The 72089-nt window shown below is 33.3% G+C and overlaps 1 protein-coding gene and 1 pseudogene across 2 annotated transcripts; both read left to right on the forward strand.

Moving 5' to 3' along the window:
• Positions 1-7887: 7887 nt before the first annotated feature.
• Positions 7888-16180, forward strand: LOC100784138 (uncharacterized; annotated as a pseudogene).
• Positions 16181-30877: 14697 nt separating this feature from the next.
• LOC100784666 (serine/threonine-protein kinase dst1) lies at positions 30878-59864 on the forward strand. 2 transcript variants are annotated; one of them, XM_006573093.4, is made up of 19 exons: positions 30878-31703; positions 31833-31921; positions 32049-32156; positions 32524-32631; positions 33014-33104; positions 34200-34252; positions 35297-35359; positions 43903-43947; positions 44458-44493; positions 46294-46349; positions 50908-50989; positions 56407-56535; positions 56945-57086; positions 57883-58003; positions 58204-58429; positions 58785-58985; positions 59090-59178; positions 59396-59495; positions 59598-59864. In XM_006573093.4, exons 1-18 carry the CDS (start codon positions 31052-31054, stop codon positions 59493-59495), a joined length of 2391 nt encoding a protein of 796 aa, XP_006573156.1. In that variant the 5' UTR covers positions 30878-31051; the 3' UTR covers positions 59598-59864. The 2 variants fall into 2 exon arrangements, with proteins under 2 accessions (XP_006573156.1, XP_003517847.1); XM_003517799.5 differs by having other exon boundaries at positions 30879-31703; positions 59093-59178.
• The last annotated feature ends 12225 nt before the right edge of the window (positions 59865-72089 follow it).

Consider the following 72089-nt stretch of genomic DNA (forward strand, 5'->3'; position numbering starts at 1 on the left):
TCAATTTTAATAGAACATTTGTTTATTTATCTTTTTCTTCAGTATTCTCAAAACATTAATTCGCAAGATTTCACTATAAATATGCTAATTTTTGTTCTTAATTTTCAGTGCCTTTATTTTTCAACCTTTTAAGTTTATCTACTCTTAACACAATCAATAGGAAATAGCACTACGATTGGCTTACTGGTAGAAAATTTAGGTAATATACATGGGGCCATTGATTCTAACCAGGGCAACCATTGTACACCAAAAAGATAATAGCTAGACAACAAATAAGTTACTCAAATCTTAAAATTAAATACCAAACACGAGTTAATTAACATAATATATATATATATATATATAAACTATGTTTTTATTCTTTATAAATTAACAATTTTTTTTAAAATGTTAATTTTAATTAGCCTTTAAAAATGTAATTTTTAATATTATTATTTAATAATAACATGATATGTGGTGTGATATATTTAAATATATGTCATATCAGTACTAGATAAAAATAGGAATCATTTTCAAAACTTTTAAATTTTACGAGTATTAAAACTAAAAAAAAATTAAAAGACAAAAAAAATTTTAACTTATGTATTTTTATTCCTAATTTATATATCATATGTGTAATACCTACCAATCATATTTAAATTTGAAAATATAAGGTGAATTGAATAATTAATGAGAAAGGAAAGAAGAAAATTAAAATGTGACATATTTAAACCCTTTTACTTTGTTAACAAAAAAAAACTAACATTTGGAGATTAAAAAAATATTTAACTTTATATGATTTAATTAATGAACAATTCCAAAGGGTGACATGTGAGGTGATCTATAATATTTTGTACAACTTAGTCTTTAGTATAAATAAGGTGACTTGGGTCTTTTTGCAAAGATATTATAAAGAATGTTTGTATCGGGATAAAGGCATTGACATTAATTGGTTTTTTCTTTTCTCATTTACAAGCTTGTTTTTCTTCTATGTAATTTTTTAAAACAATCCTAATTAACACTTTTTTACTTTCTGGTAGAACCTCAAAGTATTTTACAAGATTTTTAGTTTGAGATTTAATTAGTCACACTTAAATCTCTCACTCTTTTTCAAAAATTTATTATGTAAGAATGAAATCCAAATTCTTTCAACATATGAATCATATTTATTGAGTTCTTGAGTATCATACTTGAATCCAAAGCACAAGAATGTTTATTATAGGAAATGATACAGTACAAGAGCTCACATTTTGGGTACTTGCAATATCCATTCAAATTGAAAAAACACTGCTCTTCCAAATGTATACTTATTGTCGCATCAATAGTAGGGATTCATGAGTCTAGGTCTATTTATGATCCAATTGGACTTAATTATATTAGGTTATTTTTTTAAGTGTTTGAGTCGAATCTGACTCGATCATAAACGAGATAGATAATGAGTTCTATTTTTTGAATCCAACCAAACCCGATTATACTCATCCCATATAATTAAATTTATTAATATATATAAATTAATTATTAAATGTAAAACACATTAATATTTAACTCATATAATTTATTAAATTAAATTACGCATGAGTGTTTTCTTTTTTAAGTTGTTGTTTTTATTTTAATCTTAATTTGTCTATGTTTCCTTATACTAATACAATACTTTATTCCTATCTAAATAAAAAAAAATATCGTATTAAGATTGAAATGATTAACTCTATTAGTCAAATATTGTCACAATTTGATTTCTTTTAAGTATATTTAGTTATTATATACTAATAAAGTTTTAGACAAAAATAAAGTATTATTCTAAAAATGATTATTTTTTACAAAATAAAAAACATTTAAACATGACTAACCCAATATGATGGTGTTAGTTTGAGTGGAGTTTGTAAAAAAAATTACAAAATTCAAACCAATTCAATTTGTAAAATTTTGATTGAGTTTGGTAATGAATTTAGTCAAACTCAAAATGTAAATACTCCTAATAAGATTTTTTTATTTATTTATTTACATCTAAGCCAAATTCATAATAATTAGACTAGAAGCATTTTGTAAGTGAACTGCATATCTTCACTTCTCCAATCATGTCATTAGTCTACTAGCTCCAAGTTTGAGAAATAGCAAAAAACTTGTATGGATTATCCTATTGAGTTCATTGACTTAAATGAAGCATTGACTTTAACATAGTTTAAATGGCTGGAGGAGTGGACCCATGAAATTGGTCACAGCATGTATGGCCCCTGCAACAATTTTGTGAAGCAGTATTTTTCTACCTTTTTAACACAAAGTCTTGGTAAAAGTAGGCCCTATTCTGCATGATGTTGATGAACTAAGTTCTAAACTCAATTGTACTGTTAATATTTAAATAGTGAGACAATGCAAATTGCCCTATACTCTTAAATTAATTTTAATATAATATGAAATTTTTAAAATAAATTTATTTTGAATCATTTTCAAAACTTGATTAAATTTTTTTAAAAAAAATTAAAACTAAAATTTGGTTATTATTTTTAAACTCAAACTTAAAAATCACCCCAAAAAACCTTAACTAGTTGGGTTAATAGATTTGACATGCGAGCATTCATATTAGTTCCTTCCTCTATGACAATTTAATTAATTATTAAAACATAAGTTTGTACCTTAAAATCTAATATTGTCTCTAAACCTTGTTCGGTTGATGTGCACATGTTCTACCAATCTTAAGCACCTTGCCTCTTACCAAACTAAATTTCGATTATGTGCGTATGTTGCATGATGATGTAACAAATGATAAGATTTTAATTAATCAATGTTTAATTTTTAATGTTAAGAAATTGTGATTTTAAAATAATTTTTAATCAATATTACTTAATATGAAATATGTTACAAATTATAAAAATATTATTATATTTTTATTATGATTTGAACATTGAATCTTAAATTAGGCCCTTAACTAATGATCTATCCAGTTTTAAAATGTTTCACTCTTATGATTGGTTGACTTTGCCTGGAAAAGAGGAAGAGAGGCATTAAGTGGATGAATAAGTGAATAACCATAAATGAAGGAGAAAAACTAATTTAAAGATTTTTTGTTCCTCCTAATTTGGAGGGAAGAAAAATGAGATTAAAGAGTAATTAATATTGAATGGTGCATGTTTTATTTTGTTTCATTTTATTCTATCTTTTTTACGTAATAAATTCATTTGTTGGCTAAAAAAAATCATTTGATTTTACTCATTTTCATTCTATTATACTTTTTCAAGGACCGACAACTATGGACCTTAATCCCTCCCTCCTTAATTTTATTTGAAAAATATATAAGTTTTCATTAATTAGAAAAATTTTGTAACTATATATTAATATAATTTTATATGCAAAGATCACGAAAAGTATATGAACACTTTTAAATAGTAGTTGTGTCATTGTGTGACATATGTTTTATTCGTATTCATGTTGGATGCATGGGCACTTGAAAATCTCCAACTGCATTTTATAATTTTTTACTTCTATCTTTAATTATATCAATAAAAAAATTGAAATGATACTATGACTAGATAAGTTATAGCATTTGATTATATTTACTCATGCTTATTTTTTAAAATTTAAATTCTTTGTCGTGGTTTAATTTTTTTTATTATATGTCCATTTTAGACTAATTTTCTGTTGTACGCTGAATTTTGTAAATTTTAAAATTTGTTATATATCTGTATCTACATCATATTGTATATTGTATTCATGTCTTTGTTGTATTTGTATTTTTTAAGTAAAAATTTATTTACTATTAATCATTTTTTCATATATTTTTGGGACGAACTTTCCCTATATATAAAAAATATATTATAATTTTTTACTTTTATAAGAATAAATAACCATTATAGATACATAACATGATGCATTACTAGAAAAAGGATCTACCATAACGATTTTGAATCATATTTAAAGATAATGTCGTAGAAAGTCAACATTTTTCACAATGATGTCAACAAAATCATCTTAAAAAAGTTATCATCATCCTAAGACGATTCTCAAACAAATAACTGTCTTAAAAAGTGATTTTCGAAGATAGTTCACTTAATAATCATCTTAAAATTATTATTTTTTAAATAAAAACAAAAAAAAAATTTAAGAAGGTTTTTCATAAAATCATCTTAAAATATCTTTTTCTAAAAAAATTAAAAAACAGAAAAATTCTAAAATGATCATCTAAATAACTGTCTTAAAATATATATTTTTTTAAAAAAACTATAAAAAATTAGGAGACCATTTTACCGGTACAAAACAAATTTCTTTTACATATAAAATAATTGTAATTAAATTCATATATATATATATATATATATATATATATATATATATATATATATATATATATATATATATATATATATATATATAATTGCCACAAGAAAATAAAGGGAAACTCAAGGAAACAACTAATTGCCGACCAATAGATACCAAGTAAAAAAAGTCATGGGTTATATGCACTAAGCATCATAGACTCGTAGATACCAAAAACTTCTAGTTCTACTTATTTAAATAGTCATGCCCAATTGCCCATCAATGGTTTCGGATGAGAAATGTGTGAAATAAGCTCCAAGTTAATAAATAATCAAATAACATAACATACTCATTCCTGCAGGCAATGCAAATGAGAAAATTTTCCGACCAAAATTGTCTGCTTTAAAAACTAGTCTATAGTGAGAAGAAAATCACAGTTAAATCTAGGTACTACATCAAAAGAACGTGACCAATAACTGTTGGAAGAAAATAAAAATTGAACTCAAAATAAACAAGGTAAAGCCTCCCAAAGCAACACACATGCATTAATTTTTGTCAATTATACATAATACATTATCTCCCTACACGAAACAAATTATGAGGGTGATATTTTCTATTATTTTAAAAAAATAATTTTTAAACTTTGAAAATATTAATAAAAAAATATATATATTTATAAATAAAAACTAATGTAACATTACAATTTTTTTTAACTTTCCATGTTCAAGCAACCAAACACTAAGTAAACTTTTTGTTCCTGCAACTTTAAGTACACTTATCATCTCAATTTTCATTTATTAAAATTTTAAAATTCTCAATATATTTATATTTATTAATTGGTTTAATAAATTAATTAGGGTAAATAAAATAAATTGTTTGAAGTTTATTACGTGGATGATAAATCATTTAATTTTATGAATATTTTTAAAATAGAATTTACATGATGATGATAGTAGATAATCAGAAAATGCATCAGGGCATTCAAGTTAGTGAAGTTACACACGGTAAAATAATGATGAAATTTAATATTAGGAGATGCACTACAACTTAATATGATCTCAAAAATATTATGGTCTATGAGTGTAATTTTAGATCGAAAAATTAAAATATGTTCTGATATTCTACTCATATCAGATTAGACAATATTTTTTATGAAACCGATTACACTAGCTCAAAACAGTAACCACAAAAATGATATATATGTTATGCCGTAAGTTTGCGATGGAAATATCAGAATTCAATTTGTGAAGTTTAGAGAACAAATTACCATTAAATAGAAAATAAAAAAGTTAAGATGGGTGCAATTATCATGATAGGATCCAATGACATTAATTGGAGATTAAACAAAACTTAAGGCCGCTGGATTTACCTATGAAAAGTTGAAAATGTGAAAATAGTAACTGAAGAATGCCTAAAGTAATCAAAAGAATGAGACAAAACAAGGAAATGATGAAATCTTGCCTACACGAGAAACAGAAGCGAGGTATACTCCCTTACATATGTTTTTCTATAAATACAACTGAATAGGCAAAAGCATCAAATGCCAAGTCACGAGCTCCAGCGACAAAAGCACCAGCTATGATTATCCCAACACTGATCAAAGTTGTGTTTTTAGTCCTAACGAAGGACTAAAACTATATCACTTTTAGTAAATGTAATATCAATCTGTAGAGATTAAAACTAAACATTGAAATATGTTGTGGAATTGAAAAATATATTTTAATCTTATTGGACTGCTATTTTGGTTATTACCTGAATCCGGATGGCCTCTGAGGCCATAGATGTGGAAACCTTATAGTCTCAATGGCAAGGCCAAACATGTTGCACGAATCTAACTTCTAGTCCTCTGAGAAAACCAAAGCCTGGCCATAACCTTGAAAAGTACCTGGAATCAATGCATATTTCAGTTTTTCTTCCAAAGGTAACATGAAGAACCCCCTGGTGATCTTCTCTATGCTTTCCAGCAAATCCAGATCAATATCATGATTAATTATCTAACAAGTAACAACAAACTCAGCACATATCATATATTAAAAAAAAACACAAATTTTGTGGATGAGTTAGTAAAAGAGAAAGTATATATACTCTTCCATATCTTCCCGTGGGATCAACTTCCACATACTCACAACACTCTGCCTCAACACATGCAGCACCATTCATGCTTAGTTTCTTATTATCTGTTATCTCCTTTGCTTATATTTATAAATTATAAATAAAGGCCTTTTACTTCTGCTATGAGCTAGCGAGAGAGATAAAGAACACGAGAAAAGAAAGACAGAAAAAAAAGTGAGTAGTTTTGTCAATGCATATACAAGGAATATAGGAACTGTGATAACTAATTATTTGGTTTTCCGCGGATAAGGAGAGAGAGAGATAGAAACAGCCTAGGAAGGTCCATCAAAAGGACAAAGTTATTGCCAAATGCCAAGTGCCAACTAACCTATACCCAAGACTTGCCTTTACTACATATAGTATTACTTATTACATACTGTTCTATTACGAGCAAGAGCTTTTAAGAGTTATGAGCAATCTTCATCAAATAAGCCTTTTACCCTTCTTTTGCCGGCTAGACTTTGAACCCTCTTTCAACATAATAAGCCCTTTACCCTTCTTCCATCAACATTAATTTAACATTAGCATGGAAGAAAACGAACCCCACTTATTACAAACAATAAATATATTATTCATAAAAGACTAAAAAAACACCCCCCTAAATTGCTATCTTTCACTGTTTCTTCAACTAACAGATCCCAAAAGTTGCATCTCTCACAAAAATCGGATGATTTATTGCCACTAAACTACCCAAACACATTCTTGAATCTCATCTTTATATTATAAAAAAAAACTAAAAAAACCTAACTTTCCTATCACAAACCTACTAATTTCACTAGCTTTCTTTCTCCACCAAGGTTTAATTGAATCTTGTTGAATGAACTATTATCGAAGGAGTTTGTACGTCCATTCCTGAGGCAGGCGAAGAGCTTCAAAGTTTTCTGCCTCCTCTCGCCACATGCTTAACTTCTGCAGCAAGAGAAGAGCATTCCTCCTCGCTAGCAAAGCATCTACAAGAAAATAAAACAACAAAACACAAATTAGTCATAAAATCCGATAAATGACTCTGTTAAACTTCACTCTGAACCAAAATGTTACTCTTTTGTTAAAACCCCACTAACCATAGTCCACGCCAAAAAAACTTGAGAAGCATGGTTGGCCAACGACATTTAGTTCATCAATGTTGAGGTTCAGAGCATGAATAACCTTAGCTGGGACCAAAACAGGTGTGGCACAGCCTATAACAACAGAACAAAACACAAGGAGAGAAAAAGAAAAATAGATTCAATGATTATATATTACCTGTTTTCTTGCAAGAATCCGGAGGAGGGGCCCCATATTGACAAGGCAAGAAAACCCATATTCCAGTGCAAGAAAATTCGGATCCAGCTTGTAACCCGGGTCGTGACCTGGATCTAAAAATAATAGGGCTTCGGTTTTTGACATCTCGACAGAGAAGATTTCGCTGGCGGTGATCATGGCGAGAGGAAGAACATCCTTTAGAAGTTGTGGTTAACATCTTCGCTTCGGTCATTCCTTCTCTTCACCTCTTCTTCTATAAACAAACAGGAGGAGTTGTGGTGGTGCTCAGTGAATGATGAAGCGAAGATGACGGCGAGGTGCGAAGAAGATTTCGCGGTGAAATTGGAAGGGAAAAATGTGAAGTTGTAGAAAGTGGAGGGAAAGCGAAAGCGGAGGAAGAAGCATGGTGTGCGTGGGAATGGAGAATGGAAGATGCCACTGTTCACTGTGTGAGTGTTGCCATGGCCTTTATTTAGTATCTCTCTTTGCTGTCAAAGACCAAGAAGGAAGAAGATGGAGAGAATGGAAGATGAAAAGAACAAAAGAGGTTCTAGGGTTCGTGAGTGAGAATGAGAGTAAGAGTGAGAGTAATAAGTAATAGAGTAGAGGGCACTTTCAATGAAGACGGTTTTTACAAAACCTTCTTAGAATAACAACCTTCTAAGACGGTTTTTGCGAAACCGTCGTCGAATGCTAGTTTCTAAGACGGTTTTCATAAAATCATATTCGTTGAAAAACCTCATATTTACAAAATTGTCATCACCTTACATACTAAGATGGTTTTCGAGAACTGTCGTCGAAGGTGTGTTGTAAAAAACTATTTTTTAAGTAGTGATTATTACTTGTAAAAAAAATTTGAGCATAATAATATTAGATGAAAAATAATTTTTTTTTTACCTTTTTGTCTAATGTTTATTAATTTTATATATGTATCAAATACCGAGATAAAATATTTTTATATCTTTATCAAATTCGGAGTGTGCCTTTAAATTTCAAAAGCATAATGGGTTCTTTCTCAATATTTTTTACAATAAAGTTAACAATAATTTAAGTGAGCAATGTAAACAACAAAATTAAAACCTAGGAAGTAAAACTTTGTTTTTATCATTTAGAAAATTACAAAAAAAGCTAGAGACGAGCAAAGTGAACCCCTTGCATGTTTGCCATAACTAATAAACTTACTTGGGGAGGACAAATCTTCCATCTAACCCAAGATAAATCTGAGGAAGAGTCATTCTTAGGTAGCCAATCCACACATTAGTTACCCTCAGAGTGTGATTGCAAGAAAAGCACTATTGATTGTTTTTCAAAGCCTTTATTTTGCTAATGATAGCAGCATAAGGATGCCAATGATATATGTCTCATTGATGAGCTCCAAGGCCATAAGTGAATCAGATTCACATACTAACTTCTTGAACCTTTCGTTCCATACTAGTTGGAAACTACTGAGTTAAAAGGACATTTGCGTCTTAAAGATGAATAGCGATATTTAATTATTTTGATTAGATGTATATAAATACAAAGGTTAAAAGTTGCATGTTATGCATTTGATATTTCGTATGTGATAAAATCTATGTCTGATGTTTTAGACGATAGGAAGATGGAGTCATAATCTGATACAACAAATGTGATGACTTTTAAGACCTCATTTTATACTTTTTGTCTGAGATTTTCTTTGCAGAAACATTCTTCTAGGATTTTTCAAATCCTATGAAGAATAAATGAAGTCAAGATCTGAAATCCCTCAATCGACATCAAAAGGAGTTACTACCTGCTGCAATTCTCTAACATGCAAGCATTGAAGAGAGGACTGAGGACTTTCTGCATGAGAAAATGACGTGTATTTAATGCTAGCATTAAATTCTCCCAGCAACCTTTTTCATCAAACGAAGATCAAGTGAAGATATCTACCGTTGTAAGAAAACATATACTTGAAGATGAGGCCTATATAAATCATAAGTTTTGAAGATTGAAGATGTATCTTGCACGAAAAGCATTCATCATTATTTTTGCAAAAAGCTTTCTGTATATTCTTGTAAAATTAGAAAAAGCTCTCAAAACACCTTGAACACATTGAGATGAAAAAAAAACTAAGCATTGATTTGTATATCTATCTATAAGACGATTCTAGTTTTAGTCTCTTAGCAATCTTCAACCACAAATCTGTTCTAATTTGTTTAGAGCCAACAATGGCTTGGTAGGACAAATAATACTGAATATTAATCAAACTTGGGGTAGAGTCATAAGTGGTCGTGACACAATACTTGTAACTTGTGAGAAGTTATTGGACCTTGGTGGTTTGCCAAGAATTGAACGTAGTCTCAGTGGTAAAGACGAACTAGTATAACTCTATGTGCTTGATATTTTCTTGTTCTCCCTCTGCTTTTAACTAACCTAGAGTCTAAATTGGTTTTTAGGCTCTTGAAAACTTATTGTGCTTTATGATTTCTTTTTACATCGTCTGATTGTGTTTCTCATAAAATCAATTATCTATTTTACAAAGTTTTCTTTTTAGACGAAAAACTTTGTTGGATTGCAAAAAAGTTTAAAATTCACTAAAATCACAATTTAATCTGTTTTCTTGTGATATTTGTCTTTAAAAAAATCATGAAGTATCAACAAAAACCCATAAATTTTAGTTTCCAAAAGTCATATGCATCCTGAATCACTCCTCCAAAACTATATAGGCCAAGGTTGCCTGGAGAACTTCCATTAAACCTTCGACACCAATACACCACACACTTGAAAATTGATTATTTTTCATCATTAATAGATTAAATACATTCATTTAATCAATTATATAGTTAATTTAATCAATTAAAGTTGGTCAATAGTCATGCAAACACCAAGAGTATAGGAGTATTTTTTTTTTATAAATTTTTTAAATTCTTTATTTTCATTTCATCCAAACCAAACAATTTTAGAATATTATTTCTACTCAATTTGTCACCTCTTAACCAAATAATTCAACTTATATTTAACTTTATTTTTATTCTATTTTCATTTACTCTATTTCTCTTCTCACAACTAAACATAGCCTTAAATATGTTATACACCTTACCTTTACATGACAAGAAATATTTATTGAGCCTTAACATCTCATTGTGTACAGTACACAGTACCATATAATCACCCAGACAAAAAGAGAGAAAAAGATATGGATGAATGGTAACATAGCTCAAAACACATACTCTATGTGAGATTCACATGAGGTAGCACTGTAGCAACTAGCAACTATATGGGATATGTCATATGTGATGTAATTAAGCAGAGATTCTCAATGCAATATGTATATGGTGGTTGTGGCAGGAGATATATGTTGTTGTGGAGACCACAACACTTAATTCATTCAATACACACAATTTTTCCCCTCTCCTTTCCCCTCTCATTTGACAGGTAAGTGCATGATGCAACCCAAGCCGCATATATTATCCATCACATTTGTCACCTTTCAGGGGGAATAATTTTTTTCCATAATAAAAAGTTTAATGAGTTAGATCTCAAATAATTCATTAAAATCATGACAAATTCAAGGTTCAATAAACACTTATAGATGTTCTTATATATTAGATACTTATGAGATCTTCATATCGACAATGAAAATTGAGCTTATATCCTTTTAGATATGAGTCTTTTTTTTTTATCAATTAGACCAATTTTTGTTGGTGTTTATTCAAGGGAATATCAAGATATCTATAAAGGGAAAAAAAGTTCTCCACATAGATAATAAATTCTCTACCCCATACAAAGTTACCCATAATTTTGGATATGTTGGGTGTTGTTTTCACCATGTCTAAGTAAAAGTGGCATTTCATTCATTGATTGGATGAATTTTGGTGTGGGATCATCATTATCTGATATATAAAGATATAAAGATGTCACGACGTGTTTGAAAAGATATATGAAATTTAAGATTATTCTTATCTAGTAGTTCTTGATTACAGATCTAAACAATCTTCTTGATTACATATCTAGACAATCTTTGTTAGTTGGAAATGTAAATGTATATGTGTCGTTGCACAATTTTTTTTATTAAGAACTTAATGTGTTTTAGTAATTTTGAAAATACCATTTCTGATCAAAATAATAATGTTTGAATATGTTTTTAGTCCTTTAAATTTGTGTAATTGTTTTTATAGTCCTTTAAAAATAATTCATTTTAGTAGTCCCTGAAATTCTTGAAAAACTACTTTTAATCCCTCTCATTCTTTGTGTTAATGGTATTATAATTTGTGACGATTTTTCACCGTTAAACATGTTATTTTAATTTAATTTTTTTAAAAAGGATTTGTAATAGTTTAAAACAACCAAAATATTTTTTAAAAAAAATCATGACAATTCCATGTTCATATTTTTATTTTTCTTCTTCAAAATTGCCAAAATATGTAAAAAAAAAAAGACCACCAAACCATACGAATAAATATTTTGGCGGTTTAAAGTCATTAAAAAAATTTAAAAAATAAATTTTGGCGGTTAAAAATCACGACAAATTCTGAAACCATGAACACATTGAATAATGAGAAACTAAAAGTAATTTTTCAAAAATTTGAGAGGCTAATAAAAATAATTTTTTTAAGAACTAAAAATAATAATGATCTAAATTTAAAGGACTATAAACGTATTTAACCCAAATAATAATAATAATATGATGTAATTAATGTTTAAGTAAAAAAAGTTAAAGCATGATTTGCCTGATCACTAGTATGTCTTTTGAAATCTTTATTCTAAGCAAACTAAAACATTATTTCACTTGCCTATGTCTTATTTAATGAGACTCTTTCCAAAAATACTCTTCATTTAATAAGGTTAAGAACTTTTTTATGTTTGATATCAAGTTCTAATGAATGATAGTTTAGGAAAAATATTTATTTTTTAATTGAAAATGATACAATTTAATGAAATTAACTAATGTTCTTAATAAGTGTGAAGTATTTTTTTTTACTTATAAATGAGACCAAAAGAAGTATTTTATGGCCTAAATAATCTTTATTCACTAAAAATTAGTGTATTTTTATTTAATCTTTTATAAAAAAAATTCTTGTAAAATATAACATTTTTATTTTAGTATTTGCTCAAATAGTTGAAGATGAATTTAAAAACATAATTTCCAAAAATAAAAAATTACATGTGACTACTTATAAAATTCCTTAGATGACGTGATAAGTCAATAAATTATCAACGATTTGGTTCAATTAAATGTTGTTACTTGATAGTACGGGCTAAAAAAATTATAGACTAAAATCTTAAAAAAATTAAAGAACTAAAAAATTGAAAAAGTTCAAACTAGTATTACTTTGCTAATAGTTTGAACTGGAGGGTGGAAAATGAGATTGACAATGTTTTAAGGGTAATTTCCTTATTCTGCAATTATTAACTACCCTTCTTTGCTACATCTCATTTTTTCTAAAAATTCTTGCATCTAAGATTTATTGAAGTCCAAATGTTTGACAAAATCCTCATTTACCATTTATGTTAAGTTTGGTAATTTAAGCTAAATGTAAGGCAAATAATGGGAGGGTTACAATATTTAAATGACCGATATACATGTAAAACTCAATTTGAAGATATCTGATGATTTTGGAACATTCCTAAGTGTGTGTTTTATTTATTTATAGGCTCTTGTTATCTAGTGCTAAAAAAGAACAATACATAATGAATAGTATGACATCCAATACATTGGAGGCTTAAAAAAATTACATTTCATTTAATACTTTCTACTTTTGAATCCTTAGCAAGTGCCTTGAGAGCAATTATTAGCATTTGCCAATTTATTAATTTTAAGATAGGTGTAAACCACATGCATCAATTTATGTGTGCAGAAAAAGAAAAGGACTAATTCTAGTTGTCACATTCTCCCTTTCTCCAAACTTCAGTCTCTTATATATGTGTGAATAATCTGATATGGACAATAGAAGAGCCATAAGTTGGTTCTTAGAGTGAATTTTTCTAACCAAGTGTATATATAGTCTTATTGGTATTAAGCGTATTAAACTTCTAAATCTATTTTAATTGCTTTCTACCATGGATGGATACATGAAACTAAGGATTGTCACTTATGGATTGACTTTCGATCCCATCTATTTAGAACTTTTATTAGTATAAAATACTTACACTTTTGACAAATTGGCACATGTTGGTGTCAATAGACTCAATACTATAAAAAAAAGCATATCATTATGGGTACAGGAATTTGGGTAAAATCACTCTACAGATGAGATTCACATGGTTAGTAAAATTATTTAGCATTCTTTCTTATTCTTATTCATATCTATTCATCACACTTTATCACACCATAAATTTTTATTATATTTCTCAATTGGATCATAATTGTGATGCATTGTTGAAGTTTATCTTTTTTGTATAACAGAAGCCTATCCCAACGGATTTGTACAGAGCCATACGAGATTCTCAACTCATAGGAAAGTCTAGTTACTCAAAGGAGGTACTCATGTTTTAGTTAGATCTTTTGATCTCTAATATGAATTTAAGTTTTATATTCATCCTCCCTTTTGGTTCTTCCCTTCCCTACCTTCAACCTACATGGATGATGCTATTATTATAAGAAATAAAAAATTACATCTTTCTAAACAATCTGAAACACTTCTATCAACAAATAATTCCTAATTGCTTTCATTTTTGGCTGAATTTTGCCCAGTTCTACCTGTCATTGATGTTAGTGTTGGGCTCAGTACATATTATAAAACATCTGTAAGGATATTTATCATCTTTTTTCATTTTATCTTTACACTACAATACATAAACTATACCAATTCATTATCGATCGCTTACCAGACTAGAGGTCTTTTTTTCCTCCTAGGAAACTTCAATTTCTGAGAATCTTTTAACATCTTACAAGGTTTCTTTAATAGACATTAACTATTGCACTACTCCACATAAATGCTTCAATGTTCAATGCTTGCTTGGTGTTGCTACCTATATTCCTCAATGTGGCATCTAAACTCCTTTGAATTATCTATTTGATATTAAATTGCCCATTCTTTTTGTTCAGGACAAATACTATATACAATCACACATCCAACTGAATGAATATAGGGATTAAGTGTTCTTGGTGAGTACCTTAGACTGCTTAATTAATCTTAGAAATTCTTTGATGCCCTGATAGCATGTTCAATTATTTGAAATTTTCATTTTAGGCAACAACTACAAGGAAACATGAACGATACATTGACACTTGTGTGAAAGTCTAGGTTATGATTGGTTTAAAATTTTCAGCATTGAATCAATTGAGGGTATGCCAGTACTTTAGGTAAAATATTTTTTTTCCTTCTCCCAATCTCCCATTTTCTTAATAGTTGGCAGTCTTTGTTTGATCACCTTCTACAGTTGTTGACTGCTATATCTACAATAGATGACTTGAACTATTTGGAAAAGATAGACACATACTATATTGTTAATATGTAATATGTATTCTCAGAGTGTTGGAAGGTTTATGCATGTCTTAATGTTTGAAAAGTTTGGACTGCTTCACTTTCATCCTTAATTTCATAAACATCATTCAAATTCCAAAGATCGCTAAAATATTTTTTCTTTAATAATATTTGGAAGGTTGTGAAGCCTTTTTTGAAAGAAAGAACAAGGAAAAAAATCCAGGTGTTGCAAGGTTATGGGAAGGAGGAATTACTGAAAGTAAATATCAACATTATTTTCAAGGATCTATTTTTAGCTCTCACAATATCACCAATCCTATATGTATAGAGTTTGTTTGTTGGTTCTCTTGACTAATCAAAGTAACATCAATGAAAATAATTGTTGCAGTTATATTTTACTTTAGATTTATGTCTAACCCAATCAATCACTTGTCATATTAGTGTTGTTACACTAGCCCTGATAATAGCATCATCATGCCTGTGGATTTTGTTTGCTAGTTTCCAGTTCAATACTATCAAATTACTATTCTAAAGATGCTAATATTTAATTTTAACTTGTCGTCAATTTAACTCATAAGAAACAAAATTTTATCAATTTTGTTTATAATTGGTTAGACAAGGTAAAATTTGACAAGATCTGCATAGTGTCCTACCTCTGCATTATGGAGGATGTGATATATCAAATATTTCATATTGCTTCATCCTACGTATAATTATTCTTGTCATTAAGAATTTCTCTCTCTTTCTCTGTCTCTCTCATGTCATGATACTTTTGAATTTCATCTTGAGACTTGAGAACGAAGTGAATCAAAGGCCTCCTTTCTTCCTACATTTGTTACAACTAAAAGACTTTTATCATACTCGAGTTCTTTTAAAACTGGTTGTAGGTAATGAACTAGGCATCCTTCCCACACTTCTACAAAAAAGAAGATTCCATGTCATCGAAACATCCGGCATCATGAAACACTAAAAATTGTTTCTCCTTCAATCACGCCTTCCATCAACAACTCAACAATCACATCAAGCAACAATTCATCATTGTGGAGTCAATTTCACCAATCAGACAAGGGTCCTTCTATGTAGACATACCAAAGCTAGACCATGATGATGCCAAAATAGCTAAGACCATAGAAATTGAGTTCTACAAATTGGAGAATCAAAAGAATGGCTTTACCAACTCACTAAATGGTCTTACAGTTAATGGTCATTGAAAGCTATTCTACTAAAGTTAGTAACTGTGTTTTTTAGCCTCTCTTGGGCCACTTTTATCTGTTGATTACTTTATGATTCCTTTTGGATAAGGAGGGTTATACTTGTGAGGTCATACTTATACCTGGTTATTAGATGTAATATTGTAATGTTTGCATCAACTCGATGCAAAATTCTTCTGACGGACCTTAATCTAATTTCTAAAACCACCTTGGGATGATAAGCATATGATATTCGTTCAATGTAGAAAAGATGGCATCATGCTACAATTCATATGACTGTCTCGGTACATTGTTACTTGTCATCATTATTTGATCTCAATTGTTTTTTACTCTAAGATATGGAACCATTTTCAAAACCATTATGAAGGTTACTAGCTAGAAGAGTTTAAGGGAATATTCAACGCTCACTGAGTGTCACACGATGTTAGAACTACGTTTAATACGTATTTTCCTACATTATGAAATATTACACGGTTAATTAATCAAAAATTATTTTTTGTATGATTTTTAATATATTTTTATTATAAAAGTTAACAAACTTATTATATCTATAGTAGCGTGTATGTGTGTATAAAAACTAGTAGTTTAAAGAAGAAAAAAGGAATATATGTGTCTTTATCCTTTTATTTTCGCATGCATATGTAACTTGCAAGGAATATTTTGGTTGTTCACCGAAACTAATATTTTGGAATACACACTTAAAAGGTAGATTGTCTCCTTCTAACTAGGTTTTTTTCATTCGCATGAGTCAAAATTCAAATTCATAACCAATTGAGATCTGAATGGTCAATAGAATACCTGGTTACATGTTTAGATAACTGAATTATGGATTTGGTATAAGACAGGTAAGGTTCTCAATAAATTGATTCTGAATAATGATAGCTAATGTCACATGATCCTATTCGTTTAAGTTGTATTTGAGTACTACTTGCAATTTCCAATTGCTGCATTCATTTGCGGATTCACATGTGATAATAATGCTTTTAATATGACTGGTGTAGCACTTCTTTTGTGCATAGTTAAGGTCCTAGGGACTACTTTTATTGGTCTTGCATTCCTTATCACCATAAACCTTGAACTGAAAATGCATCACACAAATATCTTCATTCAAATTGATCTCGATATCATATGTAACTATTTTTATTCTTGGAAAATTTTTTACACAATAAAATGCAAGCCATCTAAATGACACAATGAAAAAATGAAAGAAAATTAATCACATTGCAATAAAAAGTGCAAGTGATGTTGAGAAACTAAGGCATCAGTTACTCATACCCACATATATGAGATTAAGAAGTATAATGTTGTACACCCCTTCTTATGAGTAAATAAATCATTTGGACAACCAAATTACCTAGGAAGAAAAATTTCCAAGGATTATGAAAATGAAAACCAAGAAAGCAAAACATCAAATATTTACATCACTCTTGTTATGATAGCTACTCTTAAACTTGAAGTGGCAATAGGCTTCACAAACTTACAACTTCAAAACAAGATTGAAAACAAAACAGAATGACAAACCCATGCCAAGTATAGGGTCCAACAGTAACATATGCCTATTTGAGATATATAATTTGGTAACTAGTTGTCATTAGTTTACAATTGATTAGAGAGATATATCATTGAATGAAAGAGAGATAGTAACAAAGCATACATGCAGATGGACAAACCTTCTTTAAGGATTAGAATCTTCCCACTCTTATACCTTTATGGCATGCACTTAAAGCATTATGCAAACTCTCCCCACCAATGTAGATATTAATTAAAATACAATAAAATACTTTTATGAAGAATAAATTCTAAACTGCAAAGATATAAGTTCACATCAACCTTGACCTCCATGGATGGACTAGTTCATGCCACAAAATATAACCTAATGAATTTGATACTTTCAAACCCACACAAATTTTACCTTTATATATTTTGTCTAAGGTGAATTTTGGTAAGAAAAAAAATGATGGCAATTAAGTAGAAGCTAACTTTGAGTTAGCATCCCAATATGTTAAATTTGTGTGTCAATGTATAAACATATTTACACACTATAGGCAATACTCTCTTATAATTTCTAGCAAATGTTGAAGGCAACGCTTAGCACCCCATTTACATTTTTATAAACAAATAGATTTTCTATATTAATCTAGGTCAATTATCAAAGAGTAAATATCTTATCTTAGAATTTAGTTAAACTCACATTATAAATAACTTATTTTATGATTTAGATAGATATTTTATCTAGATAGATTTACTTTAGTTTAAATAATAACTATCTTATTTTATCTAAATATTTAGGTTTGATTGTAAAATTTGTTCCTAATAACCTATCATTTTCTTGTGGATTTTGTTTTCAACTTCTTTTTTTTTACGTATTTTCCCATATTTTTTAAAATGTTACAAATTGTACTCTTTTTTCATATTTTTGTTAAATTCTAAAGAACATTAACACTTTCTAACAAGTTTAAATCTTCACTAAAAGAACGTATTTAAAATAAGTATTTTCAACATAGTAATACCTTTTAAATGTTACTATTATTAACTTTTATTTTCTTTTTCTCTTGAAGGTGACCATAATCCTTAGCCGTTGAAATGACCATGTAAATTTAATTTAATTTAAATTTATTGAGTTTAAGTATGTTTTTTTGGGGAGGAATTAGTATAGAGAAAAAAATAGAAACTTCATGGGAATAGTTTGAAAATGGTATTGTTCTAAAGTAAAGAGAAAAATGTTACACTATAAAATAGTCCCAAAGAATTAACATGATTTGTTGGATGAATTTTTAAAAAATTTTGGGAGAGAAAATGTCACAATTTGAATTCTTATGATAAAAATATTTAGATAATAAATCTTTAGTCAATATCCTTTTGTGAAAAAAATCATTCTTTTAAGGCGCACTTTGGTAAAAAAGAAAGGATGGCTATTACAGTCATTATTTTAATTATTTATATCAATTACATATAACAACAATAGTGTTTAATCTTATAATAATAATAATATATAACAATATTATTTTCATTATATATAATAATTATTTACAGTAATTATTATTTGTAGACTTAATTGCATTTGTGTTCTATTTGGTATTGCAATTGTGCAATTTTGTTGATGTTTTTAACAAAATTAGCAAATATCCTTTCATTAGTGTTTTGTTATGTTTTTAACAAATTTTGTTGATGTAACATTAGATTATGATGAAAATTGGGAATGGAGATGTTATGTAGAACATATATTGTTTTGATAAGATTTGTTTTTCTCATCATAGTATTGGTGCGAAGTAATTTTTATTGTAAGTGGTGATTAATCTTTGTTGAAGACCGTGAGCACACACAAGCTGAGTCTTGACAAGATTATGATACAAGACAAACAAAAAATATAATTAAATTATACTAGCATATATAGCGGGCAATCCATGACATGTCACTACATCAACAAGTCATCACAAAGTGTTAAGACAATAAAATATATTGGTTGGATTAGAGACAAATCAAGAAACCATTGAAGGGCGGGATTGAATTTTTTTTTTGTACTTTAACTATTTAAATATATAACTTATAACAAAGAAATATTTAATAAATAATGAACTTTATAAAATTATTATTAGTTTTAAATGTAAAATTAAAATTAATTTTTATTTCAAATTATACAAGAAGAAATTACATGTATTTATAACTCATACAATTTTTTTCCAATTTTAAAAGATTTTTGGTCTCACAAGCCCAATAACAATCAAATAACACTCACAATAATAATCACAAGATAACAAAAGGAACATAGACATAAAAAAAAAATAATAACTAAAAGTCATCAAATTTCATAGAAATTATATATATATATATATATATATATATATATATAATGTTAATAATAATTAGTGTTGATAATTAGATATATAAATAGATATATGAGATTTATTATAATACACAAAATATAGTTAGTCTAGATGATAACAATTGATGGAAAGTCATATGAAAATAAGATCTATTAATAAGTATATATATCTCTGAGTTAAATTATAATTTGTGACAATATATATTATTAAAAAAATTAATATATAATTAGCAGTATTTTACTTTTAGTAGAAGTAGTATATATAATTAATTGTTATTATATATATTATTAATAATATTTTTATTCAAAAAAAAGTATCAACATAAATGTTGATGATGGCAAAATCATACTAGCTTCAGCTAGCTATTGAATGTAACAAAGAGGCTAAAAAAAGTATTAGGTATTGTAAATGTAAAAGAATTTACACAATCAACCAATAAGAAATTATGGTAGGTATGACCATTTTTTAATGGATGAGAATGTAAAAAACATTTTCACAATGCCCATGCATATTAGACTAATTATTATTCTAAGATAGCCCAAAACCAAAACATTAGTGTTCACTAGTATTAAAATTCCTCTATTTCAATTTCCATTCAAAACTATGAATGAGCAGGACTCAATAAACTCCCTTCTCTCTTTCATCAAGATATTCATTTGGTGAAGCTCACTTTGAACGAACATCCCAAGCACTTTAGCAATGTACATCTCAAAGTCAGACTTTACTCCATCAAAAGAATAACTTTCCTTCTAAGTTGTTGTTCTACCAAGTTCTTCTTGCCAATTAATTGAACTACAATCATAGACATTGCTGAAATAGCCTTCATTTCTAGCACCGAGTGATGAGTGAATAGTATCCATAGATCTAACATGATCTCTCTAGGATATTCAACATTAGTTGATGTTGATGATTTTAGCAATGTGTCTCTCAAAGTGTGATGTTTATCAAAAGGATAACTTGATCTATGAGCTCTTGTTCAATCAAGTTCTTCTTGAAAACAATTTGACTAGCTACCATAGACCTGATAGCCTTAGTTCCTAGCACTAAGTGATAAGGGAACAATATGCATTGTTCTACTATGTTCCTTTTGCAAATATTTTGACTTGCCACCATAGACATAATAGCCTTCATCCCTAGCACCAAGTGATAATGGAATAATATGCATTGTTTTGCCAAGTTCTTCTTGCAAATATTTTGACTTACCACCATAGAAGCCTTCATTTCTAGTATCAAGGGATATGGGAATAGTATCCATTGTTCCAAGATGATCTATTAGAAAGTATCTAACATTAGTTGATGTTGTCCATGGTCACAAAGATTGCAATGGATCCATTGGTTGCAATGTTCTTGGAGGGCCTGGACTCATACCAGGAGAAGAATAGCCACTAGAAGGAGCAACTCTTCCATGTACTTCAGCCATGGTACTCAAGTGAAACCCATCGATTGAAGTGCATCTATTTGTTAAGTCAAATATTGATGTCTCTTCATTTTTGGAAAGCGACTTGTTTGTGGATAATAATTGAGATGAACTAAAGTTAGTAATCTAGAATCCACAACAACCTCAATCTCTTGCAATGGGAAACATATTTGTTGTCTAGAAACCACCATTTGATTTCTCTTCACATGGTTTTGTCGCTTTGCTTTAGAATTGTAGATAAAGTAGAATGTGTTGCACTTACCAAGTGGAAAGGGTTCATCACATCTATAGTTATCACCTCTCTTATTGTTGTAACTTAGGTAATCCTCTCTCTTGAAGTCAACGGACTCAATCAATGACAAAAAGCATTGTGCATCTGTAAGGATATTTATCATCTATTTTCATCTAACCTTTACACTATAATACACAGACTGCACCAATTCATTAGTGATTGCTTATTGGACTAGAGGTCATTTTTTTCTTCCTGGGAAACTTCAATTTTTTAAGAATCTTTTAACACCTTGCAAGGTTTCTTCAATAGACATTAACAATTCTGCTACTCTTCATAAATACTTTAGTGTTCAATGCTTGCCTATTGTCTGTTGCCTATATTATTATTTGATATTAAATCACCAATTCTTTTTGTTCAAGACAAATATTGTATACAATCACACATCCGACTAAATGAATATAAGGATCGAGTGATCTTGGTGAGTACCTTAGACTGCTCGGTTAATCTTAGAAAATCTCTGATGCCCTGCTAGCATATTCAGTTATTTGAAATTTTTATATTAGCCAACAACTACAAGGAAACATGGATGATACATTGGCACCTGTGTAAAAGTCTTGGATATGACTAGTTTAAAAATTTTAGCATTGAATCAATTGAGGGTATGCCAATTTCCATTCAAAAGTATGAAATTTACCATTGGCTTAAAGCATGACACTTGCATTCTTGAAGAATCCAAGTACAAGGGCTTTATGCATCCTGTAAATTCATGAGCAAAAACACAAAATGTCACGCACAATCACATAGAGGGCTGATAAGAATTTCATAATTAAAAACCTTGAGTATGATAAACATAGAAACTTAACATGATTCAATATACAAACCAACAGTTCTATAAAAACTAGCAATGTGCAAATATAACGTGAAAGTCTTCCACATACTTTGGAAGATAGAACCAAGCCAAACTTTTACTCATGGTTGTTAAAATCACGTTTTAAATCATAAAATCGTACGATTTTACAATTCCACTAAGGTTTGGCAAGTTAAATCGGAAGCAGAATCAAAAACGGAGTAGACTCGTCCGATTTAGCGCAGACTCGGGCGAGTCTAGGTAGACTCGGGATTCTACTTCGAGTCCGCGAGTTTACGAAAACCCAAAACGGCGTTGTGCTGGTGCAAAGCTACTCACTTACACAAACCTGAAAATGACTCTGTGCTAAGCTACTCACGACTCTATCTACTCACTCTACCTTGTTGAAGTTTGGTTTGGCTAATGAGCTACTCGCATCGGCATCGTGGTGGTCTTCATCATCGCTAGCCCTTTCTCGTGACTCTGTCTGACTCGCGTCGTGTTAGACTGTTGGTCCACGCCATCGTAGAACACTCGTCGAAAGCCCTCATTTTCTCCTGAGCTACTCGCGTCGTGCTGGACTGCTGCTCCAAGCTTTACTCCACGATGCTAAGGTAATTTCTCCTCTCCTTTATAGTCATAAAAAACCAGGGTCATAAGATTTGAACCCTTCTTCCTCAAACATTCTGCAAAAAGTTACCCGTTTTGAACTTGTTTCTTCACACTTTACAAGACTATTTTTTTGCATCTGTTCCAAGTTCACAGTCTACGAATTTTATCTAATTTGTTATTTCCTTTTTCTATTAATTTCACAATCATCTTTCATTTTTTACTTCATTACTATGTTTTGTTTGCTCTTAGATTGATAGGTGTTATGTGTGTAAGCTGTGACTAATTAGTTATTATTTACATGAATTTCTTTAACTATGGTTTTCTTAGTATTTGTGTAGTATAAATTATTTAGTTTGCATAGTATTTAAAATGGTTGTCATCCCACTTCTCGCACTGCCAATCTGAGATTGATAACCATGTCTTATTAATTGAATTTCTTCCATTATATTGGAGATCTTTGTCTTAAATTTTCATTTGAAGAATATTTCTGTTTGTTTTTTTATTTTTGTTTATAATCCTGTATTTTTTAGTTATTTATACTGTTGGAAGAATTACTTGGAATGCATGGATTTTGTGAAAAGAAAATGCCAGTTTGAGTGCTGAAGCATTGCCTACCCTCGGATTTAAAGTTACTTTTGTACCACTGTAGTTGAGGTCCTAATGTTCTTTCTCACTCATACATGAATCATCCTCATTCTTTAACCCCACAATAATTTTGTGCAAGGGAATAGAAGAGAAGGGAAATTGATTGAAAACCAAAACTTCAACACTTTGTTCTTGTTTTTGCTCAAGCCAAGTTGACCATCCATACTATTTGCCACTCATCACCACCTTGTTTTTGTCCATTTTGACTATGAGCAGAAATACAATTGCTGCATATTTCGAACATGGAAAATCGTAGACAGCCACAATTAAGTGTGGATTGTGGACTATGTTAGTTTATTGAATTATTGTTAAATTATTATTTTCATTTATTTTAGAGTTAAAATATTTACTTATGATTATATAAAAAGGAATATTAATATTTTTTTATTTGAGTAAACTTTTATGAGTTTACGATTCGATTCTACGAGTCGAGTTTACGGAGCCTCCACGATTCTACAGAGAATCGCGAGTCTAATAACCTTGCTTTTACTTCCTATTTTAGCCTAAGAGCATCAAAGCAAAATCAATAATATTTCCTTGTAAAATATTGAAGACCTTAATTGTAATACCCCATTTTTCGATAAATAAATATATATTTATATTTATTAAGTATGTATTTTGATTTTTATAATTAATTAAATTAAGTAAATATTTTGGGGTGAGATATGAGGTTGAAATTGAGTTTTAATGATTAGTCATATGGACTAGAAATTAATAGAGTTTTAGAAACTAAATAAATGAGACAAGAGTTTTTGTTGATTAAAATAAGAATTTCATATTATTAGAAAATAAATAGAGTAAAATGATGTTTTAGAAAATAGATTAATGTTTTAATTGGTTGTTTATTTAATAAAAAAGTAAAATAGAGTTTATTTTTATAAAATAATAAAATAAAGAAAAATAGGGTAAATGATAGGCTCAGAGTATTCAGGCATATAAATAACTTTTTTAATGTCAGAGTAATTTTTATAAACCTATGTATGTTTTGTGTTCACTCTTCCTCCCGAATTCATTCTCCCTTGCGTGAATGATGTGAAAATGTGTGAGACGTGATGTTATACGATAAGTGGTGGAATGAAGTGAGTTGTGTTTAAGTAAGTTATATTTCATTTAGGCTTAAATATGTTTTTGGTCCCTAATAAATACATTTTTTTTGCGTTTGGTCCCTGATAAATTTTTCTTTCAGAATAGGTCTCTAATATTTCAAAAAATTTGCATTAGGTCCTTGCCATTAATCCGTAATCGTTAACCGCCTACATGACCGTTAACTGGACACGTAGGATTGTGATGTGTCGTGCCACATGTAACCTTTGGTGTTACTGTTTATACATGTTGGTTTTTTTTAAACAATGACCCAAACCTGAACGCCCAACAAGCCCAACCCGCAAAGCCCAACAAAGCACTTCTTTGTTCTATAGCACCATTTAGAGAAGAATGACAAAATTTTCCTTTGGCACCGATGATTTGTTCAAATTCTTCCTTACCTCAAGCTTTCAAGTCATGCTTTCCTCACGCAACCCTAACGACCAAATCATAGTCTACTATGACCATCTCAACACCTACGTCACTTACCTAAACCAGCTGGTCATGACCGAACCTCAATCCCACCCTTATACCAAGGTCACAAGGAAAAGGATGTGTGGTCCCGATTCGTCTATGGCACTAACGTCCCCGTCATACCCTTCAACTTCATTGGCCTTAGTCAAGACCAAACCAACGACAACATCCTCGTTAGTTCATGTTCAATGGACCAAATTTAAGAAAAGGTGAGAGAAAATGACATGGGTAGGTGCAAGAAGAAAGGGTCTAAGTTAAGAAGTTAATGTTACCGTCATGCTTGAGGGTCTTACAGTGTGAAAGGTGGAGAATTGAGAGAAAGGTAATAAGGACGAAGGGGAATCCCAATGGGATTATTTAGCTACATTAAAACAACATCATTTTCATTGTTTAAAAAAATCCACGTGTATAAACAGTAACACTAAAGGTTACACGTGGACACATGGCATAACAAATCACACTCTTACATGTCCAGTTAACAGCCACGTAGGCAGTTAACGATTACAGACTAATGATAGGGACCTAACGCAAAATTTTTGAAATATTAGGGACCAAATCTGAAAGAAAAATTTATCAGGGACCAAACGCAAAAAATGTGTATTTATCAGGGATGAAAAACATATTTAAGCTTTTCATTTATATGATATGTATAGCTACATGTTGTCTCATTTCTCTATATTAGCTAGGAATGTGATAATTCACTCCATGTGTGTTGTTTGTGTTTGAATCCTGTGATGATCTTGAACCTTGTGTTCATGGGAGCAGATGGTTAGGTGGATGGCTATGGAGAACCTCATTCTAGAGCATGCTAGGGCACCATGGTCTGATAGGATGTGACATCGGGGCTTAGAGTTTTATGTTGTTTTTATCATATGCTAGTTTGAGATATGTAGTTGAACATGATTTACTTCTATGTTTCTCATTGAAATTTTAGTTATAATACCGGTATGGTCTTTGTTTGGAGCCGAAACATGTTTTTATATTCTTACCGATAAGTTTTAACTTGGTTAATGGGTGAATGTGAACCTTTACTCCGTTGAGAAGTTTTATATTGAATTGTGAAGTAAATCTTTTTAAGTTACTCCCACTATTCTATGTTTCCTTTCACTATATGTATGTCGGGGTAGAGGGTGCCACATTAATTAGTCTTCTAACTGAATCTTACAAGAAAACTCACTTAATTAGTAATGTGTTATTTTCCTTCCCATGAAAGCTGACATGAGGAAAATTGAACATAACTCGGTCAAACCTCCACAATTTTAAATTTGAATGAAGCTTTATTTTGGTTGCATCTACTCCATGTAATAAGCATGCTCCAAGCTTGTGTAAGTCATCTAAATTTGACTTTGCATTCTTGTACATCTTCATAACATCATCTACATGTGAGAAAGCATTTGGATTTTGAACACATGAGTTGCTATATGACTCTAAAGGTACCCCTTATTTCCATTCATAAGCTTTCCACCTTCCCATTTTCACCCTTTGCAAGCACATTCAAAACTAGAGCAAAATTGATAGATAAATATATATAGTAAACAACATAAACAAGCACTACTATACAAGGACCAATCAATCGAATAAATAATTAAAAAATAATCCATGTGGTGTCATTGATACTCACTGTCCCAACTCTTGTGTATGCATAAACACACATCATAGTTCATCAGAAGAACTTCTCCAAATTGTGGAAATCAGAACAAGATCTAAAGCTAAAAAATGACATATTTGGAAGTAGCTCATTTGTAAAGCTTAAAAAAACTTAATATACCAAAAAGAAGTATTTGAATCACATTAACTACAAACAAGTTGTTGGTCTGAGTGGTCTTGGACTCGATCCCCTAAAGCAAGATCTCGGGTTCGAGCCTTATGGATGAAAAAAAACGTGGTTAGAAGGGGAGACTCCACTAAAGACGGCCAATGAGGTTCTCCGACGGAGATTAGTCATCAGTAAAACTGGTGGATACTCCGCATCGATATCATGGTATAAAAAAATCACATTAACTAATCCAATACAAGTTTGAAAATTGTTGCACTTACAAAATAAAAGGAAAAATATTTTCTTTTTACTAGAAACATTACAAATTCATAAGTCATTGACTTTTCACTTATAAAAATTTAACAATATATATATTGGAATTTTGTTGACATTACAAGTCTCTCAAGGAATTGACTTGTGACACTTTATATAGCCTATTACTAAAGTTTTTAACACCTACATATATACACACACTTGCCAAAACAACACATGAACAAACTACCTGTTAGTATCTGTACTATCCAGGATCCACAAAATACATGTGGCAAGCCACGTGGCACCCCAATACACATGTCAGTCCTCTATGTCAGTCCTGACATGGGAACACGAATGATTTGCCCTTAACAGCTAGGCTCCCAAACCGACAAGTTATCTCTAACCACCTCGTTATTTGAATATGTTGTAACTTCCTTATCATGTGGCAAGTATTTAATTATCTATAAGCTACACATTATCTATAAGCAAGCTACAATTATCTACTAGTTGTTATCTATAAGTTGGTAATTATCTACAAGGGTTGTTACACCACCGTAACAGCCCCTACAAACAAGGAGTTGCAGCTCTTACCTCACTATATAACTACCATGTTCTGTCTCACCCTTTTCATCACTCATTCTCACCTAACTCATGTATTTACTTGAGCGTCAGAGTTCTTTATTTTGTAGGTCTCCCTCATGTCCTCTTAACAAAGGGTACTCTGAATCCGACATGTGAGATTGTGGAGCTATCTTAGTCACGTCCACCCTAATGTTGGACAGCTCCAGATTTTGGTAAGTACAATATCTAATAGTAAAATATGAGACTTGAGTCTTATATGAGAGGTATGAGATTGTGGTGTGAGATTTATTAAACTCGGATTATTCAATTAGGATTCCTAACATTTATATTGTGGTTCTTCCAAGATTTTTATAATTGACATCAAAACTTTTGGTCATGTCTCTTGGCTTCAAATTATAAGAAGCTCGGGGCACTAAGATGAGCGTTTAAATAATAAATGCCTGAATGCAACAACGTAATCATATTTTGCAGCTTAAATAGTTCTTAGCCTATAACTTGACACAATCTTTATTAAAAGAAAGAAGAAAAAAATTAAAATCCATAAATGCATAATCTAAAGAATATTCTAAAACAATAGAAAACAACCTATAGATATCTCGACAAAGCTTCTAGCAAGCTTCTTAATCAAAACTCAATAGTCATTATTAAAATAATATCTATCTAGTTGATCCGTCATTGTGTTTTGTGGTTGAACTTGTTCTTCTTGTATTCAAGGATCTGTTGTGCAATAAGATCCAACTCATTCTGGGGATGGCCATTGTTAACATTTCTATATTCATCCATTTGATAAGATGAACTATGTAAGTTGAACTACTGCATATGTTGTGTTGTTGCATTTCATGTGGCTGCACTACAAAATTTGGAGGAGGAGGTAAAACCCAATTATGTTGATTAATGTAGGGAGTAACAATCATGTCAATGTCTTTTAAGGTTGTGTCATGGATGCTTCTTCTTTTCCTCTTTTTCTTTGAGGCATTCTTGCGTTTAAAGTACTTTTGAGCATGACTTGCAACTTGAGTTGGAGTTTTTGATGGGACAAATTTCTTTGAAATGCTTTTCCATCCTCTTTACTCATATTTCTCAATCCCAAGTAGAAATGACCTTGTTCTTCTTTTTTTCAATGTATGTATTTGTTGCGACGAATCGACCAAGGTGAGTCATCGGATAACATGACGTGATTGGACTATGTATTCTACGGCAGCAAGTTGTGTGGGTAGCTGCTCAGCACATAGATCTGCTCAAATGCAATGTTGTTGAATGTCTCCTCCGATGACTTGGTAGGAACCTGAGAGGCAAGAACCCTCTGAGGGGCAGGAACTTGAGCAGTGCAAGTAGGTGGAATAGGAACAAAATTGACATAAGTATAAACCCTCTTAGGTGCAGGAGCAGAAACAGGAAAAGGATCAAGAACCCTCTGAGGGGCAAAAGCAGGAGCAACAAGAACCTCATCGGTAGGAGCAAGAACGACAAGAATTTCATCCATTGTAGGAGCAATAACCTTAGGAGGTTGAGGGGAAGAATCTTGAGTGGCAAGATTCTTCAAGAACACATCAAACTCTTTGTTTTCTTGTTCGAGGTTGAGGCAAATGATGATTTCATTATTATTATTATTTGTGCATGTAGTATGCATAGTTTTTTTGTTGTTTTGACATTTTTTTTAGTTGATTGTGTGTTTGATTTACTTATTTTTTGTGTTCATCAAATGTTTAAACAACACATGCCTAGTAGTAACAACAACTCTTGAATTGATTCATAAAACAAACATTTTGATAAACAACAACTAAAGAAACATTGATAATACTGACTTTTGTTGAAAATAAAATAAATAAATAGTGTTGGAGGGCAACAATTTCATCTAGAGATCGATCAAAAGTTGCATTCAACTCAATCGGTCCTTTATTACAAAATTTTGAAAAGATGAAAAATATTTCTCCCCCATTATCGTCGCATTTAAGCTCCATATACTCATATTCAACACAACCATCACCAATGTAAATTGGTTGATGGTAAAAAAGATCAAGTAAAATTCTACAACCTTCGATGATATCAATAATTATTTTCCTTAAGGCATATAGCAATATGTGGTCACTTACTGTGACGACTTGAAGCACTAAGACATTCAAACAATATCCCTTATGATAATGGAATCATGTGTCCACTGCAATACACAAGAACATATATACTCATCATGTTTTAAGCAATATGATGAATATCAAGCAAATGTGTTGAGATGCATCAACCCCCTATTGCTATTTATATTAGATGATCTAGTGTTCTCTTGTGACCCATACCATATCAATGACTAAGAGCACATTGACAAAATAAATAGTTTAGATTATGTCTATATATAATATGATTGATATGCGTGTCAGGGAAAAAACAATTGTTCAATAAATACACCTTGACAAAAGTGGTGTTCAATCAGTTGATATGTTTAAAAAATGCAGTCTCTGTCAATAAATGAGCAATAAATGCAACGTTGCAGTGTTCAATAAATAAAATACATTTAAAATACACAAAATGTGTTTCTTCTTTTTTTCTTTCAAGAAAAAAACCACAATGAAATTACAATTTCTTGGTGGATAATTTTTTATCACAACAAAATTATGATGTATTGTTGTAAACAAATTATCCTCAATAGAATCGTAATTTCATTGTGTGAAGGAGGATGCAAAAAAATATGACAACAGAATCATAATTTTATTGTTATATTTGGGGTAACAAAGAAATATACAACTAGATCGAGATTTCATTGTATTCCTATATAATGGAATCATGATTTCATTGTAATAAGGAAGGTGAAAAATGATACACTAAAAAAATTATGATATATTGTACATTTTGTTTAACGATTCCATGAAAATAATATTTTTTAAATTAAGAAAAAGTCTCCGTCCCTTGGTAGGGACCAAAAACAATTTTAATGAGGCTAATAATAACTCCCAACAACAGTCTTCGGTTAAATTGATACAAAAATGTTGTACTGGTTGGCTTATAGAGTCCAGGAAATCCCATACCCATACGACAAAGCAGCCCAAAACAGAATAGGCCCGACATAAGCCCGCCAAACATCGCATGCCAGCGGCGGTGGCAAGTCGCGAGTGAAAGGATTGATTCCCTTTTCACCCTCTCGGAGTGAAAAAAATGGATCGGAGCTCTTTCTCACCGGGTACGGGAAAAACCCGAACCAAACCCGACATATACTCTACCTTCGTGGTCCACGACGACGACGACGAAGACTCCTCTCTTCCTCCGCTCCTCAGGCGCCTCCCCAAGGACTTCGGCGGCGGAGCGCCGCTGGACTACGACGACGACGAAGACGAAGGCGCCGGCGACTTCGGCACAATGATCGTGAAATCTGACCGGAGTCGGCAGCGCGACCGGTCGTCTTCCGGCGTGGCTTCGCCGGCATGGAAGGCTCGGAATCCTCTTAACAGATTCGGCGCCGAGGATGACGGCGATGAGGAGGACGACGACGATGGCGGAGGATTCTCGACGTTCGTTGTGCGTTCGACGGTGAAGTCCGGCGAGAGAGAGTCGGTGAGCGGAACCGTGGTGCGACGGACCAGTGGCGGCAGCGGCGGTCTCGGTGTCGGTTCCACGATGGAGAGAGCGGTGGCGAGCATGCAAGGGATGGGAGAGTTTGGATTTGGAAAGCAGAGGAAGGGAAGTGGATCTTCGCAGAACGATGAAGGAAGGCATCAATCGATAACGACGAAGGTTTCGACGAGTTCGATCCCTGATAGTGTTACTAGAGAGGACCCTACGACCAAATACGAATTGCTCAATGAACTTGGTAGAGCAATTCGAGCTCGTTAATTTTATTTTCATTCGCGTTTAACTTTTCTGATAGATTGTGCAATGTAAATTGTTGTAATTATGGTGTTTCTGAAGTTAGTCTTTGTGGATGATGAATGAATGGCAGGGAAGGGGTCCTATGGGGCTGTTTACAAAGCAAGGGATCTGAGAACCTCGGAGATGGTTGCCATCAAAGTAATATCGTTATCCGAAGGGGTGAGTTTTATGACTTTATGTTGGTTTTTTGGTTCAGAATCAGAGATATTTGTGTTTTTGTATGTTGATTATTTAGACTGAGTTTGAACTGTTGTGAATGAACGTTGATGGTTATTGTGCTTATTAGGAGGAGGGTTATGAGGAAATCCGTGGTGAGATTGAAATGTTACAACAATGTAATCATCCAAATGTTGTCCGTTATCTTGCAAGCTATCAGGGAGAAGAGTATCTTTGGGTAAGAAGGCATTTTCTAACCACAACTCATGGTTCATGTGGCACTTCTTTTGTGAAACTCTTTCTAGATTTATAGTTTTCTCGTGACTTGTGTCATGAGTAATGATTTTTGTTTGTCTGGGCTTCCTTATGGTTATGGTGGTGATTAGCTAATTATTTGTTCAGAGGGATGTCTTTCACAAATATGAAGAGAGACTGACAAGCTTTTTCTTGTTCTTGCTTCTTTCGTGTGGACCTCTCTTTTTAAATGCTAATTCTTAATTGTTGTCTTTCCCTACCTTCTTTTGTACAAACTTTCTTAATCCTAGCGGTGAGTTTGATTTTGCCTGTTAAAGTATGTTTCTGAATTCTGATTAAATTTTTGGCAGATAGTGATGGAGTATTGCGGTGGTGGTAGTGTTGCTGATTTGATGAGCGTGACTGACGAGCCACTTGATGAGGGTCAAATAGCATATATCTGTAGAGAAGCACTGAAGGTATAGTTGATTGACTTTGTTGGCACTGGTTGTTTGACTTCTACCAAGGTTCTCAGCTTAAGTATCATTCATTGCTTATAATAGAATTGGAGAGCAAAATACTTCAATAGAATTGTTTGAACCAAGTTTTCTGCTGTGTCTGTATGTTTTTTTTTCTTTTATGCTTTTCCTAATAGTTTCCTAAATTATGTGTAGGGTCTTGGTTATTTGCACTCAATTTTTATTTTTGACTTCTACCAAGGTTCTCAGCTTTATTATTATTCATTGCTCATAATAGAATTGGAGAGCAGAATACTTCAATAGAATTGTTTGAACCAAGTTTTCTGCTGTGTCTGTATGTTTTTTTTATGCTTTTCCTAATAGTTTCTTAAATTATGTGTAGGGTCTTGATTATTTGCACTCAATTTTTAAAGTCCATAGAGACATTAAAGGTGGGAATATCTTATTAACTGAACAAGGAGATGTCAAGCTAGGTGAGTACAGTAGTTGTACAAGTAGTTACTTTGATGGTTGCCATATTGTTTTCTTGCACATGAAAACCATAATAGTATATACATTGAATGAGTTGATTCTTTTGTTCTTACCCTCCTCTTAAATGAAAGTTAAATTCACTCATTTGTGTAATAATTTTTCCCTGAATTCTTATTTAGCAAGTAACTATGATGTCTTAGTTTATATGATTGAAATGGGCTAATTGAACAACTAATCTAAGCTGTTGTGTAAGCTATCATCTAGAGAAGCTATTCTGATATTAAAAGTGATTGCACGGTAGATAATTTCCATTCTAAATGATTTCTGCAACTACAAAGTGATCAAGTAGTTGAGTCCCTTTATGGTCATAGCTAAAGATAAGCCTAATATTCTTCGCACAGTTAAATTTTCAATTGAATGTTCTTTTATTCTTCAGTGTCTATAATTAGAACTATCCTTATCTTTTGAGCTAAGCGCAATTGTAAATATATCTTCTAAATTCTAATTGGTGCATGCCCATATTCCCCCACCCCCAATCAATATTGGGAGAATCTGACATTTTATTTAACAATTAACACATTCTTCCACTAAGTTATTTCCAATATTCACTGAAAATGATTGATAGCATTCAGATTTCATATTTTAATGTCACTTCCTAGATAAAGTTGAGAGTTACAGGCATCTTTAAGTTCAATGCTGATGTTATTTAAAACTGCAGAACGTATTGCAAATTTCTTTATTACATGGTCAATGCTAGTATGTTTTGGGATTTCTCTTGATGTTTTTTTTTCCTATTTCTTACTACTTATTTTTTTATCAATTCGTACTTACAAAGTATTGTATATTTCTCCTGGAGCTAAACATATGTACTAAAAATTTTATTTTAAAAAATTTAGTAATGAACTGTGTGAAAATTAACCAATGACATTACTCTTCTTAATGTATGTTGCATTCCTGTTAGCTGTCAAAAGCACAGTCTTCACCCTACACTTTCTTCCTTTCTTCATTTATTGGAATTTAGATTTCATATCTAGGGCATTAATATTCTAGGACTTGTAACGACAGACTTGTTAAGATTCTTGGTTAATAATGAGCAGGGGATTTCGGTGTTGCTGCACAGCTTACAAGGACTATGTCAAAACGCAATACGGTATTTGATGCTTAAACTTATTATTTGTATTTATTGTGATTAGTATTCTTTTTTATTATTATTACTTGATTTGTTTTTCCATGGATAGAATAGAAATGATAACTGTTGCTGATTTCAATCCCTATGATTTATGGATTCTTGTTTTGCATGTTATGTATATAAATAAACTGGACTGATAGTTTTTCCTCTCAAGCATTTCATAATAAAATCAGTTTCAACTGTTTGAACGCGTTATTCAGTCAGAGGATATATGAAATGAGACGTATGAAGTAGGAATATGGTTTTAAATGCTTAGATGCTAGAGTTATGGTTTAGATGTAAGATTATTAATTTTTTATTAAATAGCAAGGGATCAAGAATAAAGTATTTTGACTTACATCACAGTATTTCAGTTTTGGAACAATATTAAATTAGAGCAAAAGTTGTGTGCCGTTCAGGCCTATGAGTGACTGCATATTTTTATGTTTTGTTTGAAGAAACTGTTTATAGACAAATATTATACATGCATCTCTGACTTTCTTCTAGTTAACAAACATTATCCTTGTATATTTGATTATTTATATATCTATGTATTTGCTTATTAAGTGTGTTCTTTCTATCAAATTGCATCTTAAACTGAGTGGAGATGGTTGTCTTATGTGCATTGCATGAATATCCTGCCAGTGGCATTGGCTTTGAATACAAGTACGCATATTTCTCGTAAAAAAAAATGATATGTGCTATCATTTTGTTAGTTTTTTTGGAGCACATAATTCTGATGTTATGACTATGCAGTTATTTTCAGTCCCATTATGTTTACTTATTGAAAGTCATATGTGCTTATAAATTTATAATTATATTCAAAGTATTTGCCCTTAAGAATTAGACTTGAAATGAGGTGTTTTTTTAACCTTATACATGCCCTTAAGAATTCTTGAAAATGACATGCTCTCATATTCAAAAGAATTTGACTTGCATTAAGGTATTCTGCTTCTTATATGGACAGGTTATTCATTCTTTTTATCATGGCAAGATTTTTTATATTACAGTTTAATGTGCTTATAGTTCATTGGAACTCCTCATTGGATGGCTCCAGAAGTTATTCAGGAAAGTCGCTATGATGGAAAGGTATTGTGCTTTCCAGAAATTGTGAACCTTGTTTATTTGTTGCTTGCAATTTGTGATTTGTGAATCTTCTATTGCATCTCCTCCATGCTTTATTTCCATTTGCCTTTCATTTTTCTTCTTTAGATAGTTCTAAGGTTAGGAGTAGAAGTTGTTGGGCTATATTGCCAGACAACAGCATTTGTATATGTATATAGCAAGTTCTATTTTAATTTGGACAAAGAATTTTTAATTTGACACTGGTGAGTTTCACGATACTTCTTCCATGCTACCGTATGTAATTCCTTTTTACTTTGCATATTTAAAGAAGCATCAAGTTAATTGTTCATTACTTCTTTTCTGCATATTAAGTCTGCAAATTTCTTTTAAAGAGAGAATTAAAATTTGTTAGGGAAATTTTTAAACTTAATTCACCCCCCCCCCCCCCCCCCCCCCCTTTTAAGTTATTGAGGCCACTTGTTTAACAAGCCTTCAAAATGTGAAAGTCTTGCTTTTATATTTTGTATGTTTGATAATCATGAAAATAATTATTTATTAGTGAAGTGGATGAAGGAATTGTTTTTTTTTTTGCTCAGCAAAAAAAAAAAAATATATATATATATATATATATATATTATAAATTGAAATAGTACCAGTGGTACTAGAGGTACATATATGTAGTTATATGTAGTTATGCAGCCAGCCAGGTTCCATCATTTGAGCTGGACCTAGCTGGAAACATTGTAATATATTACATAATCCATCCACACCCAATCCCTCCTAGCTTCTAAACCCTTCTTTGAGATTCGATGACCATTGATTAAAATGCATTCCAAAGTCCTTCTCCATGGTTTTTATTAATAATTTTGCTGATAAAAAAAAAAAAAGGACCGCATCATCCATCAGTTTAGCTTCATCAAAAGTAGCATTTTGGAAGACTATTTTATTTCTGTGCTGCCAGATTGTGTATGTTAATGCAATCCACCAGCACTTCCACCTTGTCGACTTTTTCCCTTCGGCAACCCCGTGTCCGTGCTGCAGGTAGTGATCCCTAGGGTGTTGGGGCATTGCTGTTGATATGTTTATCCAGGCCATTGTCTCCCACCATAGAGGAAGGATATTGCTGCAAGTGAAAAATAAATGTGCAGCCTCCTCCTCTCTGTTTCTGCAAAACGGGCACAACACGTCGGTCATTACCACCTGCCTTCTACTAAGATTCTTCTTTGTAGGTAGTCTATCTCGGATAAGCCTTCAAGCAAACACTGCAGCCTTTGCTGGAATTTTGAGTTTCCATAAATCCTGAAAGTCAGAATTCAGACTTGCTCCCATTGTTTCACCCCATATCAAGTTATACCCACTTTTTGTTGAGTAATAACCACACGTTTCAGGTTTCCAAATCCAGGTGTCTTCCCTGCTTGAGTCCACTTGCTGTTGTGAAATTTCTCCTAAGAAATTATCCGCCATTTCTACTTCAGCATCAAAAAGAGACCTCCTCCAAGTAAGCTTCCATTCCCACCCATTATTCGTACTACTCCCCATCTGCATGATCAATTGCTTTTGTTGGCATGAGATATGATACATCCTAGGATATTTCTCCATTAGTGGCAGTTCATCATCTGTCCATGGATCTTCCCAAAACCTAAATTTCTGGCCACCGCCCACCTTCCAAGATGTTTCCTTTTTAAAGGTACTATTTTGCTGGTGGTTGTGAATTGAGACTAGGTCCTTCCACCATGTTGAGTCATGAGTACCTGTTCTTCCATCCTCCAATGACCTCCACCCACCATATTTTGAGTCGATCACTTTGGCCCATAGTTCCTTCTGTTTGTGGAAAAGTTCCCACCTCCACTTCCCCAACAAAGCTGCATTGAAAGTTCTTATGTCTTTAATTCCCAGCCCACCTTTATCTTTTGGTAGGCATACTATTTTCCAGTCAACCCATGTAATCTTCCTATGCTCATGTGCTCCACCCCATAAAAATTTACGTTGAATAGCTTCCAATTTGATTATTACTTTTGAGGGAACCCTGAAAAAAGAGAGAAAATAAATAGGAAGTGCAGTTAGAATAGAATTAATGAGAGTCACTCTCCTCCCGTAGGATATATGTCTGTGTTTCCAAGGAGTTAGTTTTCTCTCACACTTTCTGATTATGGAATCCCCAAACTCACTACGTCTTGGATTATCCCCAATGGGGATACCCAAGTATAAGAATGGCAAGGTCAAATTTCTGCAATTGAGGTATTCAGCCGCTTCCTTTTGCCAATGATCAGGTTTACCTATTACCCCAAAACTGCTCTTTGCAAAATTTATCTTTAAATCGGACGCAAGTTCAAAAACTCTCAACATGGATTTTATTGTCTTCACATTCTGCATTGTGGCTTCACCAAGGAAAATGGTGTCGTCAGCATATTGTAATATGTTGACTAGTATCTTGTTTTTTCCCACCATGAAATTGCTGTAGAGGCTCTTGTCCAATGCTTCTCTCATTAGTCCGGTTAGGCCTTCCGCCACAACGTTGAATAGTAAAGGCGCTAGAGGGTCGCCTTGTCTAAGGCCTCTATGGGGATAAAATTCATTTGTGGGGCTGCCGTTGACAAGGACAGACATGGAGGCTGATTTGAGACAGCCCTCTATCAATCTAATCCACTTAAGGCAGAATCCTAGCCTCTTCATCATATATGATAAGAAGTTCCACGAGACCGAGTCATAAGCTTTTTCGTAGTCCACTTTAAACACGAGGCATGGCTTGTTCCGCCTTTTTGCTTCCTCCACCGCCTCGTTGGCAATCAGAACGCTGTGCAGCAGCTGTCTTCCAGTGATAAAAGCTAATTGCCTCTCATCAATTATGTTTGGCAACACCTTCTTCAATCTATGTGCTAAAAGTTTAGCCACAATCTTGTAAATACAGCCTATTAATGAGATAGGTCTGTATTCATTAAGATGAAGTGTATCCTTCACCTTTGGGATCAAAGCAATGAAAGATGCATTGGTGCCCCTCGGAAATACCCCATTGGCATGAAATTCAGCAATGAACCGGCTGAATTCGGGCTTTAACAACTCCCAAAACTGTTTAATAAATTTGAAATTTAGACCATCCGGTCTCGGGCTTTTTTCACTTCCGCAGTTCCAAACAGCCGCTCTTATTTCTTCCTCTGTGAAGCTTGCCACCAACATGTCATTTTGCTGCTGATCTATCCCAAAGAATCTAGTTCCATCTAAGATTGGCCTGTGTTGTTTAGGTTCAACGAATCTGTTCTCAAAAAATGTGTAGATTTCCTCTTTCACTCTTCTAGGATCATCTACCCATGAGCCATTAGCCATTATACTTTAACTGCGTTATTTGTACGTCTAGCATTCATTAGCAGGTGAAAGTAACGTGAGTTACAATCCCCTTCTTTAATTCATCTCACTCTTGCCTTTTGTCTCATCAAGGACTCGTGGGAATGTGCTGCTGCCCATAATTCCTCCTGCAATTTCTTGTGGGTCTCCAACTCTTGAGTACTCAGCTGTCTAGTAGAACTTGTGTCTTCCAAGCTGTTTAACTCTGCCTCAATCTTATGTACTTTGTTGAGTGTGTCTCCGTAGTGCATCTTGTTCCACAACTTCAGTGTCTCCTTGAGGTTTTTAATCTTCTGTTTAAGAACATAACCTCGCCACCCCGTTGGTTAGGCATTTCTCCAGCATTCTGTGGCCGTCCGAACAAAAGATTTATCCTTCAGCCAGCAATCAAAAACCTTAAAAGGTTTTGGCCCCCAATCAGTGTTGGTGGCATTAAGGAGAATGGGGCAGTGGTCAGAAAAGTTCCTGTCCAAGACAAAAGTGTTGCAATCTGGCCATTTTAGGAGCCACTCATGGGATGCAAGAAATCTGTCTATTTTACTCTTCGAAACCCCATTTGGTTTGAACCAAGTGAATTGCCTCCCCACACTAGGAATTTCAGTAAGCTCCATTTCAGATATCCATTCATTAAACTCATTAATGGTAGCTGCTTCCACTCCCCTATGAGACACACCTTGTCTTTCAGAGGGATGTCTAATGCTGTTGAAATCTCCCAAGAGGCACCACATTCCTTCAGGGATCTGTTGTCTCAGTTGCATAAGTGATTCCCATAGTTCTCTTTTGTTTTGGCTGTCACAGGGGGAATATATATTGACTATGAATATCCTCTGATTTTCGTGTGTCCAGACCCCTTCCAAAAGAATATATCCTGTTCCTTTTACTCTTCTTTCCACTTTGAAAACTTGTTCGTTCCATATACACAATAATCCTCCTGCTGTATTTACTGCAGGTTGGAATTCCCAAACAACATCCATGTCTCCCCATAAGGCTTGACATGTAGGTTTATCAATTTGCTCTTTCTTTGTTTCTTGAATGCACAAGATGTCCACTTTGTGTTTTCTAACAAGCCTCCGAACAAAAGCCCATTTGACTCCTCTCCCAAGCCCTCTAATATTATAGGACAGAATATTCATGATACAGATTTTTTGCCACCCAAATCCTCAGCCTCTTTCTTGTCTCTGGTCTCCATGTCAATAATTTTATGGATGATTGTTGTCTGCTCAGAATCTGTAGACACCCCCATGAGTTTTGCTAGCTCCCATTGGGTTAGTGGCTCTTCAATCTGCCCTTCATCAGCTCCAATGGATTTTACAGGTATCTGTGAGTTGGCTTCTTTTGGTCGTTTTGATGTGGCTGTTCCTATGGATTGTGTGTGATGGCAAATTTCTGGAAACAGAGACTTAGTAACTTTTCCATTAGAAAGGTTTTTTTGGGCCATCTGCTGTTTACACCCCTTTCTCCTACTAAATACCTTCCACTGCTTATTCCCCTCAGCTGATGGATACATTGGGCCAACATTATTTTGATTAGAGCTATTTGTGGTAGTGTATTGAGGGAGGCCTACCCCATTGTTTGGCCCATCCTCAACGTTTGGTAAGTTTTGGATTATAGGTGGTGGTGTTAGCAATTGATGGTCCGTAACTTGAAGAATTGGGCTGGGTCGAATATGTTGAGGAGAGCCCAATGTTTCAATTGGAGGTGGCAGCTATGAGTGGGAGGGCCCAGAGGGGATTACATGGTCAACTCTCTTTTTAAATTTGACTTCCTCAACAACTATTTCCTTTATAGTAGCTTCAGGATGAACAGTTGTCTCTGTCATTGATTCAATTTCCCCCTGCAGTTTCCTTTTTTGTGCCTCATCTGCGTTTGTTTCCCCATTCTTGATTGCTGTCTCTGGTCCCTTGCCTTTGTCTTCCTACTCCATACCCCTTTTGGGTGAGATACGCACGCCATTTTCGAGGTTGGGGGGTATTACCCAGCTTCCCTGGTCATTATCCACTGGGTTTTCAGTCACTGTAGATCCTTTGGATAAAGGGGGCCTCGGATTGTTGGTAGCGACAGGGTCGGTGTCTCCGTCGGGCCTCCTCCGACGTGAGGTCAACTGCACATGAGCCGCCTTCAGAGGGTTGCCGCCAGAGTCGACGGAGTGGTTCGCTTCCGGTGGGTTTGTTGCTCTTCCGATAGGTATGCCGGTGCCTATGTGGGGACCGCCATCATTGTCTACGACTGCTTCTGGGTCATCGTATGGGTTGTTTGGTTGACGTCGGAGGTCGTACCAGGACGAGTGTGGGGATATCACTGACTCTCCGTCGATATCATCGGAATCAAGCTCTTCCGATGAGTATGACGGTCTTCGACCCGAGGAAAAATGCCACCCATCGTTACTCGCCCCCTCCTCGACAATAACCACTTGATGAAGCTCCTCGCCTATGGTGACTGAAACCGCGTGATGAAAGAACGGTTTCCATGGGGTCCTGATGAGGATTCTAGCCCTATCCATCCTCCTCATCTCTTCAACATCGTCGTCAACCTCAACAAGCTTTCCAATGGCCGCCGCAATTTTGTGAATGTTCCCTAAGTCCTATGCTTCAATGGGGATACCCCAACATTGGGCCCACACAAGTCTATGACCCGGTCTCAGCGTCGGGTTCCACCTTTCCAGTGAGTGGAATGGGGATGTGCCATTCTGAGTCTCTTCGGCGATGATGTGCTCTGCTTTGTCGTCCGCCAGCCCAAGAAGGAGCACCAAGTCGTCGCCGAGATATTTCGGCACAACGTTCACAGCTAACTCCCAAGGTATGTCATCCTCTATCCTTTCCAGAGCCCGCAATTTCTTAAGCCTGCCCACCCATGCATCTGTGAACCATTTCTTTTCCCCCACTGCCACTTGAAGGTGTATTGAGGAGTGGGATTCAACGTATCTCTGTTGTGGGAGTTTGGGGTGCTTCATCTTACCAGCGTCCGTTTGAATAGTGGAGACCACCTTGGCATATGACTTCTGCGGATTCCGATACTGTCCTGCTCTGTGTCGCACAACCTCGACTTCCCTGCTATGGCCTTCCTTCAGGATACCAGGTTTAGAGGTACCCTCCTTGACCCTCCCCTTTCCTCTCCCGTATTTTGGAACATTAACATACATCTTGAGTCCATCTAAGATGTTGTCAAGCTGTTTTTCTAGTCTGTATTTGTCCAATACCCCTTTGAATCTGGCAAAACCAAACCTTCTACCTCCTTTGTTCCTGTGTTTGTTGATAAAAATCTCCCTCATGTCCCCCCATTTCTTAAACTGAGCCCAGAGATCCTCTTCGGTTATGTGTTCGTGGAAGCTTGTGAAGTAAAACGTTGTGATGTCATCCTTATCCCTCCAGTTGTGGTGGTGATACCTCTGAAATTGACCAAGCTTGTGGTTGTTGTAGTTCGTTTTGGGATCCACTCTCAGTCTCTCCCCTTCCCTCTGTTTACCTTTCCTTCTGACCACTGTTGTCCACTCGCTCTCATTCTCTCTCTCACCCTCTCTCTCTCTCATTCTCTCACCCTATCCTCTTAGTTAATAGACACGGGAAATGGTAGGGTGGATGAAGGAATTGTAATGAAATGGAAATGAAAACTACAATATTATGCAGTTTTTCATGTTAGTGGTTCGGATCATCAGAGATACTTCTTCCATGCTACCTCATGTAATTCCTTCAAAACGTGAATGTCTTGCTTTTATATTTTGTATGTTTGATAATCATTAAAAAATTATTTATTAGTGAAGTGGATGAAGGAATTGTAATGAAATGGAAATGAAAACTACAATATTATGCAGTTTTTCATGTTAGTGGTTCGGATCATCAGAGACAGTGATGCAAATGGTTTTGGTTGGAGGAAGTGATGGTAATAATTATATATCAAGCATGATTAGAGTTCATCGCTGATTGAAAATATTAGTCTTTGAATTGAAGTCTTGTTTAAGAAATTGCAATTGCAGTGTCTGCAGTCTAGTCACTCTGGTGAATTTGTTTTAGAAAAAATCACTCTGAAAGAATAAGCAGTCATAAAGTAATGAAAAAAGCTTGTTAAAGCCTAGTTGATGCTGCTTTATGAAGTGAAAGATGTCAAAGATGGTGACAGTATGAGCATGTAAATTGTCTATTCCCTCAAGGTGAATATAAATTAAAAGTTAATGGAGAACAAAGATCAACAACTATCACAGTGAAACTTTTCTAGAACAACTGACTGTGATTTATCTGGTACATGTTTAAAAGAACTTACTTAAATAAGAGAAAACTAGGCTAGTTATTTTTATTTTTTAAGCTAGGTTAGTAGTATCTCTGCAACCATGGAAATGAATCAGTAATATTTTGATTCAGTACTGTTAATCAGAGTCTAGAAAATGCATAGTGCTAATTATGATGTATTATATATATATATATATATATATATATATATATCTACTCGTAGTGCTTACTCATCGTTTTGGGAGGAGGTAGCTGTTGGGAACCTTCATGACTGTTTTGAGGACCTTCGGAAGATAAAGATCCCGAGTAAAATTGGGGTGTTTGCTTGGAGGTTGCTGTGGGACAGATTACCTACAAAATCTAATTTACGGGCTAGACAAGTGCAGATTCCGGACATGACTTGCCCCTTCTGCAGTAGAGTGGAGGAGAATGCTTCTCATATTTTTATCCACTGCATTAAGATCCAACCTATATGGTGGGAAACAATGTCTTGGATAAACTTGAAAGGAGCTCATCCTTGGAGTATAAAAGATCATTTTATGCAGTATTCTTCCTTGAAGGTAGCTGGAATCAGATCTAGGAGGTGGCAGTTGTGGTGGCTGGCGGTTACTTGGTCCATTTGGCAGATTAGAAATAGAATTCTCTTCTCCAATGCAACTTTTGATGGAAACAAATTGGTTGAAGACGCGACTTTTCTAATTTGGACTTGGCTTCATAATTTGGAGAAGGACTTTACATTGCATTTTAATCAATGGTCGAGTAACTTAAGACAGGGTTTTTTGCAGTAGTAGGGTTTTCAGCTTTATTAAATCATATGTATTTTTTATCCATAATTTGGTTCCAAATCAGACTTTTGTTGTCTGCTTTCAGGAACCATTTATATGGAACCTAACTTTGTAGTAGTACCTCTGGTACTTCTTTCAATTATATATATATTTATCTTTGCCGATCAAAAAAAAAAAATTCATGTACACATATTTGATATGTTTATTTAAATATGATTTTCAGGTAGATGTTTGGGCTCTTGGTGTGTCTGCTATTGAAATGGCTGAGGTATATCCATTGCTTGTTTTTTTAATTCTACATCTTCCTAGTAAATTGTTAGTTTATCCAATGTGGATTACCTTTTCAATTTTCTTTCCCTTTTATGCTCCCACTCCCACCTTCTGCAAGGTATTTTCAATTTGAATAACACTTCTGAGGTGATTCTAAGGTGGTGTAGGGAACAAATTATATTAGTGTCAAGCATCCTTCTAGGTAACCACAATCATCTGGGCAATCTTTTACCCCCTCCCCTTTTTGCCCTTCTTACATGAAGTTTATAGGTGTTAGAAGAATTCAAGAAACTTCCTATTTTACATGGGTAGGTTGCTATTCGTGGGCTGTTATTGTATCAGTTGATGCAATTGAATAGAAGCCTTAGGTTATTTCTTTTTTTTTTATCCAGATGTTGCATTAAAAAAATAACTCATTTTCATGCTTAGAGATGCTTTTTTGGTACAGTATCTTCTTTTTGGCACAGTATGCTTAGAGATGCTTAAAGTCTGTTACCATAATTTTCAGGGTGTTCCACCAAGATCATCAGTACATCCAATGAGGGTTAGTAACTTAGTTCTTATTTGGTATTGACTGTTGTTTTATTGATAACATGTGATCTCTTTTGCCCCTGCCCCCTTTTCATAAGTATTATTTAACTGGTAATTTATGTTGATGTTCATAAAATGTTTGGATGATTTGTCATTTCGTCTTCTGTTTCATGATTTTCTCCGTCAGTAGGTATAAATTTTGATTTTGAATAGGTGAATTAGGAAGGATAAACAGAAGATTAACTGAGATAAATAGAAGAGTAATCGAGTAGGCGATTTTAGAGGGACTGTAATTTTGGATAATGGTATTGTGGGAGTTATTTTGAGGAATATTAATTAGTCATGACAAAGGATCCAGATTCTAGTTATTTTAGAATTCTGACTAAGGGTCAGCAGTTATCAATCTCAAATAGTGGCGTGTAGTGGCCAACTCTAAAAATGCTATAGTGGGACAACAGGAAGCGGGATGGCTTCTAAATAATTTATATTACGCATAAATACTCAAACAAGAAAAACCAAAATTAAAGACATTCATGGTAAATAATTAGTTGCATTTTGATTTTATATGCACAATTGCCATCAATTACGTTTTGTTCGTTGGGGATTTCCTGGAAAAAATTGTCGTATTATTCTTGAAATACCTATGAACGAGCTTCACTCCATCAAAATAATAACAGAAGTTAAAGAAGAGGGTATTTTTACTTGTACCAGTACTTTTGAGAGTATCGTTTATCTGGAAACCATAGAACAAGGGTTTATTCCCTTGACTCGTATTGAAGATAATTTGAATGGGACACAAATTGCGCACATAAAGCTGGCGAATTATCTGTCAATCTGAGATCTTATTTCGGTTCGATACGTCCACCTGCGAGACTAACCTTTGGCTTTTAGAAGCAATAAGAACATAGTAAGGAAGTCAAAAGCTGAAAGATGTTGGTGAAGTTTATAAAGAACAAGAGCATAACAAATTAGATAAAAATTTGCAGGTAATATCTTAAAAACATAGAAAGTGATGATAAATGATATATCATATATGTGGATCCAATTGGCTTTATGGAAGACATAATAAAAAGTCAAAAGTATACAAATTGATGAAAAATTGAATTTTTAAAACGGGAAAGTATTTGGAAATGTTTTTCAATTCATAATTCTTATAATAACCTCACATGTGTATCATTGTTAGTGACTAAGTTCATGTCATGGGTGCAGCTACAAAACAAAATCTGAAAATTATCTACAAATATTTTCTCGCATAGCAGGAATTGCCAACAGATGAGGTCATTTCAGTGATTCCAGTTTTTGGAGTCTTTGCCTAGAGGGAGGTGGTGGCGTCAACCAGCGACCAGGCTGTGAGGATGCCAGTGGGGTTGGATTCCATAGAGGCTTTGATGAGCAGCAGGGAGAGGCCATCGTAGTTGAGAGAGGTGGTTGGTGGAGCAGTAGATGCCTTTTATAACTAAACCATAATCACAAATCCTTTATTTTTTGTTTTGAAAATTTATGTAAATAAAAGTGTTTTGAAATTGTGTTAAAAATCATTTTAACTCCATTTTAGCCAAACATTTCTTGTTTTGAAGTTTGCATTAACCAAAATCTAGCAACCACCTCAAATGAGTCTAGTAATTGATTGTTGTAAAATAAATGTACACTTTTTAGAAGAGATGGAATGAGTTTTTGATTCTTTACTTTTTATTTATTTATAATAAACACTTAGTTACTTTTATTGTTTACTTGGCATTGCTATGGGCATGCTTATTCATTTTTTTAGGGGGTTCAGTATAATGATGTATTTCTTTTTCTTTTTTAATTGTAGGTTTTATTCATGATATCAATCGAACCAGCTCCGATGCTTGAGGATAAAGAAAAATGGTTTGTTTCTGTAGTCTATAGTTATCCAAGCTGTGGTTTTAGAGCTAATTTGTAAATAAATGAGCTTGAAGAGTTACCTGTTGATGATCTAGAATGAAAATCTGGTTTAGATAATCCTAATGATCTTTTTCCATGTGCTATATTATATTACATGTTATGCTTGTTTTGTCTTTTATAAAGTCAGTAGTGTGTAACTGCTTTCTGCTATTCTTCAACTGACAATCTCTGCCTTTGATACTTTATTATGATCTTTTGAAAGAAGACATATTAAGATAATGTTGAATTGAAACCACGTGTAAATGTGAAAGCATAACTTTCGTCTATCTTGACTTGTTTTTAGTAACATGCTATCTCTTATGACTTGTACATCTATGCTACAAGTCATGTTAGGCAAGAAACTCATCTATTGACCTGTATAAACAAGATCTAATACATTCTTTTGCTCCTTCTCACTTCTCAGTCTGTGAATAGAACACATTCATTCTAATGGTAATACATTGTGTCATTTTCTTGTGTTCAAGTAAAAAATTACGAGGTTGATGCTTTTAAGTTAAGGAGATGGAACTTCTTGTACTCAACATTCATTGTGATTTCTTCTCTTCATCTTAATGAGATTTATTTTCTTAACCCCAAAATAAAATAATACAAGGCTGATGCTTTCTTAGTCTAATGGGACAAATGCAACATAAACTACCCAGATTACTGAGATTTGCATTCAAGAAACCAAGAGAGAGCTAATTGATAAGGCTGTGTGCCAGGCTTTGTAGGGGGACCCAGATGTGGGTTGGGAATTTCAGCCAGCAATAAATACAGCTGGAGGATTACTATGTTTTTGGAATGAGCAGGTTTTCAAACTGGAAAGAAAGGAAATGGGCAGGGGTTTTATTCTGTTGGAAGGAGTGTGGACTCAAGAAAACCAGAAAATTTGTGTAGTCAACATATACTCTCCGTGTGATAGTCAACAGAAGCGGATCTTATGGGACTCACTCAAGCAGTTGAGACAACAAGATCCAGAAGGTTTGTGGTGCTTCATGAGAGATTTCAACAGCATTAGGCATCATTCCGAAAGAGAGGGTGTGTCCCACAGGGGAGCGGATGCTAGTAATATCCATGACTTCAACAAATGGATAGCTGAAGTAGAGCTTGAAGAAATACCTTGCGTGGGGAAGAAGTTCACGTGGTTCAAACCAAATGGGGTAGCCAAGAGTCGACTAGACATGTTCCTTGTATCCCTCAACTGGCTTAACAAATGGCCAGCCTGCACCAGCTTCACCTTGGACAGAAACTTTTTTGACCATTGTCCGATTTTGCTAAGGGCTAAAGCAGTCGAATGGGGGCCGAAACCTTTTAGGGTATTTGATTGTTAGCTGAAGGATAAGAGTTTTGAAAAGGTAGTTAGAGATTGCTGGTCAAATACCCAACCAAGGGGCTGGGGGGTATGCACTCAAAGTAAAACTAAAGAAACTCAAGGAGGCAATGAAGGTGTGGAACAGGGATCAATACGGAAACACACTCAAGAAGGTACAACAAATCGAGGCAGATTTAAACAGATTGGAAGATGATAGTATCAACAGACAGCTGGTCCCACATGAGATGATGACCCGTAAAAAACTACAGGAGGAATTATGGGCAGCAGCACTTTCACATGAGTCTTTGATGAGACAAAAGGCGAGAGTAAGATGGATTAAAGAAGGGGACTGCAACTCACGCTATTTCCACTTATTGATGAATTCAAGACGCACAAACAATGCAGTCAAAGGAGTTATTATTGATGGATCATGGGTAGATGACCCCGCAAGAGTGAAAGAGGAGGTACGGTGCTTCTTCAATAATAGATTCAGTGAACCTGAGCAGAGTAGACCAGTCCTTAATGGAGTCAGATTCAATGGCATAGGACAGCTCCAACATGATATGTTGGTGGGAAGTTTCAATGAAGAAGAAATAAGGGCGGCAGTATGGGATTGCGGAAGTGAAAAGAGCCCAGGACCGGATGGACTAAATTTCAAATTCATCAAACAGTTCTGGGAGGTACTAAAGCCTGATTTCAGAAGATTTTTCGATGAATTCCATGCAAATGGGGTGTTCCCTAGGGGCAGCAATGCATCCTTTATCACCTTGATTCCAAAACTGAAGGACCCGCAAAATCTCAGTGAATATAGACCTATATCATTAATAGGCTGTGTTTACAAGATTGTGGCAAAGCTCCTAGCAAATAGACTCAAGAAGGTGATGCCAAATATCATTGATAAGAAACAGTCAGCATTCATTAGTGGAAGACATTTGTTGCACAGTGTGTTGATAGCTAACGAGGCAGTGGAGGAAGCAAAGAGATGCCATAAGCCATGTTTGGTGTTTAAAGTGGACTACGAAAGAGCATATGATTCAGTATCTTGGGTTTTTCTTTCATACATGATGAGGAGACTAGGATTCTGCCCTAAGTGGATTTGCTGGATAGAGGGATGCCTTCACTCAGCCACGATTTCTGTGTTGGTTAATGGCAGTCCCACAAACGAATTCATACCCCATAGAGGCCTTAGGCAAGGCGATCCACTGGCGCCTCTTCTTTTTAATATTGTTGCAGAAGGCTTAACTGGTTTGATGAGAGAAGCACTGCATAAAAGCCTGTTCAGCAACCTCCTTGTGGGAAAAAACAATATACCAGTTAACATACTACAGTATGCAGATGACACCATATTCTTTGGTGAAGCCACAATGCAGAACGTGAAGACAATTAAGTCTATTCTGAGAAGTTTTGAGCTCGTATCTGGGTTAAAGATTAATTTTGGGCAATCGGGATGACTGAGCAGTGGCAGTTTGAGACGGCTCGATACTTGAATTGTAGAATCTTGTCGTTACCATTCTCATACCTGGGTATACCCATTGGGGATAACCCATGACGTAGTGAGCTTTGGGATCCCATAATCAGAAAATATGAGAGAAAACTAGCCACATGGAAACACAGACACATATCTTTTGGGGGGAGAGTGACTCTCATAAATGCAGCTCTAACAGCAATTCCTATTTATTTTTTCTCATTTTTCAGGGTACCTTAAAAAATAATAGGCAGACTAGAAGCAATTTAGAGGCGTTTCCTGTGGGGAGGAGGAGGGGAGCAGAGGAAGATTGCATGGGTTAACTGGAAGATAGTTTGCCAACCGAAGGACAAAGGGGGCCTCGGCATCAAAGACCTTAGGACCTTTAATTCAGCTTTGATGGGGAAATGGCAATGGGACATATTTCACAAGCAGGAGGAGCATTGGGCAAAAATAATTGTGTCAAAATATGGTGGTTGGAGGGCGTTGGAGGAAGGCACAAGAGGAAGTCGTGAGTCTACTTGGTGGAAGGACCTAGTCCTAATTCAGTAACAACAACAGAATCAAGCAATCAAAAGGGAAACGGAATGGAAGGTGGGGAGTGGCAATAAGTTCAGATTTTGGGAGCACCCGTGGCCACATAATGCAGTACCATTGATGGAGAAATATCCAAGGCTATACCAAATCTCAGGCCAACAGAAGCAAAGCATTATGCAGATGGGGAGTAACACCACTAATGGATGGGAATGGAAGCTAGCTTGGAGGAGGGCTTTATTTGATTGTGAAGTACAAATGGCGGATAATTTTCTTGGGGAACTATCAAAGCTGCTGATTCAGCCCCATAGGGAGGATAAATGGTTTTGGAAGCATGACCGAAGTCGATACTACTCGACACAAAGCGGATATAACCTGTTGTGGGGAGAACAATCGGGAGTTAATCAGAATTCAGACTTTGCGGACATTTGGAAGCTCAAAATCCCAGCTAAATCGGCGGTGTTTGCATGGAGGCTTATAAGGGACAGACTTCCGACAAAGCTGAACCTTAGTAGGCGACAGGTGATGGTAAATGATTTGATGTGCCCATTTTGTGGACGTGTAGAGGAGGAGGCTGCTCACCTATTCTTCAACTGCAACAATATCCTACCTCTATGGTGGGAGTCTCTATCTTGGGTTGACCTAGCAACAGGACTACCACAAAATCCTAAGGATATGGAGATGTTGGTGGATTGCCATGACTTGGACAACCTGGAAGCATAGAAATAGAATAGTTTTCCAAAATGACACGTTTGACGGAAGTAAATTGCTGGAAGATGCAATTCTACTACTTTGGTCGTGGCTCAAATCCTCGGAGAAGGACTTTGCACTACATTTCAATCAATGGTCTTCTAACCTAAAGGAAGCTTTTAGTATCTAGGAGGGATGGGTGTTTTCGTACTCAAGTAACAAATATACATGCATGCAGTGTGGTGCTAAAAATATCACCACCCAGCTGCATAATTACATCCTCATTTGTAGCCTTAGTACCACTGGTACTTTTCAATATTTATAATATTCTACTTTTGCTGAGCAAAAAAAAAAAAAAAACTACCCAGATTACATTTGCTAGTTATCAGTAGTGACTCTAACATCCTATTATCATTTTCTTTGTGCCAATGCCATATCTTAGTGGTGTATGAGATACTGTCTCTATTTAGTGATGATATCTTTGTGCATGACAATGATTTAAATTTGATTTTCTTTTTTAGGTCTCTATATTTCCATGATTTTGTTGCTAAGTGCCTAACAAAAGAATTGCGTCTCCGCCCTACTGCATCTGAGATGTTGAAGGTATTCTTAATATTATTATTTTTTATGAAATTTAGTGACTATGAGGAGTCATAAGTTTGTTCAGAGCTATCCTTGTATGTTAAATAGTAGAAGGAAAGAAGAACAAGAGAGGCACAGTAATATGACAGATCTAGTGCGGAGGCTATGCTTAATATACACTTTTGATTGGGTTAGCCTGATTAATACATTGATCCTGTTGGGCCAAAACAAAATTGATTATGATAGATCTAGTGCATAGACCATGCCCCGGGTCTAGTGTCTTTTTTGTAGGTACTGCTGTATCTCTCTTGGGCTTGGGCCAGAGTGTTTTTTTTTTCTTGTTGTGGTTTGGTGGCTGGGATGTAATGAAAAAAAGAATTAGATTATGAGCATAATAATTTTTAAAAAGTTGATAGATATATAAGTATTATAAATTTTGAAATAGTAATTAAATGACATCTGTTTTTTTAAAAACACTTTTAGGGGCTATAGAGCTGAATTTAAATGATTAGTTTTATTTTTTTCATTATTTTGAAGTTTATATTTCACTTTACTAGCTATATAGTGATCTATTTGACTTTTGTAAGTGTATAAGAATAACTAACCTTAGTTTTTCTACTGTAGTTAGTTAACTGTTAGTATTAGTCAGTTGACAGTTATAACTGAATCTCAGCAGTATAAATACTGCTCTTGTACGAGATTTCAGTGCCTTTGTATTTTCTTCATCTTCAATAACACAAGTCCTGATTCTCTCTCTCTCTCTCTCTCTTCATATCTTCTCTACATGGTATCCAGTGCTATTTGATCCTTTTCCATGGCTTCCGCAAATCCTGGTGCTACTCCAGTTAACACTGGTGCAGGTTCTGTTCTGACTGGCAAAGCTCCAGTCGGTGAGATTCCAGTCAGTTCTAATTTTCTGTTCTACTCTGAGATTCCGTTCAATTCTGGCACGACTTTGCTCAATTTTGGCGCAATTCCAGTTCACTCCTTTCCGATTAATCAAGACGTTCCTGTTTCTTCAGTCACCACAAATTTTTCGCATCAAATCACTGAAAAGTTGAATGATAAGAATTTTATATTCTGGTGACAGCAAGTTGAGCCAGTGAGTTCTGCTCTTGGTCCCAAATTTCATAGCTAGCCCTCAAATTCCTCTGTAAGAACCAAGAATGACAACTCAAATTCATACTCAGACACCAATGCTGCGTATACGAATCAATATTCTTCAGATTCACAAGGTTCTGGTGGTCGTAAGAACCGTGGCGGAGGTGGTTTCAATCGCCGTGGAGGATGCGGTGGTGGTTGGAGCTCGGTTCAATGTCAAGTGTGTTTCAAGTATAATCACACAGCTCTGACCTTCTACAATAGGTTCAACCCTCAGTATCAAGCTGCGAATAATGGTAATAACAGCAATTATGGGAATAATAATAATCGTAATCAGAACAACAACTGGAACAACAGGAATAGTAATCAAAATTGGGGTCAGAATCAGAATCCAAACAGCAACTGGAACAGTTCCTCTTCCAATTGGAGTTTGCAGCATAGTCAAAATCAAAATCATAATTCTCAGAGTACTAATTCAAGACCTCCACAAGCTATGGTGGCAAATTCTGACTCCAATGCTTCATCATCATGGTTTCCAGATTCTGGAGCTTCCTTTCATGTGACCAATAACTCACAGAATATCCAGCAAACTTCTCCTTTTTAGGATCCAGATCAGATCTTCATTGGTAAAGGACAAGGTCTGAATATCTCAGCCTCTGGTCACTCCAATTTTGTTTCTCCCTTCAGTCCTAATGTCAAACTTGTTCTTAAAAACATGCTTCTTGTTCCTCAAATCACAAAGAATTTGATTAGTGGAAGTAAGTTTGCAAAAGATAATCATGTTTTCTTTGAATTCCATGCTAATCTTTGCTTTGTTAAATCTCAGGATTCCAATAGGATCCTTCTACAAGGAGATGTTGGACCTGATGGATTAGTTTCCAAATCTTAAATTCTGCTTTGCTGTGTCTTCTCCAGCTTGTATAAACACTGTTTCTTCTGTTTCTTGTAATAACACTGCCTAATTCTGCATATATTTGGCACCTTAGGCTAGGACATCCCAATTCTCAGACTATAAAGCTTGTACAGAATCATTCTAATTTCAAGATTCCTGTAAAAGATGAACTGCCCTTTTGTTCTGCTTGTTGTATGGGAAAGATTCATAGATTTCCTTCTAAGTTTTCTCAAACCGTGTATAATTCTCCTTTGGAATTAATATACAGTGATCTGTGGGGCCCTGCTCCTATGAATTCTCATTGCCAATTCAGATATTATATGTCCTTTGTAGATGCTTATTTGTGGTTTACTTGGATATATTTTTTAAAGAATAAGTCTGATGCCTTGTCTGTTTTTAAACAGTTCAAATCTCTTCTTTTCTGTCAGAATTGGGGATTGTTCATAGGCTGACTTGTCCACTTACACATCACCAGAATGGTATAGTGGAAAGAAAGCATCGTCACATAGTTGAATTAGGTCTTTCTCTTCTTAGTCATGCATCCCTGCCTCTTTCTTTTTGGGATCATGCTTTTCAGACTGCTGTGTATCTTATAAACAGGTTACCTTCAGCTCCCCTTAAGTTTGCCATTCCTTATACTGTTCTTTTTCAAACCGAACCTGATTATCAGTTTTTAAGAGTTTTTGGTTGCTCATGTTTTCCCTTCTTGTATCCTTATAATACTCATAAACTTGAGTTCAGGTCCTCTGAATGTGTGTTTTTTGGTTATTCACTCAGTCACAAGAGCTATAAGTGTTTGTCCTCCTCTGGGAGAATTTTCATTTCAAAAGATGTTATTTTCAATGAATATCAGTTTCATTACCCTACCCTTTTTTCCTCTTCTACTTCCAGTTCTACACCTACTGAGTTCATTTCAACTTACCTGTCATTGAGTCGTTTCCCATCCTCCTCTCCAATCTAATCCTTCTTCCTCATCCTCTATTGAGGCTCCCCATTCTTCATCTTCTGTTGAGGCTTCCAGGTCTGATAATGTTGTCTCCCAATCTTCTGATCCTGCGCAGTCCCCCAATTTGGCTTCTTCTGCCTCTGTTCATACTGATACAGTGCTGTCTGATGATCCTCCTCAGTTGTCTGCAACTGAATCTTCCAATCCCCCACAACCTGCTCTTGTCAGACCAGAAAATGTGCATCCTATGGTTACAAGAGCTAAAGCTGGCATAGTGCAGCCAAGGATTCATCCTTCCTTACTTGTTCATACTGAACCCAAATCAGTTAAACAAGCTCTTCAAGACACAAAGTGGTTTGCTGCTATGACTGATGAATTTCAGGCTCTTCAAAAGAACAACACTTGAACCCTAGTCTCTCTTCCTCCTCACAGAAATGCCATTGGATGTAAGTGGGTCTTCAGAGTTAAAGAAAACTCTGATGGCAGTGTCAGTAGATACAAAGCCAGATTAGTGGCTAAAAACTTCAATCAGAAATTTGGTTTTGATTTTCATGAGACATTTTCTCCAGTAATTAAACCAGTGGCAATTAGAGTGATTTTAACTCTTGCTATTACTCACAAGTGGCCCTTGCAGCAGTTGGATGTCAATAATGCCTTTCTCAATGGGCTGTTAGAGGAAGAAGTTTACATGACTCAACCTTCAGGGTGAGTCCTCTGATAAATCCCTTGTATGTAAACTGAATAAAGCAATTTATGGACTCAAACAAGCTCTAGGAGCTTGGTTTGAGAGACTCAAGGCCACTTTACTGAAGTTTGGGCTCACTGACAGCGAATGTGACCCTTCTTTATTCATTTACAAGACTTCCTCTACCACTACCTACATTTTAGTATATGTAGATGATATTATTATCACTGTAAATTCAATGCCTCATTCTGTCTCAAGAAGCTGGGCTCTTTAGACTATTTTTTGGGGATTGAGGTTCATTCATTATCTAGTGGACCACTTTTAAAATACCTATATAGATATTTTTGGCTTTTCTAATTATTGATCATAAATCTTACACTTTATGATTTTAAAAATATACTTGCTGATTCACCATATGAATCCCAATTTGACAACCTTGCTAATACCACTAACAAACTTGTTTATAAAATTTTAAAATATATTTAAGTATAGCACATTGATCTCTTGAGAGGATAATGTAATTTTAAAATAAACAGGGAAGACACTGTAATTTAAGCATCTCTCAAGGGAGTGAAGTGTATTTTACTCATTTTTATCATTTAAAGTATTAGATTTAAATAGTTGAATTTTCTGAAGCAATGATAAAAGCTAAGTTACAAAAAATATTGAGAAAAGTTTATCCACGAGTATCTCAGTTGGTGAAAAAAAGTTCATGAGACTCCCACCTAGATGTATGTAGCCTTAGCCCTATAAGCAGAGAGCCTAATTTCAGGATTTGAGCTTGTGACCTCCAGGTCACGGTTGCACCAGGGATCACCCTCTTGTCAACTGTCAAATACTGATTTTAATTTATCCTTATCATATACTTATATTTAATTATTTAGTTATGCTCAAACTTACTGCAATTAGAGTTTGGCATCATATTAGACCTTGAGTTTTTTAAGTTATGTGATTTTTGTTATATGTAAATTTGTTATGCATATGGAAATCCTTATCTGATTGACTAAGACACACTAATTAAGATCGAAATTACTGATATGTTTCTTAACTAATTCTTTTCTCTTCCAGTTGCCCTCCCCCTCCCCCCTCAATATGATATATTTTTTAGTTTCACCTATTTGATCCCCCTCTGTATCCATGGAGGCTACAACCTGCAAAGTGCTTGAAACAATCTTTAGTTATTTTAAAAGAGTTTAAGAGGGACTGTTTGGGTTTAGCACTGACATCTCATGAGCAGTGGGGGCTTTATATATGTTGTTATCATTGAGTTAATTCTACCCGATATTGGTAGTGTGGCAAAGGAAACTTTACTATCATAATTCTTACAATATGCTTTTTACATGAGTAGTAATGTTGTGGGTAGTTTTGGCACTACTTGTGACAAAGCTTTACTCTCTTTTAATTAATATATAAGTTGTTTGCCGTGCAAAAAAAATTAAATCAATGTTTAAAACTATTCTTCTTATGACTTGAAAGCGATAACAAACAAAATTAAATGGTTATATAAGGTGTTTCATTATTCAACATTGCACACTGCATATAATAACAAGTTAAACAAAATAATAATGGATTGTAAAGCATAGATTGGTTATCAAGAATTACTACATTAATCCTGAGCAATGGCTAATCAAGCTGGCATGAGCTTTATTTTTGGCTGCTGCATATAATGGGTGACTAGACAAACTCCAAATACATATGCCTTCATTTGTTTTCAAAATAATTTGATTTTCCCCTATCTAGTTTGCAATGGCATCTTTGATTCTTTAAATGTTGTATTTTACATCAAATAAAAGTTATTTTCTATGGCTGTGTAGCACAAATTCTTTGAAAAGTGGAAAAGTGGATCTGCTGCAATGTTGCCAAAACTAGAAAAGGCAAGGCAAATCAGGGCTTCAATGGCTTCGCAGGTGCAAGCTCTTCCAGTTACATCAGAAGATCAGGAGGTATGACTAAAACTTGCCCCCCTCCCCATCTCCCATGCACATCTACTGGACTTGTTCTTATCATCTACCTTCTAGATTGTAAAACTGAATAAAGAAATTTTAATTTCCATGTGTAATACAAGTTCTTAATATGATCTGAACCAACCCGTGTTAATCTCAAAGATTGAAGAATATGGAATATTATTCTTAGTTTTGATAATACATGCATCATGCATGGGTTTATGTATATACCTATGACCTAAAAAGAAAAGTAAAGAAACTAGAGTCAAATCCCATAATGTGTGGGTTTCCTGTTGGAGATAAAAATACATTCAAAACTAACATGCATGGGTTATATGTACATACCTATGGCCTTAATGGAATGTTTCCTAAAATATCTAACTTGCTTTTATTTTCCTTTTTGTTCCAGTTAGATTCAAAACTAAATGATGAATATGGAGATACTGTGCCATCCAGACCTCATAACATCGGTGTTGAGGGGGCTGCTGATCTCTCTTCACATGGCACTACAAGGAAGCTACATAAAGTGGAAGATGTAGACATGAGTGAAGGTCTGTGTTTCTTGCATCTTATCTTTGGATTGACTTTTTTCAGTTTTGATTATTGCCTAATGTTACATAAGAATGTATGTGTATGTGTGAGAATCTCTCGCAAGTCATAACTATTAGAAATGTTTCTTTAATGGTGTCTGAAAGTTTATCTCATTTCTTGTATCACTTCCAGCTGAACCATTGTATATGGTTTTTCCGTGGATGTCTTGCTTACTATGGTTTATACTTGTTTGGTTTTTATTGTTGTTTAAGATTTCATGTATCGACTAAAGAATATAACCAAAACACTCCATATAAGGCTTGGGCCATCCTTCCCCTTGAGCTAGCTTTTGGGATTGAATTAAGCCCAATTCATTTCTATTAATTGTATTATTAATTATTCAAGAACTATGATTATTATGAAATTTTACATTTTTACTGAATAATCTGGGTGTTATGTAAAGTTCAAGAGCTTACTGAATAATCTGTTTTCATTTTTAATTACACTGAAAACAACAGTTGTTTTCAGTGTTTCCAGTACAAATCTTTGAAAATAGGAAACAGATTGAAAACAAGGTGGCAGTTTTGTAATTAAAATATGAAAACAGAAAACATAAGTCCAAGTAAACGCCCCTTAGGTAATATAAATTTTCATTTCAAAATACTCACTCCATTTTCTTTGATCCATACAAAGGGTTGGACTTCAAATTTTTTTTCCTTTCTAAAATATAAAGTTCTTAAACTTGAGAAAGGAGGCCTTTATTTTAAGTGTTTTTTTAGAGGGTGAAATATTATGATTTATATGAATTATTGGCAGGCAACTTTGGCACTGTTATAATCCATGGAGATGAATTACATAAGACCACACAAGATGCAGATTCTGCAGTTTCTGTATCTGCTCTGACCAGTGGCACAAGAGGCAGATTGACTGACTCTGGGTAGTTACCTATCTGTTTACCTTTATTGCCTATATTTTTTAAGAAAGCATTTCTGTTCCATTCCCTCACTCTTAATTCAAACAGTCTTAGCTTTGCAAACTTGTAAAATGTACATCATTTGCTTATTAGAGCCTCTCCTCTTTTCCTTCTCATTTCCTGTGTCCTGATGTAGTTTGCTTTCTTTGTGGAAAATCTTTTAGGATTGAGAGTCAGAAAGTTGGTATTATGAACACTGCCTCTTTTAGAGGATATAGTGCTACTACCAATACCATTCAATCGTCTTTACCTTATGTTAGTAATTCAGCTGAGCAGAGCCTCAAAACCAAAGGTACTCATCGAGCACAAGCTGGAATTGGTGGTGATATAAGCAATAGCATATTCAAGAATGAAACAGTCAGCCATAAAGCATTTGCTTTACAAGATAAGGTATTTTGGTGATTTCATATATGATGTCAAACACAGTATTCTGTATTAGATCACTCCGTTTGAGCAAAATTGTTTTTAGTTGTTAGATACACTGCTACAGATTTTTAAGTATATCTTCCTGCATCCTTTTTCTGTATTAGATCACTCCGTTTGAGCAAAATTGTTTAGTTGTTAGATACACCGCTACAGATTTTTAAGAAGTATATCTTCCTGCATCCTTTTTTGGAAAATATCTAGACCTTTTCTTTTCTTGAATTAATGGTCCCATCTATTGTATATTTTTTACCATCATGAATGTCTCGTGAGATTGCTGTGTAAGACTTACCTTTTTACTTCAATTTCTGTGCTAATGCAGCTTTGGTCCATTTATGCTGCCGGTAATACAGTGCCCATCCCATTCTTAAGGGCAACAGATATATCACCTATTGCGCTTCTGTCAGACAATGTACTTGGTGGCATACAACAGGATACTGGTGGAACTGGAACAGTGGAAGCATTGCAAGAGCTTTTTAGTGGTGATGGACAGTCCAAAAAGGGCAGGAGAGGACTAAATGAGGTTAACTTTGTCTATTGTGTGTATGTGCGTGTGTGTACACATGCTGTACACTTGTGTGTGTGCATGCTATGGTCATTTATGTTGGTTTGCTAATTGACATGCAGCAGATGCCTTTTCCTCCAAGCATTTACCAAAGATTGACATCAAGTTCTACTCTAATGAATTTGGCACAGGCTTTAGCTTACCATAAGATGTATGTTGCTTTCTTCAACTTTTGCGCAGAAACAAATTTACCACTTCTATGTGAAAAAAATTATATTTATTTATTTGTGCAAATGGATAAATTGGAGAATTGTACAAGATTTTACCGATGGGTGTGTCAATTAAAAGCACAATTTTAGGGATTTAATGATTCCTTTCAGCTCCTACTATCTTGATGTGATTAACCTAATTGCTTTGCTTGGTATTAGGTGTTATGAAGATATGCCGCTGCAGGAGCTGCAAGCGACCCAGGAGCAGCGGACTATCCAAAATCTATCTGACACCCTTCGAACCATTCTTCGGTTGTAGGTAGGATATCTTATTGTTACTATTTTAAATCCCCAACCTTTAATGGCCGCAAAGATCACAAAACCGATTTTCTTTTCTCATGTAATTGGTATATTCATACAGGTCAATGGCATAGAAGCAGTAGCTGCCTTTCATTTATTATACATATTTTTAGGTGTATAGTTGTGTAACTAGTACCCAATGTTTTGTTGGTTTCTTTCACTATTTTCCCTAGTTTTGGTAAGTAAACCCTAGAAGATTTAGGATTTTGTAAGCTGCCACATAGTTGTATGTAAATAGTGTATGCATGGCTTTCAGCTATTGTTGCATTTGCGCACGTTGTAGTCACTAGTGGGATTTTTAAAAGGAATGCAAGAAATTTGTCTACCATATTTCAATTACAAGATGGATGCATGCGTTAGGTTCATTCTGTGGTTATGTACGGTTTCATATATCAGGATTGGGATCTCTGTTCAAGTTTACCCGTTGACATTTTTTTCCCAGAAGAATAGGGATTTGTTGTTAAGAAAAAAAAAAAAAAAGCCTAAAACTTTAAGAAGTATAGAAAACCTGGAACCTTATTGATAGACACTAGAGGGGGTGCGAAAGGAAAACAACTCCTTTCCCACCGTGCGTAAGTTTGCGAGAATGCAGTTAGAATGTTGTGGGCCGTAGATTAACAATTAATAAAAAAGGAGACGGTTCATTTTTTGTGTTTTTCTTTTTCCTATTTTTTCTTCTTATCCCATTTACCCTTTATTCTTTTTCGTTCTTCTCCAATAAACCAACAAGAACGAACAGTGAATCCAGAAACGCAAACATCAGATCTATCCTTTAAACAAAATGATCTAATCAAAATCACTCATATAATAAAATTAGTGAACACTTATCCTATTTCAAACTCAAGAATGTAAAACTAATACAAAATAGATTTGGAAAATTAAATAGAAATAGTATCAGATAAAAAATAGATGCAAAAATTTTCTCAGATCTGAGAATTAGATATGAGAAGCTTCAAATTTTGTCGTCGGTGTCAAGGTCGGGTACCGTTAATTTTCCTCTGATATGAGAACTCAACGCAAAAATTAACAATGAAATTCCATGAAACAAGCTTTCAAGACACATCTGAATCAAAATCCAAAATATAAAGTAGAAGAAGCTTAAGATTTTGTTCTCGGGGTTGAAGCCGTGCCAGAAAATCTCGTGGAAGAGATTGCACTTGTAGATGTGAAAGTTGTGGTCAGTAGCTGAGGCGAAGCAGCTGAAGTCATGGTTGAAGGAGAATTGGAGCAAGGTGGAGGAGTGGGAATCAAGGGTTTAGTCGTGCGGGAAAATCTCACGGAAATGGTTGTGATAGTAAATGCAAAAGTGATTGTAAAAACAAAATACACATTTTACAAGACATAAAACAAAAAAAAAAATTACAATAGCAAAAATAAAAAATATATTAAATTATAGGGACAAAAAAAATATTTAAGCCAAAATATCCTATATTATTGTATTAGACCATTTAAAATTTTATTATTCAAAGCTCAAAAGATAATAAGCTTGTGCTTAATTTGTTGTTTCTGCTGGGCTTTTGTCCCTTTTTAACATAAGCAAATTGGAGGTCCTTAGTTACACCCATAGTGAAATTAGTGTGATTTGAGCATAGAGATGGAATTTCTGTGTGACCCAACCAATTTGTTGGGTCACTAGATCATTGATGTTTTAAAAAAATTGGTTGAGGCATATGAGTTACTAGATCATTGATGTTTTAAAAAAATTGGTTGAGGCATATGAGTTACTCTGAGTCACATACATCTTATTAAACAAGTGACTCGGATTAGTCGTATGATTAGTTTTCAATTCGACCAACTAGTTCGAGCTGAGTCTAATAACACTGGTTGAGGTTCTCATTGTATGTATTGGAATACAAATTGATGTCTGTGTCATTGAAGTAGAGCTTCCAACAGTGAGTGAACGGTACCTTCAATGATTGTTGTTCGATGAATCCATGACAACGCCATTGTGGTATCCAATTTTGTGGTTCAATAAAAAAAATAGAGTAGATGCAAATAGGAAAAATAAGTTACCAAGTAAGGGGTTGTAGAAAATGGATGGCATCGACCAATATTTGAGAGTGTAACCTAGAATCATAAAGGTTTTAAAAAAAACAAAAAGGTATTAAATATGAGATTAAAAAAATCTTTATTATTCTTTACTATCAATTTAGAATGCAAAATATTTGAGTTGGAATCTAGAATTGAAAATTATGTTCATTCACTTCCTCTTCCATCTCACTTTCATCCCTTTTCTCTCGATTTCTCTTCTTTTTTTTAATCACATCACTTATCACATTCATTGTTTTCTCTCTCTAGTTTTTTCTTTCTTCTTATCTCTCTTATTTTCATCCAATCCATCCTATTTTGAGATGTACATATATCATTACTCATCTAAATTTGTCATGATTTTATAGAAGTCAAAGTATACTATGTTTACTTTTTATTTATTTATTTATACCGTTATTGTGTTTACATGAAAAAACTTTGATGCTCTAGTCAGCATATGCAAAAGATCAAGTAAGATGAAATTAGAGTTGTCTATATCTTGGACTTGTTAGGCTTACTTGTATAACTCTCATTGTTAACAATTTTGAAGATTATTGCCTTTTGCACTCCCATGTTGCTTCCTACACTCTTTTTGAAATGCTTTTTAACCTTCTCAAATGGTTATTCTAGAGGCCAACGAGGGAGTGCATTCTCAAATTTATTTTTACATTAAGTGTGTTTGGGGTGGCAGTGCAGTGGATCATAAGCATGGTCAAAGCCACGGTGGCTTTGAAGCAACACTAAGTTGCTTCAATTTTTTTCACAACCTCACCATGGTTTTGGTTGCCCACCACGGTTCCACCACCAAACCAAACACCCTCTAGATTACATTTTGGAATGGATATTCTGAAAGGAAATAGAAAGTGCAGGAAATAGGGGTGGGCATGGACTAGATTTTTAAGAATCCAATCCATATCTACTTAAATAGATTGGATCTTAAATCAATATATGATAATTTTTATGCATGCATAATTTGTATATTTAAATCACATAACAATTATCTAATTTCCTCTCTTTTAACGCTTCTTTTAAGTTAAAAAGTTAGGAATTTAACTTCTTTTGAGTTTTTATCTAGTGGATGCTAAAGTTAGTAAATTTATAGTGTTTTGGTTCTATTTTTTGTAAAAAGTGACACAGCAAGAGGTTTGGAAGATGTTGAAGGACTTAAGCAACGCGCTCAGCGCGACAGAAAACCGCTCAACACGAGGAGACAATTAGGAGGTCAGCTGTAACGTGCATGCGCGCTAAGCGCACATCTGACGACTTAGCACATGGTCACTTAAGTCAGCTAGACTTTGCATGTGTTCTTAGACACACATGCAGGCTTAGCGCATAGTCATTGTCAAAAAAAATATGACTGTGCAACATTTTGAAGATAAAAAGAGGGGAAGCACTATACTAAAGGGGATATTCATATAGAAATAGGGCTAAGGCACGAGAGAAGAGAGGAAACCCACTCACTTAGGGACCATTTCCTCCATTCCTCTTGCTTCCTTTTTGTATTTGTAAGTCTCTCATGACAATGAGAGGCTAAATCACCCATTGTTGGGAGCTCAACAACTAAACATTTTTGCTGTAATGATTCTTACAATCCATTTAATGTTATTTCAATATTATTATTTCTTTTTTGAGTTTATTGTCTTGTTTATGGTTTAATCGCCCATGCACATTTATGTTATAGGGTTTACTCATTGGAAAATATTTGCACCCTAAGAACTTGAAAATAGCATCTAAGTAATCCATGTTTAGGAATAGAATAGTATTATTTAGCCTTAATTATGCATCTTTATTCTTAAAACAAATTATTTGATGTAGCTCTTAAGGGATTAGGAGTAAAATTAGGTAATTTAGGCTCTTTCACATGAGGGATCATGATTAAGATAGGTTAGCGGATGAAGTTAATAATTGGAATAACGTTAAATGGTAAAAAATCTATAACATTGCATCAAGAGTAGTTTCGGTAGGCCTAGCATCCAACACATCACGAAACTCTACATCAACCGACAATTATCACCATAAGTGTTTGTGTTCTATCTCTTTAATGTGTTCTACTTAATTGTCTTTATTTGTGTTGAATTTTACATTTTCCGCAGCATTACTAGACAAATATCGAATTTAGTCAATTATCTGCTTAAAATTAGAAATATACAAAATCCGAGTACAGTCAAAGTTCCTATGAAAATGACACTCGGACTTATTGCTTTAATTACTATTTGGATGAATTGGTATGTTTGCCAAGGAGTTAACAATATCCATATTTTTTTTAAAACAATTTGGATTGAAGATCCAATCCATTTAAGTGGATATGGATTTGGTCATATCCAATCTATATCCACTTAAATGTTATAAGGATTTCTTTTTACAAATTTTAGTAATTAAATGCTAAAAAGTGAAAACTTAACACTTGTCTATTTAAGAGCTATTTTAAACCGACCTTGGTCAAGACTATTTTCAATCGATCTTGGTTAGGGTATTTTTGGCCTAGGCATTTTTAGACCAACGTCAACCAGGACTATTTTTCGACTAACGTCGATCAGTGCATTTTCAGTCAACGTCGGTCAAGGATGTTTTTGGTCAATCTTAAGCAGGGTTATTTTTTGGTTGAGGTTGGCTAGGGTTTTTAATCAATGTCGTTCAGTGATATTTTTTGGTCGACATAGACTAGGGGGTTTTCGATCAACGTCGACCATGACTATTGTTTGGGCAACGTTGGTTAAGGTTTTTGTACCCGACATCAGTAAGGTTTTTTTTGTCGATGTCGGTCGTTGATATTTTTTTTGCCTACATAAGTTGGGACTATTTTTTGGTTGACATTGACTAGGTTTTTTTTGTTGATGCTGGTTGGAATTATTTTTTGTTGGCGTCAGCTAGGGTTTGTTGGCCAACATTGGCCATGACTATTTCTTTTGATCGACATTGATTAGGGATATTTTTTGTTGACATCAACTAGGTTTTTTTTTATCAACTTCAAATGGGGGGAATATTTTGGTTGACGTCAGCTAGGGTTTTTTTGCCAATATCGGTCAATGATGTTTTTCAACCGATGTCAACAAAAAAATAGTCTTGTTTGACGTCGACCAAAAAATAGTCTCGATAAACATCAGCAAAAAATAGTTTCGACTGATGTCGGCCAAAAACACTTTGGACAATATCGGCCAAAAAATAGTCTCGACCAATGTTATCCAAAAAAACCCTTACTGACATTAACTGAAAAAATAGTCTTAACCGATGACGGCTTAAAAACATCATCAATTGACGTTGGCCAAAATAACTCTAGACGACATCGACCAAAAAATAACTCCTACCGAAGTTGGCCAAAAAAACCTAGTTGTCATTGTCCAAAAAATTGTATTGAATTTAAAAATACAAACATATGTCCAATCCATATCCAATCAATTGGATAGGATTTAAAATCCAAAAAATTGGATTTGGATATGAAACCACACCATTTGAATGGACTTAAAATGGATTAGATTGGATTCAATATGGGTTGGTTTTATATATTTGAATTTTTTTTGTGCAGCCCTAACAAAAAGCAACATGAGAAGTGCAAAAAGTAATAACCAACTTTGAGATAGCTTCAATGTTGCACACCTGCATGAGTCATTGAGTAATGCCAAAAATCTCAAATAAGAAGGGTTGTGGGCTGAAGTTGGGAGAGATATATTAAGGCCTTATGACTTTTGATGTGTATTCAATTTAAGTTAAATTATAATTTTTATCCCCTTATAATTTTAAATCCATGATTTTGATCCTCTTATTTCCCAAATAAAAAAGATGATTGTGGGATGAAGTTGGGAGAGATATATTAAGGCTTTATGGTTTTCGATTTATATTTAATTTAGGCTAAATTGTAATTTTGAAGCCCCTGTAATTTCAAATCTTTGATTTTGGTTTTCCTATTTCTAAATCAAAATATTTAGTTCTCCTGTTTTTTAGAATAAGTAATGTTGTTCGTTTCGTTAGTTGATCGATAGTTGATAATCTAAAGTCAAATGTAAATTTTGATGTGGTATATTGGTGTTGATGCGACAAGACATTAAATAAATTAACTAGATAAAACAAGTGTCTTAATGGCTTATTAGTTTATCTTTGAATAAAAAATTATTGATTCAACTCCTACCATAATTTTTTTTCTTTTATTTTATTTAACTCATTGTCACATAAATGTTATGTCTTACTTGTACTAAAAATTAAGAGACTAAATGTTTTGATTTAAAAATAAGAAAATCAAAATTATAAATTTAAAATTATAAGAAAAACAAAATTACAATTTATCTTTAATTTATTATACTATATGGGCCAAGGTGATTTGGTAACAACCCATAACAATTACTCGAGAAATTTTCTAAGTTTACGTCTTTAGCCTATTGAATTAGATAGACAGAAAAACTTCATAATTACTTGTTAAAGTATTTGGCATACACATACGTGTAGAATATTATTTTATTTCATTTTATCTAAAATAAAAAGGAAACTAGCATTGAGCTTTGCTGCTTTAGACATTGGAAACAACCAAGGTTATCATTAAACCTAGATTCTCCAATCCTCATTTCTTGGTACCTTCTCCGATGCATTAGCTTTATGGCGGTGATTGATCATTATGTATCCACTTTATCAGTTGTTTAATATTAGAAGAAGAAAAAAAAAACACTTTACCATAACTAGTTGGTTGTAGTTAAAAAAAAAAAAAAACCTTGTTGGTTGTTGCTTTGCTCGCACATGGCTCGAATTTTATTTTGTTTTTGTTTTGTCTTTCTTTCTTTAGGTAGCTATGTGTCATGTTCTATGCAAGCACATGCATGCTGAATGGTAGTTGTATATTTCTTTCTTGATTCCGGTTAAGGTTGTTTGATTCGTATTTTATGCTTTCAAGACTGTCTGAAATCTGAATAGCATTCGGGAGGTAACGATGACTCAATAGATTTTTACTGAGTGTAGTTTCTTTTTTCTCGTAACAAAAAATTGTCTATAAGTTGAAATAAGTAATTTGCAATCTGGCCTTAAGAAAACTACAAATTTAAGTTGCAATAGTATATTTGCATACAAAATTTAATAAAATATATTTTATTTTAATTTAATATTTTATTATAAGAATATATAATATTCATCTTATTATTGCTGGAGTATTTCCAAGAATATCATCAGTTACAATTTATATATATATATATATATATATATATATATATATATAATTTTCCTAACATATTTTTTTAATATGAATACATTAACAAGCTATATCATTGATGCAAAGATATTGTCTACTTATATCCTTTGATGTTAGCAATGTACACCAATTTTTTTTTTATATCAAAAGTCCATTGAATAGTGTTGTTCTAGTAAATTTATTTAAGGGTATTATAGTTATTTACCATTTAATTGTTTTAAAAAAAAATAAAAAATGTATTTTCGCTCTCCTTTAATCCCTTCCAAATGATCTTTCTCCTCTTTCTCTCTCTTGAGTCTCGACTCAATGAGTGCGAGAATCCTAATCAATCACTTCTTTTCTTTCTCTCTTTTCGACTCAATGAATATTGGAATACAAAAGACTTTGACTTTTGCACCACCAACCATGGTCATTGCATTGTCTATGGCTTCTAGCATGACTAGTTCTCTTTCTTCTCTCACATTTCTTTCTCGTCAATCCTCACCTACTAATTTCTCTTTCCAAATCCAAAATTACTTTTGGCTATTATCTATCAAAGCCATGGTGTCGTCCTCCCCTTCTTTCTTAAATCCTCTACCCCTCACATTTTTATGGGTTTACTATTCATTGTAGCGAATTTCACATCTTGATTTACATTACTTCTGAGAGAGTTTATCACCAGATGGGTAGAGGATGCAAGTGAGATATGTGAATCAAAGAAGGTGAAAAATAAATTTAACACAATTAATAATTTACGATTACAAAAATAGAAAGATGGGATTTGGCAAATTATGAAATGATAGGGGGAGAAGATGAAAACATGAAGAAGATCTAGAAAAGAGAAATTAGTGGGTGAGGAATGAGAAAGGAGAAACGTGAAAGAGGAAAGATAATTCTTATTTTTTATTGTTTATAAAATTAAATGCAATTTATTATTATGTCCCTTAAATGAAGTAATTAAAATGAGAATAATTGGATTTTTTTGTCTAAAAGTTTTGGAGAAGGTTGCTGACATTATTTAATGACTATGTTTCTTGATTTTATAATTTTCAATAAATTCTAACTAATGATTGTGTTAGAAAGTGTATTGTTGGATTAGAATTCACAATCTATTGTATCAAAGACTAATTAGGCTTGTTGTGTGTGGTTACATGTGAGAATCAAATATTGATTCTCTTTACTAAATAGATCATTTATACACATGTGAATACAACAAGACCTTACATCATTAGGTCAATCCTTTTGATTCATGTGAGTGTATTTCTATATTTTATAAGTATTTAGATATTTATAACTGACTTTATCAATTACACTTTAATTAAATAAAAATATTATATCAGATATCTTAATTATAAATAGAATAGTATAAATAAACTCCAATATATATAACATTAATTATAAACTTATAAACCAATTAAGTCATATATTTATAAGTTAAATATATATTCTCTAACATATATTAAAAAATCACTCATTAAACATTGATTAGTTATATATAATTATCTGTAAAATAAAAAAAAATATTTTGTATATATTAACGGTTTGAGTAATATATTTATTATTATTTAAAATAATAATTAATTATATATAATTGTTTATGTAATGTTTTAATTTTTAATTTAATATATATATATATATATATATATATGAAATATATATATTTTATGTTTTATGAGTATATAGATATTTACATATGAATTTATTACTCACACATTGATTATTCGATCCGTATCTTAATCTTAATTATAGACATAACGAAAAAAATATATAATAAAATTAAATCTAAATATTTTTTTACAGATTAAATCTAAATATCTAACATAAAAAATTATAATGTACATGCAATATTTATAAAAAAAAAATAGTATAAATAAATTCAAATCTAATCTATAAACTTATGAAGTAATATGTATAAACTATTAAATTAAATTTTTATAAATTATCATATTAAAAAAATCATACATTTTTGTAAGGAAAAAAAATCATACATAAACATTGATAAGTTATATGTAATAATTTGTAAAGTAAAAAAATACAGAAATATTTTTTTATTGTATAAAATTTTTAGTAATATTTATTCTATGCTGTGATTTTTATAATATTATTTAATATCTATCTATCTATATATATATAGTTTGTATAACATTAGTTTTAAATTTTAAATTTAATATATTAAATAATATGCGCATGTTATACAAGATTGAGTAATAAGATACCGATGTGGCGATGTGTGCACCCGTTCCTATGAATTTTACGAATACTCATATCTAAATTAAAAATCATTTATAATTGAATAATTTCTCTCCCCATTATAAATAGTTTTTGTAAATAATGAAAAAAAAATACTTACTACTCTCTGTGTCATTATAATTGTTATCTTAAATTATTTTACACAAATAAAAAAATCAATAGACAAATGAGAAAGAATAATAATTTTACAAAATTAACTTTATCATTATTAATTCATTTTTTGTTTTTCTAGCCCGTATCATTAATATTATAAATAATATAAGTAAAAAACATAATTAATATTATATTAAAAAACTAAAATGAGATAAAAAAATTTCTTACTCAACAATTATTATGAAACTAAGGGAGTACTACATAAAGGTTTTACTATCATCCCAACATTACTCCTACACAGTGTGCGGCCCTTGATATAGTCCAGGGGTGCAGGGGCCATGCCTATAGGGGCCCAAATTTTTTTTATAATTATGTAATAATTTTTATATTATTTTATGTTATTTTATAAATAAATTAAAACTGTTGTCTCATTTTATGTCTTCTTAATCAGATAAAATATGAAATGTATTAAAAAGTGTAAGAGATTTAGTTTTTTTCAAGTAAAAGAATGATCGGAACACACTTTTTCAAGTAAATGTAATAAAACTATTATAATAACTCAAAGTATTTGTTTGTTTTAACAAGATAAGAAACACTAACAACAACTCTTATAACGAAATTTAAACTAAAATTTAGTATATTAAATCGTGTCAATTTAATAAAATTGAGTGTCTTTTTTTTTTTATGTGAAATACATTTACAATTTCAAATACTTTCAAATAAGGGTCCTTTATTATTATTTTGCTTAGGGCCATAAAATGTCAAGAAGGCTGGCCGTGCATCGTAAGGGGGAGCTCTCCGTGATAACTATGGCATTGTAATTTTTTTCCCAGCTTTTAATTTGGGTACTTGTTCTATATCTTAGGCTGAGCTTTGGGCACTTGCCTAGGGAGTTGAGATTGTTTGGTCAAGAGGATTCACTAACCTTACTTATGAGTCTGACTCTAAATTTGTTATTTTCATAACATCAAGCACGTTGATAAACTAATATGAGATTATTTTAGGTTAATTAGAGGTTTTGAATTTAGATTTAAAAAAATTGTTATTTTCATACTTGATGGTTGATGGGAGGTGTGAGGCTATGCATAATTGCTTTAATCTGGTTATCAAAGATTTTATTGTGAAGGGTGGTGTGTTCTTGAAATCATGTCTTCCGAGAGGCCAATGAGATAGCGGATGCGCTTGCTAAATACGGTATAGCTTCTGATGGGATTGATGGGATATTTAATATTAGTCCTGATTTTATTTCTTTTCAAGTTCTAGCTAATATAGCTTGTATTGCTTTTCCTAGAGGATTTTAATCTAGTTTATTTGTTGGGGGCTTTAGGTCCACTTTGAAAGAAAAAAAAAACATTACTCCTACATGCTAATATAATTATGGGCTATGCCTTTACTCACATATAATTATTATTATCATTTAAAATATTTTTTAAAAAATTGAGTAATCTTTTTTTAAAAGAAATATTTACTATTTTTGTACATAAAATTAAAGCTAATTAGTTTTACACAATTTTATTCTAGTTATCACCTTAACCATTACAATAATAATAATAAAAACAACTAATTTTATATAAAGTTATACTTACTGACCTTGATGGTTATTATAATTATTATAATAATAAAATAAATAATTAATTTAGAATAAAATATGTTTGGGTTCCTGTAAATTTTAAAAAATATTAATTTGATCTTTATAAAAAAATTTGTATTAATTTGGTCCATGTAAAAATAAAATATATTTTTGTTGGTACTGGATTGTAACACCGTTAGACGGTATTTTGACGTAGCTAACATGCTTACATGTGTAATTTTATTATAAATAAATTAAACAATTTGTGGCAGTTAAAACTTCCAAGTAATGAATTAAACAAATTTCTTATGGCTAAAATCTCCCAAAACAGACAATTTTTCATCACTTTCTAAGCGATTTTCTCGCATTTCTGCAAAGATTGAGGGGAATGAAACAACAGTGAGGTATGGTGTCTTCTAAGTGTCCTTGGAAAGGTAGAGAGAGAAAATAATTGAATTTGTTAGTCATGTCACAGAACCATTTAATTGAGTTACCACCACGGACCAACAAAAACATGTTTTATTGTTACATGGACCAAATTAATATGAAAATTGTTATGAGAACCAATTTTTTTCAAATTTTACAAGGATCCCAAACATGTTTAACTAAATTTTACATTAACTGACTTAATTATACACATACATACATACATACATAAGAAATATCTGGGGAGGTGGGGGGACACTTAGGCCCTTGCCCACCCGCTCTCCATCTGTCCCTTGTTATGGCTGTATATTAATTGTTAAATGACTTAAACTCTAGCCTTTTAACAAAATAGACTTTTATGGAAGTCAATGCTTGATTATTTTTTTTAAACCTAACCTAACCTTGATTTTGATTTATAGGCTAATGTTGTAAATTTTCCATGGTCTTAAGGTAATATTTATTCTTTATGCGGAAGTTAAAAGGAACAAGTAGGTCCTAACCTAGAACAATTACCGAATGTCCTAAGATCTACAACATGTTTTATTATTAAGGACAGAGAAATACTTGAATCTATAGGTGTTTCCTGATCTATGCATTCTTCTTAGGGCTATGGAATGTTGTAGAGACAATGGATAACTGACTAATAGCATAATCGGTAACTTTATGGTTCTTCCTCAACCGAATCTTCTCGAGTTCTCAACGGAGACCTTAACCTCTCTTCTTATGGGGAGAAGAAAGAATGGGTTTTTTTGTGTTTCGGTATATATGAGACCATAATCTTCTTATAATGTGTTGACCTAATAAGGTTTCCATTAACTCCTAATGAGCTAACACTAACATCTGCTCATTTTGACCCATATCATCTTATTTAATAGTCTAACAGACTCACTTAATTTGATCACATAAAATAAGATCCTCTGATGATAAATGAATAATATAATTGTTTTATAATATTAGCTCATATTAATTATCGGAATATAAAATTCCAACAATCTCCCACTTGAGCTACATATTATAATAATTATACCATAATTCTTTAG

Source organism: Glycine max, chromosome 1, assembly GCF_000004515.6.
Source record: "Glycine max cultivar Williams 82 chromosome 1, Glycine_max_v4.0, whole genome shotgun sequence".
Classification (NCBI taxonomy): domain Eukaryota; kingdom Viridiplantae; phylum Streptophyta; class Magnoliopsida; order Fabales; family Fabaceae; genus Glycine; species Glycine max.

What these genes read in the sequence shown, in the direction of transcription:
- LOC100784666 (XM_006573093.4), top strand. Translation starts at nt 31,052, where the DNA reads ATGGATCGGAGCTCTTTCTCACCGGGTACGGGAAAAACCCGAACCAAA. An exon ending in CGAATTGCTCAATGAACTTG is followed by an intron (nt 31,704 to 31,832) that starts GTAGAGCAATTC and finishes AATGAATGGCAG; the next exon opens with GGAAGGGGTCCTATGGGGCT. An exon ending in GCTTTAGCTTACCATAAGAT is followed by an intron (nt 59,179 to 59,395) that starts GTATGTTGCTTT and finishes GCTTGGTATTAG; the next exon opens with GTGTTATGAAGATATGCCGC.